The sequence below is a fragment of the Seriola dumerili genome, unplaced genomic scaffold (genome assembly GCF_002260705.1).
Source record: "Seriola dumerili isolate Sdu_G_001 unplaced genomic scaffold, Sdu_1.0 BDQW01001414.1, whole genome shotgun sequence".
Lineage (NCBI taxonomy): Eukaryota > Metazoa > Chordata > Actinopteri > Carangiformes > Carangidae > Seriola > Seriola dumerili.
Window position 1 is genome coordinate 143,553 of NW_019175669.1, and position 72,089 is coordinate 215,641.

At 40.9% G+C, this 72,089-nt stretch overlaps 3 protein-coding genes and 1 long non-coding RNA gene across 4 annotated transcripts; 2 read left to right on the plus strand and 2 right to left on the minus strand.

Moving 5' to 3' along the window:
* The first annotated feature begins 11,482 nt into the window (after positions 1-11,482).
* On the plus strand, positions 11,483-23,808 carry cunh11orf53 (chromosome unknown C11orf53 homolog). Its single transcript, XM_022768090.1, has 5 exons — positions 11,483-11,604; positions 12,648-12,748; positions 20,012-20,051; positions 20,320-20,624; positions 22,149-23,808. Exons 1-5 carry the CDS (start codon positions 11,595-11,597, stop codon positions 22,581-22,583), a joined length of 891 nt encoding a protein of 296 aa, XP_022623811.1. The 5' UTR covers positions 11,483-11,594; the 3' UTR covers positions 22,584-23,808.
* A 122-nt stretch (positions 23,809-23,930) lies between these two features.
* Positions 23,931-27,519, minus strand: LOC111238526. The gene is made up of 4 exons (XR_002665817.1): positions 27,434-27,519; positions 25,986-26,181; positions 24,836-24,904; positions 23,931-24,412 (listed from the first exon to the last, which is right to left on the minus strand). It is a non-coding gene; the product is annotated as an uncharacterized LOC111238526 (long non-coding RNA).
* Positions 27,520-27,859: 340 nt separating this feature from the next.
* colca2 (colorectal cancer associated 2) lies at positions 27,860-30,869 on the plus strand. Its single transcript, XM_022768087.1, has 5 exons — positions 27,860-27,938; positions 28,023-28,123; positions 28,470-28,521; positions 29,254-29,627; positions 30,334-30,869. The coding sequence occupies exons 1-5, from the start codon at positions 27,860-27,862 to the stop codon at positions 30,682-30,684; spliced, it is 957 nt and encodes a 318-aa protein (XP_022623808.1). The 3' UTR covers positions 30,685-30,869.
* A 14,802-nt stretch (positions 30,870-45,671) lies between these two features.
* pou2af1 (POU class 2 associating factor 1) lies at positions 45,672-59,032 on the minus strand. The gene is made up of 5 exons (XM_022768089.1): positions 59,000-59,032; positions 53,335-53,462; positions 49,436-49,475; positions 49,068-49,345; positions 45,672-47,778 (listed from the first exon to the last, which is right to left on the minus strand). Exons 1-5 carry the CDS (start codon positions 59,013-59,015, stop codon positions 47,344-47,346), a joined length of 897 nt encoding a protein of 298 aa, XP_022623810.1. The 5' UTR covers positions 59,016-59,032; the 3' UTR covers positions 45,672-47,343.
* Between the last annotated feature and the right edge of the window lie 13,057 nt (positions 59,033-72,089).

The window sequence follows — 72,089 nt, forward strand, 5'->3', positions numbered from 1 at the left end:
ACTCTGTCTACTCCTGCACATCTTGTCACCATGAAGGGAATAAAACTGAAGACAGGCAGCAGCTTATCATTCATGTCTCCATCATAGTCCCTGTAAATTTAATGTTGCTGTGCAGCGGTATCGGCACTGTCAGTATTTCCCCACCGGCTTGATAAGGTTCTCTCCAGCGGTCTGGTTTACCTCATATTTCCATCTCTTCTTGCTTCCTCCTCCTCCGGCTTAAATAACGTGTCCTGCTCACTCTCACTCCTGCACATTTAAAAAGAGAAATTGTTTATAAAGTGCTGAAGAAAGGGATTAGATTCCCTTCACCTTAATATCTTTCCATGTGCTTGTCCAAGAGCTGCGAAGCCTACTGTAATATATCACCACTTGAATGTTAGAGTACACCAGCTGTCCTCTGCTGCTGGAATTAATTGGTTTTGGTTTAATGAGTACATTTCCATTTTACTGTAATGTGACAGAATGTGTTACTGATGGAGAACCTCAGGTTATCATGGCTCAGTATTGATTCTCACTCCAACCCATATTTGGTGAAACTGACCATTCGAACAGCGACGAGTTTAAATCATTAACGTAAAGACGCAACATGATGTCGATGTTCAGAGAAATGATAACGTGAGATTCGTGTGAGTTATCCTGCTTGTGCCGGAGTGATGTGAGTATCTGTGCAGGCAGGGCCTGAATAAACATTTATATTACCCCACTCAGCAAAACACATCTTCCAGACTCTTTGAAGAATTTAAAGTATTTCTCTCGAGTGTGACGAAGCACTATAATTTCCAAGAAAAAGCGAGTGGCTTGGGCTCAGAGACATACCAAAGCTTTACAAGCTGGAATTTAGTTTTATGAGAATAATCCCTATATGTGCATGATACGCACAGGAACCCACAAAGAATCCTCTCCAACACAGCTTCCTCCTCTGTCCGAGACAGAAGACTCTGTCCTCTGGAAAATTCCACTCGCCGCTCCAAGACCATGTCCTGCGATAAGAAAACCTGTTATTCATGACGGTGACAGAGGAAATAATGGTTTGGGATTTTTTTTTTCTTCATTTTTTTAAGAGGCTGAGTATCCCAAATGAGTCATAAAGTTTACAAGGTCCCGCTTGTGTTGTTATATAATTTAGATAGATATTCTCACAATATTTTATCTTTTTTTTTTTTTTTCAAACAGTAAGAAAGAAATCAGACTTTTGGAAACGACAGCAGGACTGTTGTTCCTCAACATCAGCTCAGTCTTATGTAACAGGTAACAGTGGAAAAGGAAGGACACCCTCAGGAGTGTCGCTTTCTAACAAGGGAGTCAAAACTGTAGACGGGCTAGTGCAAAATTATTTCTCAAGGTGATGGGAATATCTTTCTCATCGGGCCAATCAATATTTATATTGATATTTATGTTGCGGTGGGAAAAGAAGCACTGAGAGTAAAAGTTGGAATTCCTACAATATAAAAATACTCAGTTACAAGTGAAGGTTTTGTTTTAAAAATGTTATTTAAAGCAGCTGTAAGCAATATCTTTATATTAACAATGGATGACATGTATGTGAAAGGTGTTGATTGTACTAACATACCCAAAGAGAAGTACCCCACACACACACACACACACACACACACACACACACACACACACACACACACACACACACACACACACACACACACACACACACACACACACACACACACACACACACACACACACACACACACACACACAAACACACGCCCCGACTATTTTACCTTCTTTCAGCTCATTGTTTGTGTTTAGTGTCACCGCCCTCAACAGCCTGTTTTCAGTAAACTAGCTCTGATAAACTCCCTCCTCCCTCCTCGCACTACGACAGACACAATTAGCAACTAGCTGCTGAACAAAAGGAGAATTAAAGTTATTACAGGTTTAGATTGATATTTAAGTATCAAGGTAAAAATCCTCATTATCCACGTTACGCATCATTTTAATGAGTCTTAGAGGTTCAGACTGCGACTGTCCCTGGTTTAAGGTTCGAGAATCTCTCTCTGATAACGTGATGAAAGATGGACGACTCCCTCGTTAACCAAGAGTTAGACGAAAAGCTCGACACCACTCTCACGTCTGTATTTTAATTATGAGGCTGCAGTTTGTTGGTTTAGCTCAGCGATAACCCCAACTTGTCATTATTAATGTTGGCTTGTGAGTGTCAGAGCTGCTGGTGCTGTAGGTGGATCTGTTTTTAAACATGGCATTAACATGAACGTGGAAGCAACGTGGTCCCAGACCTTTAGACCTGATAGTAACACGTCAAACCGTTTCTTAATCTGCTTTATAATCTGCTGGTAGTTTAATCTACAGCATTGCATCATATTTAATGAGCTGTCCATATTAAACCGACATGTAAACATTGTAAATCTTCTCTGTTTGGTGATTGTTGCTGATCTCTCGTCTTAAAGTCTCTAAAATCATCTTGACCATCATCAGACGGTGTTCTCGTCTTTACTGTTATGAGTCAGTAGGAATATTATAATGACAGTCGACTCAGAGGCAGCGTTGGTAGTTGAGATGCAGCAGAGTCGTATGAGTAGACGGAGGCTGGCCGATGTCCAGTTTCCAATAAAAAGCTCAGGCTGATATATCAGCCTGACCTGAGCACAGTCTGTTCTCTGTTGACAGTGGAGACTAACAGCAGCAGAGGAGATGTGTGATCAGACCAGGCCTGTGATAAATCATGACTCAGCAGTGTAGCATGATAAGTAAAAGCTGTTTGAACAAGCCCACATGACAGAGAGATGAGAGACACTGTATTCCTGCTCCTCCTGTCTGCCGCTCGCTCTCTGATCGAATGTGTGTTTACTCTATAGATCCAGGAGGGTAGAAAAGTCTAAAAGTCTTTTTGACTTCTCACAGTCCAGTTATTGATTTCCTCTTTCTCAACCATGTTTACTTATTACATTTAAAGGTATTTTCAGTTTATTTGTTCTTCTCTCTCTAAGTGCTGTGTCAGTCAAACGCCTCTGACTTCACCTGTCTCTTACTGCCCTCTAGTGGATAAAGAGGAAAGTGACTCAGCTGTCATGACTGAAGGAATCCACTAGAGGTCAGTCTGCAGCCACACAACATTTGTTAATGGACACATGTTGCTGCTACTCTCTCTTTCTTTACAAGGTTCATTAATTGAGTTTAAGTTCTGAACTGAACAAATAAAAACCCTGTAAAAGTTTTTGTGTTAACTCAACCCCATCAAGTTGTCAAAATATAAACACATCCATAAACTTAAACCTGCACAAATCACAGATTGAATCACAAATCAAAATGGCAAAAGTGACTGTTTATGGAGATTGCAAAAAAGAAATTAAATTTAATAAAACTCTACTCTGTTATTTTTAGTGCCTATAAAATGTAACATCCCCTTTTTGAAGGTTTGATTTTTTTTTTGTCTATATTCTTTCACAGTGATTGACAGAAACAGATCTCTGCAGGGTGACCTAAAAACTGCAAGTATTCTTCCCCTTTAAGGAAACACACCTTAATCATCACCGGTGCACCAACTGGTCACATGACTTCTGAAACCTCGGTTAGTTGACAACAGATCATCTGTGTGCAGTCAAAGGGTTTCAGATGGTTAGAGCAGACTGCCAGAAACCTGTGTAATGTTAGATTTACACAAGGATATCAATACCCAGGTTTTGCATGTGTGGTGTCATGTTCTTTGCACAGATCCCAGATAAGGACGCTAACAGGGACACAAGTGTACAAGAGCAGAAGATGAGTAAAGTTGAATTATCATTGATGTTGTGACACAAAGGGAAAAGCAACGTGTATAAGCAGAGACACAGCAGAAGATAGAATTACAACAAAAGTAAGAGTAAATGAAACCGGAGTAGAGCTCGTACATGAGGTGTGAAGATACAGAGTAAACTTTGAATATGTAGTTCGGTCATTATGTGGTCATGTCTTGAAAAGAAAACAGAAGGTGCACGTGACTAATGTGGCTGCTGATACAGCGACACCGTCACTTTATAATGCGTCATCCACTTGCAACCAGATTTTGGTGACGTGCACACAATGAACAGCAATGCTGTAAAAATGTGACGATGTTAAAGATACACATTTAATCCAGGTTATTGCTGCTCGGAGAAGAACTCTGCCTGCAGCAGTGGATGCTGAAACGCAGTCACAGTCACAGTCGGCCTCTGTGGGGCGCTGTAGTTACACTTTGAACATTCAGCTTTTTGATGCAGTGGAATGTCTCACTGTCGGTCACCGTGAATATGTGACGCAATCCAACATTCAGGAGTTTGTGTTGAGCAACTTTCTGCAACGTCCGCCCTCACAAAATAATATAATGAAGAGACATGAAATGAACCCGTCAATGAGCAACGCTGAAGCATGTTAACATGTGACTTCTGCTGTTTTTAGTGTTAATGCACAAAAATGAAAATATGAACGTGTGTTTTGAGCCGTGCATTCAGCTTGTCTTGTTTAATTTGGACTTTTAGATCATGAAAACTCACATTGTTGTTGTTAATGTATATGTTTTATTTCATAAAGTAAAACCTGGTAAGCTGGTGGTTATATTTAGTTTTAAGTTTTTTAATTCTGTTTGAACCCTCTGTGTATTTTATTCTACACAGTCGGACGTTGTTTCCGTGTTTACAAGCTGAAATAGAAAAGCCTTCATGGCGTAATCACTGTTGTGTTGTATTAGCCGCACACAGAGGGAGTATGGGGTCATATGGAGACATCAGAGCACATCTGGACAGCCCCATCCTCTCAGCGGCAGAGTGAGACTGTGCAGCTCAGTGGGATCTCTTCCTTCCTCTTCTGTCCCAGATGTCCGTTGCAGAGGAGAGCTGTGCATCCCTCTTATCTCTGAGTCATTAACTGATAAAAACTCCACACAGCAGTCTGCACACATAACATCATCCCTTAAAAAAAAAAAAAAGAAAAGTACACAGTGTCACAATACAGCTATTGACAAGGAAGTCGGCTCCTGTAATTCAGTGTAAATACCAGGCAGGACTCAAACGTGCCATGTTGATGTGGAAACACTGGTCACTGTGGTGGATGGTGGAAAGTGTTTTCTTGTGTTTGCTCCTGTGAAATTCTCCTTCACTTTCCCTCTGTAAAGTCTGACTGGGTGAATGTGCTGGGTCAAAGGTTGCAGGTATTAATAATAATAATAATGATCAATCAAATTTGGGATGTTTTAACTGTGGAGATCAAACTTCACAGAAATATAAATAATAGCTGATAAAAAAATAGCAAACACATAGCTCCAGATATAAAGTATGTTTTAAATAACATGACATTAGAATAATGTAATGTACATCGCAAGATAACATGGTTTAAAATTAAGTTGTCAGAGGATCTGGAAAATAATCCATTTACTAATCTTATTCCAGAGCTTTCAGTCGGATCTCGTGGCTTCACGTGGAGTTTGGTAACTCTTCATCTGCTTGTATTGTCATTTAGATCATAATATGAACTGTAACCTGGATTCATGGACGTCATCTCTGTACTTCCATGGATGGATTAATGAATGGGCCCCGGGGCCTCAGGGGGTCAGGGGACTCTGCTGCATTGATGTTATAGCAGTAAAAGAAGTTGACAGAGGAGTATCTCTGCGCTCAGACAGTATAACCTGCATCACATATTTTATTATGATATTTTCTGTTGTGTTGTGTAAAATCTGTGGATCTCGTGTCAGAGGTTTAAACAGCCTCTTAATCCGCAACATGGGCAAAATCAAAGGTTCAGTTTTCAATCGGCAGCTGGACTTGACAGTTACAGTTAACCTGCAAAAAGCTGCTGAAACAGACTCAAAATGACTAACGCCACCCAGTAGGAGGGGCCCTTTCACATGTCTGTGCCCAGGGGCCTATTAACTACTGATCTGTCCCTCTGTGTTTCTACATGTCTGAGGCTGAAACCAGAACTCATTTTCATTTGTGATTATTTAACTTCCTCTCGTGAATTTTAGGAATGACTGTTTAAATCTGACCAACAGTTCAAAACCCAAAGATCTTAGAGTTACAATATTAACCCAAGAAACTAACGAGAGAATGGTTGGCAACCTAAATATTGTTGATTGATCTTATGTCTAACAAACTGATTATTGACTAATTGTTTCAGCACTTTAGTCAGGATGTTAAAATAAAGAAATGTTGCTGACAAATCAACACTAACTAGATGTGTATAGAGTCAATAAAATTTAATAATAATAATCTTTATTTATACAGCACTTTTCAAAAACTACATCACAAAGTGCTTGACAAAGACAGAAGAAAATAAAATCAATAAAATCAACAAATCAAAGAGAAGAAAAACAATTAAAACAGTTTAATAGTAATGTAATGAACAACAGTTAATGCAGTTGAGACAAATCAGGTGAAACAATGAACATCATTCAGAGCCCTGCAGGCCACTGTTAGCAGCTAACTTAGCTGCTTTTAGCTAAAACAACCACAACAAACATACTGCTTTCAAACTGCAGACAGAGGTCTGCTACTGTGTCTGCAAACCTAATGACATCCCATCAGCCTAATGTGTTTGTGCTAATTAGCAAAGATATGCTAATGAGCATTTGGCATAATTAGCAAATGTTAGGTGGCTAACACACTCAACTAAGATAGTGACCTTACAGTAAACATTCGAGCCTGTCTGCATCAGCATGTTAACATGGTCATTGTCAACATGTTAACATGCTGATGTTAGCATTTAGCTCAGAGCAGCACTGTGCCTTATGCAGCTCCACAGTGAGGCTCGTCAAGTGTTTAAAAACTCTAGGTCTTAAGGAGTATATAGAATATATAATAATTATAATAATAAACTCTGTTTATGCTGCACATTTCTCAACAGAGTTACAAACAAGAGAAAAACAAACGCATCACAAAACAGAAGTTACATGTAAATATAGATTGTCTGTATCATGGGAAAATAAAAACAACAACATATCAAACTTTCATAAAAGCCTCTCGATAAAAGAAGGTTTTAAAAGACACTAAAGATGTAGCATGTCGGATTTCGATTGGTTTGCCCCCGGACCTTTAGTCACCAGCCGAGACCTTGGAGTAGGTAAAATAAATGAGCAGATGCAGCCTGTGTTGTGTGGCCGTATTGGGAAGTTATTTAGTTTAATGAAAAGCTGTTCTGTAGCTGCAGTAGCACACTGAGCTCCTATACACTCCTATTTTCTTTTTTTTATTCTACACATCTTCCTCCCTTGTCGGTGCCTGGTGTCTACATTACCGCCTGGGCGGGTGACGGTCCTGGCAGGGACCCGGGTGTGTTCTGCTTGTGGTGGCTTCTGTAGCCCGGAGCCACAAGTCTTCAGCAGAGACGTGGCTGCAGAGGTCTGGGGAAACTCCACAGGCCCTGATTGTTTTCATTTGCAAACTTGTAATTGACAGTGACTCAATCGATACGACTTGAGGCGCTTTTCTCAACAAAGACACAAAAGGCACCATGCCACTTATTCCTCGTACTCCTGTAAACAAACTTTGATGTGTAATGTTGTTGGAGTTCCCCCTTTAACTCAGTCCAACTGCCTGCACGTCCTCCAACATGCTGCACTGACACATGGCTGCAACAATAAAAGAGAGAGAGAGAGAAATCATTTGCAGATATAAGGCTGAAACATGATGTTTCTGAAGATGTGCCTGATGTTGTTGACACAAAAGACCAAAGGTATCAACAGGAGGAGCGTCTCGTCAGCCGAGGGAGTGATATCAAATGCGTAACGTAAACAAACAAACAAACAAACACTGAGATAAGAGATTTAATCTTGCATAATTAGAGGTCAAGGCTTTAAAAATATATGCTCGACACGATTTCTTTTATTATTCATAAACTTTTCCTCTTTCATTTTTAGTCAAAGTGCTGAACTCTGGCTCTAATGTCAAAGGAATAAAAGACCCTCGAGTCGCAATTTGCTCAAACACAAAAGACTTAACGAGATAATTTAAGACCATTTAAGAACAACAGAGAAAAACTTTAAGATTTAAGAAGAGAAAAGGCAAAGTTTAACAGTTTTATTAAACTTTAATTGCTTATTGATAAATTACAAACTCACAATCTCTGAAGGTTTTTTGAAAATAAATTAACAGACTCAGTTTCACAAAAGAGGGTTAAGAACTTTTCAGATTTGTTTTTTCTTTTTTCTTTTGGGTTCATCAACTCATCGGATATTTTTGAAGGAAATAACTCGTGTAAAAGAGGAAGATAGAATCTGAAATGAAAGCTGACGTAAATTACAATAATATTTTATATGTATTTTATTTTTTAGTTTTGAAGTCACTGAGATTTTTCAATGTGTCATGAATTGTTTCAGTCTGACAGTGGCACCAGACTGTTATTAAATCTGTCCTTAAATCTTGATCCCTCTCAGTGACAGGGTTTTAATTCTTATTAGCCCGTATATAAACTGCGCTCCTCACTTTTAATGTGCAGATTTATAAACCCCTCGGAGCAGACAGGTTTGCAAGAGGATGAGCAAAATGCATTTAGAAAAGCCAGAGCACGTATTGATCATATATGTTCACGCAGTCACTTCAATTACACACACAAGAACGAAGGAGGGTTTACATTTGTTGGTTTTCCTGATTCCTGGAAGGGCGTTTGAACTACTTCTTTCTGTAGGTTGTATAATTCTGGGACGTTATATTAGACCATTCAGTCTCTTTATCAAGCACCTGTTGCCGTGTGTGTTCAGGTTAATGAATATACAACTGGAGGGTTTTTGATAATCTGCATGTGGGGTGGGGGTGGGGGTGGGGGTGGGGTGGGGTTCTTCAATAGGCCCCCCAGAGTCTAGGATCACACTGAGGGAGATGTTTTGTTTTCCATTTATATTAATGATTTAGCTTCAGATTAAAGCTTCTATCTCAGGAGTTGAAGTCGATGATTGTTCTTATTAAACACAGGTGACGTAGGTTTAGAGCAGCAGATAAACTTGTATATGGAAGATATTGTTTTATGACTAAAGCTTGAAACTTTCTCCAATGCTTCTACAAACCAGACGGTTCAGATGTGACCTCTGGGACAGGGCGGAGCCTCCTGGAGTAATGAGTGTGGTTCAGACCAAACTAGCATGCTAGCCTCTGTCCGCTAATGTGCTAGCTAGTCATGTAATCCCATATAACATGCAAGCTATAGCTACCTTAACACCTACCTTTTGCAGTCTTGGTGCTCCAAGCAAAATAACGTCACATAGCCAGAGCAGCAAATCAATTAAACAATAATGCAATTTAGGCAAAGATATACATGATTATAATGGAGAGTAATGCGGCAAAAACTGGAAAAATCCAATGCTGAATTCACGGACGTCTCGAGGTCACCAGAGGTCAGATACAAATTGCCTCCATGTCTGAAATAAAACCTCGGCCTGTGTAGATTTTATGCTGAAACTTTCATGCTTTAGTCATAAAATGCAGTTTGTTTTCCCACCAAGACAAACATGGAACATTTTAGACTAACTTCAGCTGTTTTTGATTTTTGTCCAATCCGCTGATCACAATAAATATCCTGGCTTGACGCTGAACGAGCAGATGACGTGGAAAAGAAGCTGTTGGTGTTGTAGCTCAGTCAGCGGGTGGAGCACTGGGATCTGAACTGATCTGTGACTCCAGATTTATACACAGCTCACGTGAACCTTAAAACAACATTTGCATTTATTTAATATTCCTCTGTGACATATTGCTGAGTGGGACCTGCCGCCCCTCACTCAGCTGTCTCACTACTCACCGACCACCGCCTGGAATTGAGAGATGACTTGTCCGTTCACTATCCACGGCGTCCTCGTCTTCTAATGTAATACCACGTGTCTCCCTCTTTCTCTCAGAGAGAGCAGAACGCAGAGGTTCAGGGGAGCGAGTAGAGAATAGTTCATGGATCGCAGATGGCGTCGTTCTGACAGATTAAAAAACGTTAGAAAAGTAAAATGTCAAATTTGAATTGGCAAATACACCTGGGCTCGCCCTCCTACATAAAGATTGTGTGTGGGGAAACCCCGCAGTACAGATACATTAATAACCTTGCTTCATTAAAAACTTGCTCATTAGCAAAATAAAACTTCTGGCCCAACATACTCCCGGGTCCTCGGCCCATATACTTCCACATCTGGGCAGATTCCAGCTGTTATCCTGAGGTATTGACGGACAGCCGAAAGAAAAGAATTGGTCCAGATGTGACAATCATGCTGTGTACGGGCCAGATTCGGGCCAGATTCGGGCCGTGGAACCGGGCGTTAACTGGGCCAGAAGAAAACAGATTTATTTTGCAATTTTAGCCTCAAATGCTCTGAAACGTTTTATACAGTGTGTGTATTTGTATCAGCGTGTCACAGTGATAGGAAGCTGAATGTGCTCCTGAGCTTGGTGGTTCTGTTGTGCAGCAGGTCGCTGTTTACCTTGTTCACGTTCACTGCATCAGTTTACCTGCGCCAGGTGAATAACGGCGACCACCACCTGTGAGTCAGAGCAACATTAAACATATTGGATGATCAGTGTGTCAGAAGCTCTGTTTAAAAGTGTCACACCAAACTGCATGCAAATCCACGCAGGCATAAACTGTGCCACTCTAATGTTTCGTTTATCTCACTGGTGTCGGTGTCTCTATGAACTCGAGCGCGGCCCGGTGCGACCGGGTTCAGTCTTTATCATGCCGGCATCACACAGAATGGGGAAACTCATGTAAATGTTCGTTGATGCCGTTCACGTTTTCTACTCCAGGGTCTCGGTGAGAAGACTAAACACCGCGGTTCAGCCAGGAAACATTGGAAGAGCTTTGTTTTAGCTCCAGACACAAACTGTTTAGCTGAGCCGAGTGCGCCTCCAGCTTTTCTCCCGTCTCCTTCCAACCCAAGGTCGAGATGATTCATTTGTTTTTAGTTTGCTCACAGTGTTTTATACAAATTTCAGCATATCCGTTCGAGTACAGAATTACACAATAATGGTTTTTTTATGCAAAAAATGTCTGTCTCTCTTTTTTTTTTTTTTTTTTTGTTTTAATATCATTTTGGCAGGAGGCTTCAGAGTCGTTTCTCAACTGTCGGACCTGGGATGCAAACCCTCGGCTCGCAGTCACGAGAAGATGCTCTGGTTATTTCTGAGCTGCAGGTTTTATTTACTCCAGAGAGAAAACAAAAAACACAAAACCAGCAGAGAGAAAACTCCTGCAGCTACAAATCAAAAATGTGGAAACAATACATCCTTTTTAAAATTTGGGTGCTGAGCGGGGGCTCGTGGAGGAGTGGCACGCTGCTTCCCAGTCTCTCTTCCACGCTCCTGATGCTTCCTAACCCCCTAATCTTGACTGCAGATGCAAATAGTCTAAAAAACGTCCCTACCAAACATTTGCATTTAAACAAATAGATAAAGGTCATTTTGAAAAGCTGCCTCCTCATGACTGCAGTGTGAGGTGGCATGTTCCATGTGTCCCTGCCCTCCTGACAGCCTGGTTAAAGCTCCCACCGTGGCACGCCACTCCACTCAGTATGGTGCTGCACACTGGGATTTAACTACTGTAGGCAAATACAGCAGAGGGACAACAGAGAGGCCTGTGTGTGTATGAGTGTGTGTGCATGAGTGTGTGTGTGCATCAGACTGCTCAACAGCATCATGGACACAGGTGAGACACATTTATTTATATACTAACAGCTGTCTTTGTAACGTTTGAGAGAGTTTACTGCAAGAATCATTTTTTTTTTAACCTGTTGAACATCTGATTTTTTTTAATTATATTAATAATTGCATGAGAAAAATTTGTAGAAACTTTTTTTTTTTTTTTTTGAGTGACAACTTAATTTATATTTAGTCAATAATTAGAAGGTTTCTGTGCCTGTTGAATCAAGAGTTTTCTTTGCTGATGTTGATTTCCTATAAGAACCAGGTCAGTTTAGTGTCTGTGCTGCAAAAAACATATAGGACAAAGTAATATGTCATAAAACATATTCTAAATACAGTTACTCTATTGCTTTAAATATCAAGCACTTGTAAGCTAATTAATATCATGCATAATGTATATTTGAACATGGAATAATACCGTACTGGATGATAGAGTCTTTTTGAGTTTAGTTTTTTTTTTTTACATCTCATATTTTCAAGAATCTCACTGGCCGAGCAAAGTTGGGGGCTTATCTAAAAGATCCATTCAAAAAGCTGAGATCTTTTACATAAAGTTTTTTGCATGCAATATCCGTTTGCATAATAAAGTTTGCATTTTCATTGAGTTTATGCTTCTGCTTCCCAGGAATGTCCCCAAATCACACCAGCACACCTTTCAGATTTGTGACAACCAACATAAATTATGCTATTATTATTATTATTATTATTATCATCATTATTATTATTATCATTATTAATGCATGCGGTGTTTGTTATCTTAATTTAAGTGCTTAATTAACCCTCCGGCCTGTGTGAGCGGGTGTTTGGAGTAAATTGCGTCTTTTTAGCTGTCCATTTGCATCGACCAAACCAAAGGCAATTTCCATGACATTTACACACCAATCCCAAAGACTCATTCACGTATATGCATAAAACTGTGAAACATTCAAATGAACACACATTTGTGGGGATGGATGAAAATTTGTATGAAGTTGTGTTACAGTCAAACTGTGTCGAATGTTCTTCAAATGTGTTTTTGTTTTTTTTGTTTTTCTCCGTTGTGTCCAGAATATTCGAAGAGAGTGTACCAAGGCGTCCGAGTCAAGCACACGGTCAAAGACCTGCTGGCGGAGAAGAGGTCCAGGCAGACCACCGGGACCAGATACAGTGTGAGTGTCTAAGCCGCTCTGCTTTTGTCCCGTCTCGTCTCTTCCCACTTCATTTTTCTCCCAAACCAAACAGCACGACCACAGTTGACATTCTGTTGGGAGCACAATTAAGAGGTCGGCTTTTACAAATCTCCCCTCCTTGTTTACACTCTGGCTTGTTTTGTGGAGTAACGATCCATGGTTGATCCATTGACCACCTGTACCCCCACCCCACCCCACCCCACCCCACCCCACCTCTGTCTCCGCTCCCCTCGAGTGCTCGCAAAGCCAATCTGTAAATAGCTGAGCACGGCGTGTGTGGAGAGAAACACAAAGCGCCAAGTCCCATGTCGACCTCACAAAAGAGCACTGACACAATGCTCGCAATGGCGACGGTCATAATCTCCCAAAAACTGCCCCGAGGTTGGAGGCGGGGGCGTGGTGGGAGGGTTGAGGTGGACAGGCAGCACAGAGAGACAGAGAAAGGGGGCATGTGTAGGAGGCTGCCTATGCAAAGTTTAATCCACACACACCTGCCAGCTGACATTGTCCTCCGCTGTGTACAGGCCGCAGACAAACCTCCTATTGTTGTCTGAGAAACGCACATCAACACACACTCTAACACACACACACACATACACACAGTCAGAGAAATCAAACTTTAGACGTCTGCGTGCACAAGCAAGACTGGCTTTTCATTTTCCACATGCTGCCAGTCAAAAGGCTTTTTACAGAACAGGTTCATTGTTTGGTTTCTGTTCAGCATCGGCATGTCCACTCTGTAGATAAGCTAACGACTCGGGAGGAAGACAAAGAGAAAATACCATCAGATGCAACAAAACCTCCCCTCCTCTCATGCAACGCTTGTCATGATGATTCCAGCTCAGGACTTTACGTGTAACAGAGAGATCACAACCACGAGATCCTGTGAGATACAAGACGACAAGAAAACCACAGTAACTTGTTAATTCCTGGTTTTGTTTTCACAGCGATCAGCTTTTACATTAAAACAGGTGACTGGTTTTAATGTTGTGACTGATCTTTGGAAATAAATTCAACGTACACTGGGCACATGTGAGCCGGTGTAAACAGGAAGTAGATTGTCAAAAGTACCACAAACGAGGAAACGGCAAAGACCACACTTGTATTTTAACATTCATGTTGCTCCCACCACTGGAAGCCGAGGCGGATGAGACCCAATCAGGGCGACTGTTGGCGTTTACGTCATCGTCTCTTAAGGTCTCTGTTTTTGCCCTTCCAGAATAAAACACAACCCTGAGGTTTTCAAATTAAAACGCGTACAGCAGTGATTCCAAAAGTCTGTTCTTGTTTTTCTTCTGGAAACTCGCAGCAAACGAGATGAGTTTTGAACCTAAATCGTTTTAGTGTGGATGTAGCCCGTGTTTCCTCTGGGTACTCTGGTTTCCTCCCACAGTCCAAAGACGTGCAGATTAGATTAATTGACGACTCTAACTTTCCCGTAAGTGTGAATGGTTGTTTGTCTCTATGAGAAACTGGCGACCTGTCCAGGGAGCGCCCTCCCCCGCTGTCAGCAGGGCTTGTTCCAGCCCTCCTGCGACCCTCAGAGGACAAGCAGTCGTGCTAATGGATGAAGTTTAGGTCCAGATGTGTCTTGTAGCTTCATTCCCTGACATTAAGGACAAGGCTGATCTTATTCTACAGACTTGTATCATCAAAACCCACAAAAAGAGGGAAACCAGTCGAACCGGTGTGTGACTGAGCTTATTCCTCTGTGACGTCGAAAAATTTCCTTTCAGATCTTAAATATTTCGACTGCACAACATTACATATTCATGACTAAATGGAAGTAGCTTTTAGCAAATGAAAGCTTTTATATCTCACCTGTTTCACTAGAGGCCAGTGGGGCGTTATTATTGGATTTTAGTCTTTTCATGGGATTTGTTGACGATGAAAAATAATTGGAAAAATGCAAAACTTTATCCTTTTTTAAATCTGCTTCTTTTTGTGAGCAGAACCAGAACTTGCGTCACTGTTGAGTGAGCAACTGTTGTGCATTTCACTGAACGGTGCAGCAGCAGAATATTGTCGCTGTGTTTCATCTTGAAACACATGCAAAGAGTGTGTGATGCATGCAGGAGCAGCAGCAGGAGGCTGGAGAGGAAACAAGTGTCTCTGTCAGGGGTCAGTGAGTCCACAGGTGAGACAACAACAGCAGCAGCTAGTCTCTGCTTTACTCTGGAAAATAGGAACAACGACATCGCTAACTGTTGAAGTGATAAAAAATACAGACTTCAAACTCCATCAATATTTTACAGTTGATTCCAATTTGCATCTATACTGTTGAATGCTATTTTCATTCCCAACTGCCCTACATCAGATATTTTCAAAATAAAGTGAACAAAATGCAGCATTAAAGTGACACTGTATAATTTTGAAAAGAAAAAAACACAAACACATTATTCCTTTTTAACAAATTCAAATTGAATTGATAAGCAATAAAAAACAACCTTGATCAATTCAATACACAGAGTGGCTGTGCTGCTACAGTCTTAGTTGTTCTGGAAAGTAGTTTTTATGATAAAGTAGTTCCACATCTATATGAAGTCTAACCGACACATACTGTATTTGAAAGGCCGTCCTTCCACCGCGCTGAGCTGTAAATGCAGGAATAGACAGGTGACTAATTAAAACTGTCTTAGTAAGATGTCGCTGCTTCAGGTGCAAGTGTCTGGACTCTACTGGAGGATGAGCATCTTTCTCTTCCTCTCATCTGACCACATCACCTGTCTCCACATCGCTGCAGACCATCCGCCCTGCTGTAATATCCCTCTGTATGTGACTGTGGATGGACTGTTGTGTCTGACAGTCTGATCTCGTGCTGCATTGATAATCTCAGTCACCTGAGGAGCAGCTGCTCTCCTGTTTCTCTTTACGTATCTCGCTAATGCACGAGCATCACACAATGTCCGGCCATGTTTACGGACGTCTCTCCCCCACAGATCTAAATGCAGATGTCACTTTAGTCACCGTTCCCATGGAAACACCAGCCAGTTGATCGGCCTCAGCCATCCGATCAACCCTCTTTCACGGTCCCTCAGATCTTTTCCTCTTCACATCTCCGTATAAAATCAGACTCAACTCTTCCTGCTCAGCATTTTAAAACATGCAGCAGAGCATGATGGGATATCAGCTGCTTAATTGTACCATGCAGTGAACCTGTGTGGAAGCATCTGCACTCATTATGTTTCTCCACTCATTTACTCAGGTTTAAACTGTAGTTCGTCACCCGTCTGTGTCTGTCCTGCGTCTCAGCACCTTTTGCACGCACTGTTTACATGTATGTTTATAAATGGTGCTTTAAGCCCTAATGATGGACAAAGACGCACAATAACTAAAGCCGTCCACCTCTTTATGTTAGCTGATGCTTCTCTTTTATCACTGAGAATAAAGGGCCATTGAGAGAGAAGAGCAAACTCTGACCACAGAGTGAGTCTCTTCGTGTCGGGACACGGAGAAAGTCAGAGTGACAATATAAAGATCCTGCATTATTTCACTTCATCGGCTTCTCTTCACTGGGAACGTTTCTGTTTAAGGTGGACTGCCCAAACATGCTGCTGTTACATAAATGATCTGGCACCGTGAGAACTGAAGGTGTGTGATGTAGAAAGCTCGAGTCGGGGGAATTTTTTTTGTTTATTTTTTTGCGGTTTGTGACGCATCTCTGGGTGAATGTTAATGATGATGAGCAACAAGAGCTGTAATGATTCATGTGCTCAGATAAAATAACAATTAATGGAACTGATACAAAAAAATAGAAATTATTTAAAAAAAAAAAACAAAATCCTGAAAAATTAAGAACATGTTGAATATGAATGAGTTTAGAGGAAGTGCAGCTGAAGCAGTAGAGCGAGAAGTCTGGTCTGTGGGAATATTATAAAATATGCGTGTGGATGTTCACTTAGTAAAGGATGAAACAGATGCGACTCTTTTTAAAATATCATGTAACAGGTAGTGGGAATATGAGGAATAAAAGAGTGTTTTGCATAGGAAGGAAGAGTTTTTTTTTTTCTGTGAAATAAGCTAAATAACTCCATCATTATCCTCACCCCCCAAACCCCCCCAACCCCCCACCTCTCCTCCACCACAAACACACACACTCACTCTGTGCGACAGCCTGAGCTTGAGTGAGCTGATTTCCATACACAGCCTTCAGAGATGCACTGAGCCATACCTGGGCCACATGAGGAAGTCTTGGCACTGGCAAATCACATTCAAATTCTGCCCTCAAAATTTGTTTGCCTCCCAGCCAACACTGGCTTAATATCAACTCTTTCATGCTAGCAATATGCAAACAAGCCTGTCAAACCTTGTCTGTGTGTCCCTGCACTCTGCTCCTCTCCGACGCTGCTTTTAGAACAGAAACAGACTGAAACTCAAATTATTTGTGTCGTTGGTCAAAATAAGAACGCACGCATCTTAATGAAACATCAAATCTATTCTCTATTCAAGATAATGTGAGAGAGATGAATCGGCAAACAGGATGGATCATTCCCTGCAGGTGTAAAGTATCCATAGAACTAGATTTTTCCAACAACAAAAAATGAATTTTCGGGGGAATAAATTAGGAAGTTGTAGGTTTAAATATTTCAGCTGGAACACACTGATAGAGTGGGAAAAGAAAACGATAAAATAAGACAAAAATATGTATTATAGCACAGTTCCTCAGTCTCTTCTGGATTGTAAGAGTCCAGCGTTAGTGAATCATTAAATGTGAATTTGATCATTTATTTTCAAGAGCCTAGAGAGAGATTCAAATTGCTAATAATATTATGATTTATATATGTTTTAAGAATTCATAATATTTATTAAACGGATATCGGTGTACCAGCGTTACAAGTCTGGGCCTTAGGAGAAAAACAGTTGTTCATCGAGTGTGATGAATAAACATTTAGAGATGAAATAAAAAAACACCCTTGATCAAACGTGCCGACTCACTTACAGGGAAGTATAAGAGTAACAAGTGATTAAATGACTAATGACACGTAACACGTTCTCCGAGCAGGAATAACCACCAGAGATAATGATTAACTTTATGTCTGATCTATTCCTCACTGTTTTTTGTTTTTTTTAAACTTTGGATAATTGTATTATGATTTAGTTCTCAAATGTTTTGGGTTGTGACCTTTTGAATGAAGCAACATGTCTTTTCACCGAGCGCAATTTAGTGCAGCAAAAATATTTCTTTCACTGCTCTTTATCCTGTTTATCATCACTCGACCCCTCACATGAATCGTGACCCTGTGTGGGTGTCGAGCCTCAGGTTGGGGACCACTGCATTGTAATCTGAAGAAACTATATTGTGATATTGCTGTGTGAGGTAGATGTGTTGTCCTTTGACTGTAATATATGGCCACAGAGAGTAGGAAGTAAGAGCTGCACGTTCTACTATTATTTACTCTGTATTATTTACTCTTGTGCTTATTCCTGGGCCTGTACTCTCGCCTCTTGTAGCTGCTGATTTCTTGTTTTTCCATTGCTTGTTGTGTGGATTGCCCACATTGTCCTCTGTCGTCTATACATCTCTGTATATCCCTATTTGTCATGTTAAATTTAATTTTACAAAATTGGTCAGAAGAAAAGTGAGCGAAATAGGAGCAGTGATTTCAGTAGGGAGAGTACTCAAAGATTTTCTTTCTTGCATTTTATGTTTATGGCAATAATAGCAATAGTCCACTGGTGATGATTTGAATTAAACAAATCAGGAAAAAACTGTTATTTATTTGTGAATGGAGGTGACCTGAAGGACACCACAAGGACAGTCCGATTGTTTATGTGTATGTCCCAGAGATATCTGAATGTATAATGTATAAAAATCTAGACATAGTTAATTCTGAATTAAATTTTACATAATTTCGTTATTTGAAAATAGGAAGGAATCACATGGGAATTTACTTATCTACAGTATGTGTAATTATGTGTGTTGTATTCATATTTTGTAGCCACATGTACATGTAATATGCAGAGGAAGTGTAGGTATAACTGCTATTTCATTTTCATTTAATGAAGGAGCCCCAAAGTGTTCATTTTTAAATAAATGACAAATTATTAAATAAACATCTATGTGGATATATTGTGTAAAATATAGCTATAAATGAACAATGATTTGCAGAATAATTTAAATGATTTTTAAAAATCAACTAAATGTTTTTTCATCATTCATACTTTCAAAATAATTTCTTGTAAGACATTTTTATTTCACACCACCACATGTAATGGGAAGGATTCTAAATTATTAATAATAATAATAAGAAGAAGAAGAATATATTTTTTTAATTTTAAGGAAAATAACGGCTGTAATACATTTAAAAACGTGCATTTTAAAATAAGTAGCTTAATTTTACAAAAATTAAATAAAAACTTAAGCTTTCAACACTAATTTCTCTCACCGACTCAAATCGCTATGATTGGCTGAGTAGCATCACGTGACCAGTGAAGCGCTGCAACGGTTAGAAAAGCTACGACGGTTAAAATAGAAACTCCGTCAGAAATAAATAATTCTCAGTAATTTCTAGGTTGTAGCTCCGGTTTCGGATAGGGCGGCATCCGGGTCCGGGTCCGGGTCCGGGTCCGGACCACCGTCCCGCCTAATAACGACCTTGGCTCTAGCTGGGTGATTCAGAATAACGTCGTCGCTGTAGCTAACGGGAGCTAACTAGCTAAACCTGCTAGCAGCTGTTGAACTTGCTAGCCTGAGAGACGCAGGGGCTGCAGGATTATATGGAAAGTGACACTATGAAATTAAATTTAACATGAAATAAAAGTGTTATTGGGCAATTTATGCAATATTGTTAACCTTCTAATTTTACTAGGAAATATTCATACTCTTAAGGCGAAATTTCTTAAATCAATTCCCTCATTTAAGTTGTTTCTCTTTGATCTTGAACGTTACTTTGAGTCTCTTAAATGTGTAACAAACAAGAAGTCCATGTCAGCAGTTATTATATATTCTGAAATGTTAGTCAGAAGAAGTTTGTCACTTTAAAATATGTATTTGTCCTTTTTTAAAGTATTTTTAGTGAGGTTTTTTTGCTGAAATTTTATGTTTATTTGTTATTTGTTTATTTTCAATTTAAGTAAAAAGGTGTTATTGGGGGAAATTCCATTATTATTCATTATTATTCTTACATGTAAGAAAGAAATAAGCACTTTCACTCCATTCCTCTGATGATCTACACTTTCACACATAACTAAAATACCACCCGGTTTGCACGGCTCACTAAAAGTCTCATTTCTGTGCCACAGGGAGGATCGACCACTCCACCTTCATTTGTCCAGATGCCAGGTGAGAACTGCAGACATCAAAGATCTCCATCATTCACTCCTCACTGCCTGCAACATAATTCTGTCAACACAGTCTCCATCAGCACTATCATTATTACTATACTTAATACTTGGAGGACCCCAGTCAGCATTTTGACTCTGCTGTCTGCACCTCTCAAGAATCTGAGAGGTGTAAACACTGTGGTTAGACAGAGCAGGCTGCCAATAATCACTGTCATCCACCGCTGCTGTGGGGAAGATGAGGATCTGATTTATATTGTTCTCCGCAGGGTCTCACATGCTGCCCAGCTACTACGGCATGAGGCGTCCCTTCATCTCCGACTCAGACTTCTGTCCGTCCACCAAGCAGTTTTCCCCCGACGTCTACTCCTCCACTCTGGGCGGTAAACCTCTGGGCTGCGATCCCTCCTCAATGACCAGCTACTCTTCCCTCATTGACAGCTACTACCCAGAGGCCTTTGGGGATTACCGCAGCGCTGCCACCTTCTCCAGCTCTGGAGGGTCCTTCCTGCCCTCGTCGGCCCTCTCATCCCTGCTGCCCCCCTTCAGTGGAGAGTCCTCACATCTGTTTCTGGTAGGATTGGGGATCAGGATTTGTGTTTGTTTATGACATACAGAAATGAAGAGAGAAAGGACGGTCATGGTCATGACTGGCAGGGATTCAGCAAAGTTTTTTCATTTACCACGTCATTGGTTTAGCAAGTGAGGAGTGTGTGTGCAAAGTGAGAACCCTACAGGAAATAAGAGGAACTGCAGGTTACATGAGTATTTTGGATTAAAGTAAAATTAGCACAGAGACATTCAAATAAAGTTGGACAAGAGACTATAAATTGTCCATTTGTCCAGGAATAAATATAAATGTGACCATCTCTGTTAGAAGTCCACTGGTTCCTCCTCTGTCTCTGTCTCCTCTGACAATAGTCATGTTCCCATATTAAAACTGAAACATTCCTCCTGTCCATACTGGACATTAGGAAATCTCTTCCCATACCTACTCCAGTCCTGATTCAAACTTCAGACAAATGAAATGATCATCTTCCACAGTCCTTTGCGTCCATGTCCCTCCTCTGTAGCTTAACCAGGAAATAATGGCCAGGGAAAAACAGGGGGAAGTTTAGACTGAAAACGCTGTAACGGTGGAAGATATCCACTTCATCCATCTAACTCAGACTAAAGATAAACTCCTGAATACATTTTGCACAGAAGACTCCCATCACTCCCACTGATAAAGGGATCTCTTCTATGAACAGGAAGAAAACCTGTTTTAATGTTCATATGTGAACCTGACTATTGTTAAAAGATAGACCTGTAATCCTGACTTTTAAAACCTACTGCATGCTGGGAAAAACAGAAAAACAGTGGAGTTCAGATAGTTTACTTCTCAAATGCAAATCTGCTGCTGCAGCTCAGCTCTTTTTACTGTTAAAACAGCTGTTAGTGATGTTCTGCTTCACATTTCTTGGTTCTTTAGTGTGTTCTTATATAATTTTTATATTTATGAGATGGTGACAGAGCAGCTCATTATACACCACGTCAGTTTTAAATGTCAGGTTTTATTGGTAGATGTACTATGTTGTACTTTGACAACAGAAGCATCAAAGCTGCTGTACTCACCAAGCAGTAGCTCTGTTATGTGTATGTGTGTGTCCACACTGACAGAGACAGAGTTGAGGTGTGTGTGTTGTGTGTGTGTGTGTGCGGAAAGTGAAAGTAAAATGTGACCTCTGTGAGTTTGAGCTGACAGGATGTAAAAACCTGGACGGACACGATGATGCTTCTGTTCGTTTGGCTCCTTACAGGAACTAGACTCTTATGTAGAGGTGGTGTTTGACACATGTGGATCCAGGTGTTTAAGTTACAGTCAGAGCTTGCTGTGCTGACGGTCTATCAGCACACTGTGAAGCAGGGTTTGAAAAGTGTGACAGTAAAGCTGCAGATTAACAAACTGCCTGTAAAGCTATGTAAAGCTGAGGGGAGCTGAGCATTCACATGGAAATTCTCTGTAGGTTCATCAGTACAATAGAAGTCGTGTTGTCTGATGTCAGAGAGGAAACTGATGAATGAATGATTCATCCTCTCCTCTCTTTTCCTGCCTCAGAGAGACTCGTGGGAACAGTCGGTTCCAGAGCCAGTATCCCAGGTGGACGCTCTCTGTGCGGACAGCCTGGCCCCCGTCAGCGTCCCGCCCTCCATGCCCAGCCCAGAGCCCCCGGGTAGCCCCTCCCAGTACCGGTCCACCAGCCGAGGCTCCTCCATGGGCTCCGTGTCCAGCAGCCAGCCCTACACGCTGCACCCCCTGGAGGACACCCACTACCACCCTTTAACCACCAGCAGCTCCTACCCCGTCCCCTCCTCCTCCTTCCCCTGTCCTCCCTACATGAGCAGCTCCGCCAGCGACCTGGTGTCCAAGATGGTGACGGAGGAGGCCGACGGCCACGGCAGCCTCCCGCCCACCGGCGAGGCTCAAGGCTCCTGGGTAAAAGAGGACGGGGTGAACTCCTGGTCGCCCTACGAGATCAGGAGGGCCTACTGACGGATGACTGGCTCACCTGGAGGTTTCACAGACACTTAAACCAGGAACCCAACGAGCACGAGAGAGGTGTTTGTTGATACGTGTTCAGTGCGTTTCCGGAGTATCAGTGTGTCGATATTACAGCCTGATGAGATGGAAGTCCCTGCTTATTTCTAAGAAACAAAAAAACAAAACAAAAAAAAAAGTCTTTTTGTATAATTTATATGAAAAAGGGTGAGAAATAACTCTAAACTCTCTAACCCTCAAACTGAAAATAAACAACAACAACATTTAGTGACGTAGTCAAGTTAATAAAATAGGACGGTCTCGTTCATGGTGTAAGATATGAGGATTAGTGTTTGTTGTAAAACCATGTGACCATGAACTTACATGGTTCTTGAACCACAGTGAGCACTTCTGCAGTTACCAGTGGGGTGTGGGGTAATCTGAAAAGATGAAATGATAATTCAGTAAAATGTACAGTATAAATATGTTAACATGTTTGTGTTTAGGTGAAAATACAGGTAGGATCTCAGATTAGTGTGACGCTGATATTTACTGTCCATATAACCAATAAACCAGCAGCTACAGGCCAACGCACAGGACCCCAGCCTGAGCAGAGACGTCAAGAGACACGGTTGAAATAACGGATAAATAGTTCAGATGTCGAGTTTCACACCAAACGAGTCACTGATTTAACACCAGGATCCACATCCAAGAAGATTATTGGTTCTTTTTTAAAGGAGCTCGTCAGATATACTTTAGTACAGAGTCTGTGAGTGGACATCATTCATGTGGAAAAATTAAAAAAAAAAAACAAAGAGCTGTTGTGGATAGAATTAAATTCTGTTGGGAGGGGCCTGGATCCTCTGACACTTTACTTTAACCCCCCCACTCTTTAGCACTCAAACAGCACTGTAAACATTTAATAACAAGTCACACTGTTACACAACTTAAAACTCTTAAAACTGTTTAATGAATGTTCATTATACATAAATACATAAATCTATCACTTCCTTATTTGTCTTTATTACCATTAAAAATGTTACTGAATCACTTACACTTGCTTTATTCTGGGTTAATATATATGAATATCAAAATAAGATGCACTTATTAATATTGCTTACAATGATTTTATTGTGTGTAATAAACCATGTAATTAAATTTAAATGATATGTTTACATAGTGAGTGAATTTACAGGGTGTGGCACTTAATGTATTAATTATACAAATGTATTTGAAACTACAGAACACATGATTACATATTATCAAAACTATATATTATCAGACATTCATTAACTATGATTACTTCAGTTAATAGACAAAAACATTAATAAACACTTATGAATATGTTTACAGCTACTCTACAGTGTCTAACAGTGTATTAATATAGATGGAAAAAAATGGGGGTTAAAGTGTAAACCCAAAATACTTTAAGATAAATTCCTTCTTATTCATCAAACTTTATCAAACAAACAACTGACAAAAACATGGATCAGATCTGTTCAACTTTATTATTTAAAACACTTTCATCATGTTCAACATTTGTACAATTGTAATTGTCAGCGAGCGCCATGTTTTCTATTTTCTTTTTAGCTTGAAATCAGCTGCAGTCAAAGTACAGCCAAATACTGATTCAACCATCTTTACACTGTGTGTGTGTGTGAGTGTGTATATATATATAGAATTTAATACAAAAGGGATTTTATGTTTGTTGCAGCAATAAAAGTTGTAGACATGGAGGAAGGCTTTACTATAGAGCAGTTAAACTTGAGGCGGAGGGAGAGGACGTTCTGGTGTTTGACCACTAGGTGGAGCCACTGCACCGCTGCTGCAGCAGGAGGAGGAGGCTGCAGCAGAGAGCAGGGATGAAGAAGTGTTGCAGTGAGAGAGGCAGAGACAAGAGGGACTTAGTGAGAAGTGTTTGAGATGAGAACAGGAGTTTTAAAGTTACAACATGAAACAAACCCGCAGCTGATGTTGATCTAAATGATGGAGTGGAAACTGTGGCTCTGCCACTGCTGCTGTAATTCATTATAGTGGTTAAGAAAAGTCATGAAAACGACATTAATAACTTAAGATTTAATGATAAACATTTAACCAGAGACCAAAGAAACCTGCAGCTAATGTTTTCTTCACGGACCGAGGACAGTAAATCTGCTACTGCTGCTGTAACTAATAATAGCGTTGATATAATAAGAAAAGTCATGCTAACAACAACATTAATAACACTAAGATCTAATGAGTAACATTTAACCAGAGACCAAACAAACCTGCAGCTGCTGCTGATCATGTCACGTCTTCTCTATGGAGCGTGGACAGTAACTCTGCTGCTGCTGTAACTAATAACAGACATCATATAATTAGAAAAGTCATAACAACAAAGATAATAACACTAAGATTTAATGAAAAACATTTAACCAGCTGCAGAGACCTAATTGCCCCAGATGTTCACAGCTGGATTAATATGAAACATTTAAAAATGAATCAAATTGTTTGTGATTTGCTGCAATTTCGAATAAACGAATCACTTCTAATGTTTTTCCCACATTTTAAAACGTACTGAAAGTGAATGGCAGCATTTACAGGCTGATGTGAACGTGTTGCTGCTGTGTGATGCACAGACAGTTCTTAAAACAGCCTTTTATAAGTGATTAAAACAAATATATTTCAGTTTAAATCAGCTGTGAAACAGTTTAGATGCAGGAGACTTGGTGCTGTTTTTAAATGTTAATACGCATGTTATTAAACTGTTGATTTTCACTGGGAAAATCTTCATTATTGTGGATGAAATTTTGCTTTTTATGAATTAAAAGTGTGTGAAACGTTTTGTTCGGAGGAGCGGGAGCAGCAGTCATCCCCCTGCAGCCTGCAGCAGGTGAGTGCTCAGCACTGGAGCCTGCAGAAGGCCTGCAGTGCCAAAGATGGCTGCTGTCCTTTGCCACGCCCACTTCTCTCTCAATTTTATGTTTTTCTCTGAAAAAAAGCTTAAAAATATGTTTCAAAGTATTGCTGGCATGAAGGGGGACCTCAGTGAACGTGTGGCCGCAGATAGGAGCCGAATTACGGCGTTAAAGTTGCGTATATGAGGCACCCAGTGCTGTAGTGCTTAATGAGGGGGTGTGATGCCCTGATATTGTAAATGGAGGATAAAATTAATAAAAGTATGGTTTCTTTTTGGTCAAAGTATAAAATACTAATATATTACATTAAAGTGGAGCTTATACAATGTCCATGCGTAGTGATTTTTATTGAAAAATCGATATAACTCCGTTGCCTCTGAATATTCAAATTGAAAGTAACGCGCAATCAAATCATTGTCAAATCATTGAGTTCTAGGGGTTTTAAATAGTAGGCATGGAGGGAGAAAATCTCAAACTAATATGTTCACAGCTATATTACAATATTATTGTATGCTCTGACCCTGCTGTAAGACTTTTGTGTTGAGATTTTTTTAGACTTTTGCACAAATTTCGTTCTTGGCCATTTTGCTGAGGCAGAAAAGGACGTTGTGGAGTCCCTCAGGTCTTCTCCAGAGATCCTCTCTTCATCTTTGTCATCATGTCTGGTGAGTTTCAAGTCGGATTTTCATCTGGAAATCATTTTGCAGCTTTTTTTCCTGTTAGACAGAAAAGAGAAAAGAGAAAAATGGAAAGTTTAGTGTCAAAACTGAGAACACAGCAGAGTCACGTGTAATATCAGCAGCTTTTTTTCCTTTAAATGTGGATTTCATTACAGTTTTATGTGATTTATAAAAAGAGAAAGAGTGAAATTAAACTTGAGGTGGTAAATGTGTAGTTTAATGCCACCTGTCTCCCTGTTGCTGGGTGGATCAGGAGTTGCCTTTTCTCCATTCAAACTCTCCTGCTCAGCTTTAGCGACTTTTACAGATTCATGATATGTTTCATTTTTGTGATCACTTGTATTAACACACGTCAGGACATGTACACGATCATTGTCAAAGACATTTTTATAAAGATAATTACTGTGGATCTGACATTTCTGCCGTATCTACACCGGGTTGCTCTTTGCGTAACAGGACGTTGTGAGTAACCGCGTTAGAGTGGGATGTGTCTGCCGTGTGATTTTGGCCCACTATTTGCCACATTTAAGACAAATCATGAAGTAGCATTTAGCTGTATGAATATTTATCAGATGAGGTTTCGCAGTCGAGGCTTCGTCTCTTATCAAATCGCATTTTTCCAGGCGGATCGCCACTCCTGGTGCTTTACATTACGCCTTTGGGTCTAAATTACGCGCACCTATACGAGGCGTTCTCTGCGCGTCCCTTAATCAAGCTTCACCTATAGGAAAAATAAGCCCGAATTCCCTGTAAAAGTGCCACAACATTTCACTGTTTCATACCGAAAGAGGGGGCATGGGTTTTTTTTTAATAAAGTAGCAGAGAGCGCAGAGGAGTGGGTTTGAATTATAAACAATGCGCCGGTGAAAATTTCCTCCAGAAAACAAGAATCGGATCAAACTGAAGCTCGACTAATCCAACTTTTCCTGAACGACAGCAGGCAGGAACATGGCGCTCAGATGCGTAAACATCTGCCTGTTTTCACGGAGAGCTGCGGAGTCTCTTCACCGACACAAACTTTACTTTGAAATCGACTCATATAATATATCTGTGTGCCTCAGATCAGCCGCTTCGAAGCGTTTATTAAGAGAAGTTTTAGTCTTTAGTCACGGATCGCTTCGCGGACTCGTTCCTGCTCTTTGTTTGTGCCTTTTACGCGGTCGCCCCGAGCGCCCTTTATCCAGCTTTAACACACGATCCCTCGCGTATTTCACCCTCCAAATCGACCCGGTTCCAGCAGCCAAACATTCAATCTACCACATCTGCGTTTATGATCAAAAATACTCACTTACGGTGGCGCATTTTGTGTCGATTTCCTTTGTTCCTGGTCTCGGACGGAGGGCGTCTCGGTAGCTCGGAGCACACACAGGAGGGCAGTGACGGCGGAATAGGAAACAGACCGAGCCCTGGCCGGGGGGACTGGGGGGCTCTGGGGTCGGGAGAAGCGGTCGAAAACACCCAGAGCTTGAGCGTGAAAAATGCGCTTTTACGCACAGATTTCTCCGACAAAACTTTTCGAAACTGAAGCACCACAAATAATAATACACAGAATCACTCATTTATTGTTTATTATAACATGTTGTGTGTTTGTCACTGACGTTTTCCACCTGAAAAAAAATCACATTCAGCACTTGATTAGGATGAAATGTGACGACAGAATCATTTCAGGGAGAAACTGCGATTAAAATGAAACAAAAAACAAAAAACAAGATGGATGACATTTGATTTTTATGTTTTGAGTGTGAGGGAAGAAAAGACTGTGGAGTGGCTGCACGTGGAGGAGGGGCTGAGCGGTGGGGTGGAGAGGAGAGGAGTCATTGTCTGTTATTGTCTGCTGAGGTGGGCGGTGTTTAGTAAACATGTTCTCTTTCACACAGACAAGCCGAGAGTGTACCAGGGCGTCCGCGTGAAGACCACTGTCAAAGAGCTGCTGCAGAGGCACAGAGCCCGCGAGGCCAACAGTAAAAAACTCAAAACGGTAAAAACCTGCCCCCCCCCCCCTCTCCATGACATCCTGACTGTCACTCTGTTGTTTCACTGTCAGACAAAGCAGAAGAAAGAAAAACACACACTCACTGTGCAAAGCAGTAAACTGCCCCTGTAAATGATTGACTGTCCTCCCAGTAGCAAATAACGTGTTTTAACGAAGCCACGATCACGCGCATTCACACAAGTACACACAAGTGCACACAAGTACACACACACACACACACACACATATTTGCAAGAAGGAAAAAAAAACAGAAAATGAAGGAAAAGTTACTATCAAAGTCAAATGTTCTGATAAAAATATCTAATCCCTCCTCCTCCTCCTCCTCCTCCAGATATCCCAGGCTTGTCTGGAGCTTCAGGATCTTTGCGCGTCCACTTTGCCAAGTAAGTTTAACCAGCAACAACATCCAAGTCCAGTGTTAAATAAATCCAGGGAAGCTACAGCAGCAAGTGAATCCAGCCTGACCTGAATCTGACAGAAATCACAGACACCTGCAGCTCTAAATGTTCCTGCAGAGATCCAGACTTAAAAATCCAGCCTGAACCATAACTACATAACTACATAACTACAAATCCAACTCACTAAACTGAAGCAGATGAAGAAGTTGGATTAAAATCAACGAAGCAAGGTGAAAAGCCCACGTGCAGCCTCAGTCATGACCCGTTACTAACATGGAAAAGCAATCCTAGTCAACTATTGACAGCTCCAATCCAAAAGTGCAGGGTCCCTACTTATAAACGAGGCTACAGTTAAATGTGTTGGCTGATGGTGTTATGACATCACTCTCTGAACTTATAGGCCTATTTAAATATCCTGAGGTCTGTTCCCACGCGGAGGCTGCACCGTGTCCACTGCGCTCCTGCAGATTGATTTGGCCAAAAAAGAAAAAAGAAAAAAAGAAAGAAAAAAAAAAGAACATATATAAACTTTTAATTTGAAATTCAACGTAAATCCAGAGCGGGTCCTCTTTAACTTTAACACTGCTTTAAATATAGGAGAGGTTCATATATATGTCAGGGGGAGGGGGGTCTGGGGGGGAATCTAATTAACCTGCAGCCTATGATGTCATTTCACCTGTGTATTTACTTATTGAATATTTATCATCTCATTTTCAGACTTCGTCCCGTCACCTCGCTATGTGGACCCTCCTCCCGCCGCCACCACCGCCACCACCATCACCACCATCACACCAGCGGACGCGAGCAGCAGCTGTGGTGCGCGAGCCCTCCAGCTGCGCACCGCCCCGTACCCGGTCCCTGCCACTAATAGCGCGTGCAACACCACCCAGATGCAGGGGGACACGTTTAACGACATCCAGCAGCAGTTTGGGGACGTGATGTTGCCCGGCAACTGCTACAGTAACAGCAGCAGCAACAACAACATCGGCGGCGGCGGCGGCTACAACACCTCCCTGCCTCCCCCTCCTGCCTTCCCGCTGCCCTGGTGCCACGGTCTCTCCTCAGATGCGGATTACTATGGGAATGGGATGGTAGGTTTCTGACACTCACCAAACTCCATTAAAAAAAAAACGGTGTTTTTAAGAAATTGCATTTTCTTAATTATAAACAAACACGATTTCACCTCTGTCCTCGTGCAGAGACTCGTGTTGTTCATCCGGCTGCTGGTCAATCTACAATTCTTTACACTCTTCATATTAATAAAGTAATTGTCAGTTTGATAAACAGGATTATGCAGAATAAGAGAGTGGTTTAAGAGCTTTTGTAAACGCCTTAAATCGCGATCTTAGAATACTGAATAATGTCTCAGGCAGTGTCACAGTATGTGGTTTTGGAGTGGAGGTTTGGCAGAGCAGTTTGTCCTCAGCAGAGACTTGTCACGTCTTGAACTCGACATGTAATGTGATTATTGTATATTTATGTGGCCTACAGGTACATTTAGAGCAGCCCGGCTAAAGTTTGATTTGTTTGTGATTAAAGGAGAATAACAGGCAACAGAAAAGCTGCATAAGTTTAAATAAAGTCAGTTTAGTCGTACACACTTCAGTGGAGGAGCGTTGTTATTTAATAAAAGCAGAATTCACATTGAAAGCTGAAACAAAAACACCACTCACAGGCGTCCCTGCTGAGCCTGTAGTGTCAGTTTGATGTCCATCACATGACACCAAAAAAATTAATCCTCCATGTCTTCTTCTTCTTCCTCTTCTTCCTCTTCTTCTTCTTCTTCTTCTCTCCCAGGCTCCCTGCTCCTCGCCAGAGTTGCTGAAGCTCTGCAGCCCCGTGGATCACAACAGCTACTCGCCGCAGGACTCTTTCTCCTCCTCCTCCTCCTCCTGCTACGACTCGCCCACCAGGATGGAGTCCAGCTACCACGGCTTCCCCTCAGAGCACTACCACTACCAACACTGCACCCTCCAGGACTGTTACTGCCTGCCCCACTGTTGGCCGGGGCAGCAGGAGAGCTACTCTGCCCCCGAGTTCACTCCGTACTACAACCCCTCAGACTATCCCTACGCCTGTCCCGGGGAGGAGAACTATTTCAAGAGGGATTTGCAGATGAGCTCTGAGATGTGTTACAATGTGCTATGATGAGACTCGCTGTCTCCTCGCTGTAAATACGATCCCCTTTGCTTTTCAGTGTGCTCTTGTTGGCTTGTGCTTTGGTGGAGTGAAGATGATGAATGCTGAATGGATGGAAAAGCTGATATTTTTGTATTGATTACTGTTTTTTTTTTTTTTTTACTATTTAGATTTATTTTCATACACATAACTTGTTGCAGAACTAAATAAAAACACGTTGAACTCACCAACAGTGTTTCTCATGTTTATTTACTAAGCAAAAAGTCGAGCCGCTCAATTAATCGAAACCACAATATGGCCAAGTGCAATATCCAAATCACAGGAGTTTGTTTGATAAAGGTGAAATGTGACACAATATTGTTGTGCATCGTTAGCACCATTAGCAATCTGGTGCTACAGACCCCTCTGCCTACAAATCATATTCTCCAGACGTAAAGGAACGTGTTTGTTTGGTACAAGAGCCAACAAAGATCCCACCATCATCCTTTTAATATATTTTTTCTGTGAAAATGAAAATGCAAAAACAATTTAAACTGAAGTCATAATCGCAATATCTGTCAAAATAATCGCAATATGATTTTGTTTTTGTTTTGCGTATCGTGCAGCCCTAGCAAAAAGCAGAGCGTGGCGTCATGACAACCGAACTCACAGCTGCTGTGTCGGTGTCGGTTTTCTGTTCAGTCATGGTCTCAGTCAAGTTCGTCAGGATCTGGTCCTGCAGGTTCACACTCTACACACTGAACTTCCATGTTGTCTAACGCCAGGTCTCCTTCTTTTCACAGACTGATCAACACGTGGAGCTGGACTGAGCTGTGATGCAACGCCTTGCTCTGAATTAGAGTTCACCTGCGGAGACGCCGGGTCGACCACAGGTGAAGGGGAACAGATTTTGTGAAGCATCAATCATTTTGGGTAAATCCTCTTTTTTATTTCCAACAAAATGTCAAAACCAAAAGCTTTAACAGACACAAGAAGCTCGTTGTTACATAAAACACAGAACACGCGTGACGTTCTCAGAGGAAAGCTGCAGCACGTCTCTTCAGCTTGTGTCGTGGCCACACGTCTGTCTCCATCTCTGAGCTGCTCGAGCCACGAGGCGCTCGACTTGTTCCAACTTGAGCTGCGATAATGAGACTGTGAAGGTTCCTTAATGAATGCTCTCTTTATTCTTCAGGCTTCTGTGGACACTTCTCAAGCTGTCTCTTTATCAGAAATATATCATCCCAGTATAGGACAGATATATTTACATATGCTTCCTGTTTGCTCTCAGCCAGCGAGGACGTTACGTGTTTGGTCAATGACACGGACAGGAAACAGAAGACACACTGATAATACTCAGATAAAAAGGAGATTTTAATTCACTCTATATGAGCACAAGGTTTGGCCTGAGGAACAAAGAAAGACTTGGATCAGCAGCGTCGTTAAATTGAGTTTTGAGGCAAATTCTGAAACGTTTTTAAACAAAAAAAACAAAACAAAGAAAATCAAAATAAAATGGATTTAGCGTTTCATACCTGTAAAAAGTGAACAGAAGGTTTTGAAACATCTAGATCATAATTTAAAGAGATAAAATGAACAGTTGAATTAATAAATAAAAATGTGACTTTTTTAACCAAACTTTTTTACATTTTTTTTTGCAGTATTTTAAAACTTCTCAAATGCACAAATCAATACTGATTGATATTTAAACATCATTATATTTATTGTTAATCAAACAGCAGATTTCACCTGCTGCTTTCCACCTGAGCAGGTAAACACAGATTCATGGCTCCAGTATCTGTGGAGTCCTGAGCGCAGCAGCCAGACTCAGTAGTTTATGTCAATACCATATATTTACATGACAATGCGACACCAAACAGCGCCGGCAGCAAGTCTCCACATGACCTCTTCTATTAATGATAAATCGGATCATGGTTTCACATGCAAACGAGGATCATGCTCCGGCACTTTAGGGAGGTAAACCGCAATTTAACCCTTTTCATGGGCGAATAAACTGAAATGAAAAGAGAGAGATGCTCATTCTTTCACTCTGACAGAGACACACTGACTTCAGCGTGTTATAGATTAGTCAGTGAGGACTCCCGGTGCTGCCAAAATAACGATATCAAAGAGTCGATTGATCTTTCTGAATTTGTTAAAGCTCCTTTTTTTTTTGTTATTGATTTTATTGACACGTTTCCACATCAGCATAAAAACCACACAGACACATCCTCCCACTGTTCTCACTACACTCTCTCAGTTTCATACTTTGTTTTGCAGCTATGTTAAATTGCATTTTCCCTATTAAATAAATAACTAAATAAACAACTAAAAACTAAACACACACATACATGCAGTCACACAGCAGAGGAGGGAGACGTAAGATTTAAGTTAATAAGTTATAGGAGATATTAATGGTCTCTATGAGTGGTCGTCATGGAGTAAAAAAACAATAAGTCAGTCCATCAGTATTGATTGTGTATCGATTGAAAGCAGAACAACTGATGTGAACACTTTAACTCTAAACCCTTAAACTGACGTTACAGCTGATATCACTGCCACAGACTCATAGATCATCCTGCCACCTGCCATAATCAACTATAAATGATGATGGAATCAATAATCAATATCAATAGACTTCACATATAAATCAGGTCACTCAAAGGTTTGATTTATTGTTACCATAGAAACGCAGCAAAACACCATGCATCATCAACTTATTGTGTTTCAGCTTTTATCCGATCGGCTCTTAAAATGGTTTATTGATCTGACTGAACAGAAGAAATTCTCCACATGTATAAAAGAAAATTAACTAGATCCACCCCCAACCCACCTACCCTGCCCCCCCTCCCTCCTCCTCCTGCAGGAGGTGGGGGGGGGGGGCATTATGATAGAGCAGCCATTCATCTGCATGTGTTGATACGGCTCCTAATCAGCAGAAAGCAGAGTGAGACGATGCTGTGATCACATTTTCTTTTACTTGCACGCTGAGTTTCTGTTTCTGTTTCTGTTGCTGATTTTATAAATGTTGAACTTGTCCCAGAGAGCGACGCCTCTCATGCAGATGTGTGGAGCGTTCAGAGGCTCCAGATGTTTATCAGTGTGTCTGAGTGTGAAAGTCTGGGGCCGGCTGCATGAAACACCTTGACTTAAGATTTTCCGTTACGGTTTCCTTAAAATAAAAACAAAATCTTCTCCTTGAGGTTTCCGTAAAATGTTCACTTAAGTATTTAAGGTTTTCTCCTCATCTTAGTGTTAAACTTCAGGAATCACTTAGAGTCAGTTAAATTGTTGCACTAAAACCATAGCGACCAATTCAAATTCACCGTGGAGAAGTTCCTGTCAAAACAACGGGAGGATGAGAGATCAGGTATCACAAGTGCTAATGGCAGCAAATCTGCAGTCTCCATGGAAACAGTAGAATTGCACTGCTGTAAAATCTTTTTCATTGCTGTTAATTTCTTAACTTTTTCTTTTTACCTTCCCTAAGGAAACCTTTTAAGAGACTTTGTTCTGTGTCATACTTCAGTAGAAAGTCTAAGGTGTTGGGTGCGACTGAGCCCTGATCCCTCCCTCAGCTGAAAACTGAAGCCTGATGGAGTTTAGCTTTATGTGCTAACAACAGCATCTTTTAGCTCCTTAATGCCTGAGAGGTTAGAGCTCTCAGGCATTAAAGTGAAGAGGAGCGGGGAATGTGAGGCTCCTAACTGACACCAGGAGAGTTCAAACAGATGGAGATCTGATCCAGCTCCGCCTGTAGCTGCAGCTCCTCACTCTGATCCTGTACTGTCAACAAGAGAGACCCTCCAGGGTCCATCCTGCAGCGCCGCTGACACTGCCAAGTGCTTCCACAAGGCAGCGCGAGAGGGGAGTGTGTGTGTGTGTGTGTGTGTGTGTGTGTGTGTGTGTGTGTGTGTGTGTGTGTGTTGTGTATTGTGTGTGTGTTGACATGCTTCATCCCTTCAGGTGTTTGATAAGACTCTGATGAGAAAACAAGGAATTAGTGGCTCAGTCTGTCTGGCCTATTGTGAACTTTCAATCCATTTATCACAACAACACTAATCTGCATATCAGTTATCTCTCAGAGCTGGGGGCCACTGGGGGCCGCTGAGGGCCACTGAGGGCCACACCACAGAGGAGCATTAATAAACTAAAGCAATCTGGTACCACTTCACAATAAGACTCCCCTGATACAGGATTCATAATGAATGGTTTATAACTAGTTTATTAATTATCTTGTTGACACTTTATAAATCATTTACACATTAGATGAAAAGGGCAACAAAGAGCTGACACTTGCCATATAGTGAGCCCACATGTTTTCTCCATTATCCAGCATCTGTACCTGCTGCTTCATGACAAGTTCCCAGTCGCCTCAGGGTACAACCCCCCCCCCCGGGATAGATGCCTGCTTTGCATGAATGGTAATCCCACCTTAATCCAGCCCTTGACAAGATAACCAACATTTTGAGCTAATTATCCCAAACACTTTCTTCTCAGGTAAAACTGAAAGTTACAGCACCTGAAATCTTAGTTAGAAGTACAGCAGGTAACATCCCATAATACAAACAGTATATACAGTGCAGCCATTATAACCTGACTGTAGCTGCACTGCATTCTGGGCAATTGAGGAGACTCAATACACTCTTTGATTCCAAGGGGCTGTCCGGCAATTACTGGGGACAATTACGTCTTTGTTTGTTTGTTTGTTTGTTTTCTGGAGAGAGAGCCGTCTGAACTTTCTTCTACTCCCCCCCCCCTATGTTTTTTTCAGCCCTCCCCTCCCAGATTCAATGTGAGATTTGTTGTAATTGCTTTTGATTTATTGTGTAAACACAGAGGACACTGAATTTCTCTGAGTAAACATCATCTTTATCTTTCTGGGGAAAAGTGCATCTTCTTATCACGCACTTTGGACGTGGAATAATCTACGGAAAGATCTAAAATCTACGGAAGCCTGATGCGTTCACTTTTCTGAACAAACAAAATCACTATGTCTGAATTCTGAGATAATAATCTGAGTAATTCAGAAAAACAGAGCAGATTTTTTCTTCTTAAATTAAAACATTACGCTTCTGTAAAAATCTGATAAACTTACATCCATAGAAAACTTTCAGGGCATCATGTGGTTAATGACACATGAAGCCTATTGTTTTTTCTTGAGAGGTCATTGAGCTCAAGTCATGTCGTACATGTGGTATTTTATTTATTTATTTTATATTGAATTTTAATACGTGGTGCGTTTGTGGCCAGGTCTCTCTTGTAAAAGAGATTTTTTTATGCTAATTGTAAAAAAAAGGAAACAATAATAAAATTTACATCCAGTGGTTTCAGGAAGTATTCAGACTTTATTCTGTTGTAGATTTCACTTTAAAGGCAAAAAAATTTTAATTTTTGTGCATCAATCTATAATCAATAATCTATAATGAGAACGTGAAAACTGACATCTTCAATTTACAAAAGTAAAAACTGAAAAAATCAAATTAAATCTGCAACTGAAATAAATGTGCAGAAAGTGAAGGGGTCTGAATACTTTCTATAAATATAATCATATCTAAACATTTCCAACACTTTCACTTAAAGGTAAGTTTTTGTACCAGATGTTCCAGATGTTTATGTGTCACAGGATCTTTAACTTTGGCCACAAATATACACAAAACCACAAAACACCAAAAACTCAGAGCCTCCTTCCAGAATATTCTTTTTTTTTCTTTTCTTGGCAGGTTTCTCTCTGAAACTTGGCCCGTGGGATCCAGCTCAGTATCATGACTTGTCATCAGACACAGATGAAGCAGCAGGACAAGTATGTGAAATATTTTCTCTGCTGGTGTCTTATATCATTAAAATGGCAAGTTGAATCTAGTTGTGAAAACCTAAGCACGATTAGTTTCTTCAGCAATCCTCCAAACGTGGCCTTGACGCCTGGTGCCAGACGGGCTCGTCCCTGCCGGCGCTCAGCCGCCCGCCGGCGTTGTCAGGTGTTGATAATTGGTTGTGATGAAATTCAGTGTCAGGACAACGTTTAACGCCAACGTCAGTTTGACGGAGAGCACTGACGACAGCTGAGGTTGATGTTTTGCTGGTTTTAATTTGTGTTGTTAAGTAACCAGAATCCTACATCTTCCAAACGTCTCATGCAAACGTCATCACAACATATACAAAGCTACTTTTGCCAATTCCAAACAGGAATTGGCAAAACAGGTCCAGAGCACTGAAAAGACTCTGTGAGGACTTGACCCTGGTCTCAGTAAAATCTGCTGAGCAAAACACACAAACAGAAACCTGAGCAGGGTTTTGTGTTTTCCCTCCTGGAAAGCCAACTTTCACACCTGAAACTGGATACGATGTGTCAAAGTAAAACACTGGGGTATCGGTGAGCACGCGTGTGTGTGTGTGTGTGTGTGTATATGTGTGTGTGTGTGTGTGTAGGTGTGTGTGTGTGTGTGTGTGTGTGTGTGTGTGTGTGTGTACAGATCCTGTTGGCGGGCTCCCCTCATGCTCCTGCTGAACGAGCACATGTGGAAATCCCCCTGCAGATCTTGGCAGCACCAGATCAGTGTGAGGAAACTCCCACTTCAGGCCTCAGCACAGATCCTCACTCAGCGTTAATTTACTGGTAAATGACATTTGACAAAGACAACTATGTTTTTTTATAGTTATTATTTTAATTATTTTTTTCTCTGTGGACTTTAACAGGAACATTTCGTCTCTATAAAAATGGCAGACCACTGTTCACTTGGTTATTGATCTGCAGGAACTGACTGTGTGAGCGTATTAGTATTGTGCAGCATTGTGGGACCAACAAAGACACTGTTAGCTTATCGTAATGTAACAACCTTTCAGTCAACATGGACGACAAACCTTAAAACTGCTGTGGATTAAATCAAAACAAAAGCTGAAACAATCGTTGCATTGTGGGTAATATAGGCACCAGGTCTTGACAAGGAAGATGAACGTGTAGAATAAAAAACCAGGATATCTCTGTTTCTGTAGCATCAATTTTCATCTTATTCTTAAAAGTATAAACAGAAAAGAGGCACGAAATTGAAAATAAGAAGTTAAAAACTGATTATTCCACTGAAAAATAAAAAATAAAATATGACAGTTATTTAAAATGTTTGGCTTTTATAGCTGACAGCTCAGCCACCATGACACACTCTATCTGTATATATATACTGATAAAAGATTTCAAAGAGACTGATGACTTGAAAGGACTTGACTTTTTATTAATTAGATATTGATGAGTAAAATTTTGTTTTTGAAACATAATCGAGTGATTTCTAGTATGATTCCCACAGACCAGAGATCACAGGGGTCAAGTCCAAAAACACTAAAATGTGTATTGAAGGAAGAAAAAACATCAGAGTATAATTCAGGTTCCACAAAGAGATGCAGAGTAACAGTCCTCCTGTAAAAAACGAGCCCATTGGTCGTTTTGTGCAGCAGCTTATTACGACCCAAAGTTTCGTTTTGTTGCTAGGTGACATCTGGTGGTCGTAGTAATTATGACAGGCGCAAAAAGGAAAAGTGCGGTGACGTAGTATAAAGAGCGACAAAGTCCACGCTTTACAGAAAACACGCTATTATTGTTGTAACCGTGACAACAAAGATCGTCTAATGTTGAGAAACTTACTACGTACTTATTTCAACCCAAATCACGACCTTTGCCTAAACCTTACCAAGCCGTGACTGTTTATTATCGTAACCATGGCGACGAAGGTCCGGTACGCCGCTCTTGGTACAGTTCGCTGTTTAATATTGTAACCATGACAACCGATTTCTGGTAACAACTGCGGCCCCAGGGTCGCTATTCAGGAGACACTCCTGTGGGTCGTATCAGAGGCTTGTTCAGGTTGGAGGATTTGTTGTCCCTGGTCTCTGTCCCTTCCCTCCACCAAGTTTGGTGCAAATCAGTTTCAGTTTTTCTTTTTTCATTAATGTTGGAAGTAAAAAACAACAACAAAACTTTTTCTGTCTTTTAACTGACTTAAGGATTTCGTACAGCTTGTGACTTGCTCTCTCCACAGTCACTTGAGACTTCCTTGCACATGCGTCAGGTAACTTCCAGGACACAGTCGCTCTGGAAGTTGAACTAATGCTCCAGAATCAAACATGAAGTTGTTCACTGTCCTGTGATGCTGTTTATGAGACTCCTTTGAAGTTTTATGATCAGATTTATCGTGCCTAGACACAGAGCTTCTTTTGTCCTTGTTAATATTTAAACAACAGAATAAATACATTTCCACCCTCCTCTGATAGACGTGGAAACACTTCTGATCTCTGTCACATTAAACTCTGGCAGCCTTTAAATGAAACACTGTCCCGGCTGCAGCAGAGGCGGATGGTAACCAGTGCAGATAACATCGCACTGTATTTCGCAACAGCTGATAAGTGAGCCCTTGACATGTGTGTGTTCATATCATATAGGTGCTTTTCTTTATTGAGTAAATCAAGGGCTGTTTGCACTCATTCATGTTTTCTGCACACCAACACACACACCCAGGCCTGATGACAGGGAGAGTGGTTCGACTGTACAGCCGCAGAGAGAGTGACAGCATGTTTCATGTAAATCAGTAGCTGTGAAAAGAAGGGTAGAGCTTTTCCAAAGAATAACCCTGAGTGTTTTTCATGTTACTGGTTTATTTACGTATCTGGTGATCAGTTTTAGCTGCTACAGACAGAAAGAGGCAGAGTTCACCTGTCAGACGTTTCATAAAAGTTTAATGTAAATAAAACCAGAGGGAGACAATTGTCAACCCTGTCTTTATTTAACCACCACATTCCTACATTAAGACTCTACCTGCATCGATCTTTATTAGATAACAGTGGAGATGCCTGTGTGTGAGAAGAGATGACAAAATGTCAGAAAACTTGTGTTGTTCTTCGACTGTTTTAGGGGGGAAAAAAAGCTTCATATTAACAGTCTCAGAGAGCGGAGCAGGAAGGACGGGCTTCGGCATGACCGCACTGGTGCCAGCACCGCTCCTGTTGTTGATGTTGTGCCTCCTGCAAAGGGCTGTTTTTTCTTCACAGATCAAAACCAAGATAAAGCTGATGTGCAAGAAGAGAAAGCAGATGTTGCACATTTTCTGAACAAGATGTGCAGAACCAACCAACCTAACACTGGCTTTTTGATTCTGTCTATTTTTAGAGCTGGTGCACAAAACACCCTTAAGTTTTCTCCTTAATGTTTCCTTAAAATGTTCACTGAAGTATTTCAGGTTTTCTCCTGATCTGGTCTTGAACTGAAAGAAGTTAAACTGTTGCACAAAAAACCTTAGCAATTAAAGTAAGTAAAAAAAAACTAAAGGTACCTCTGACTCTGTCTTAATTGAGTTTATGGCGATAAAACCTGGAGACACCCTTAACAATGAGGACTTGATTTTACATCACAGATCTGACCTGCAGTCAGTTTATGACTTGTCTGACTATGTAGAGTTGGATCACTCCACTTTCTGCAGCTTGATGAGCTCTGCAGTTTTATGCCACATGACCTTTCCACTCAGGTTTAGTCGAGGTGTTTCATGTCTTCCTATAAAAGTTCTCTCACTGCTGCAAATGCCTTAACTTTTTTCCTTAACTTTTAAGAGGAGAACTTTTAAAAGATTCTGTGCAGCACTCTTAAGTAACTCCCTCAGCTAAGGAGAAGTTAAACTGTAAGTGACAAAACTTAAGGTGTTTTTTGCAACTGGCCCCAGGCTCTGAAGTTACAGTGGATTCCTGCACTGCACTTCTCAGAGATCAGTCACTAGACGTCTGTTCATATAAACGAGGGAAGAGTTCAACATTTTGGGAAACTCTTTTGTTGTCTTTCTTTGTGTGCAGTTATTTACTTTCACCAATAATATAATTTTTTAATGTTTTTTAATGTCTATTCTAAGGACCCTTTAAATTGCTCCCTGGGGACAAATAAAGTTTCTTGAATGGAATTGAAAGGGCTGGTACCACTCTCTCACTGTGTGTCTGCTAAATATGAAGCTACAGCCAGCAGTTAGCAGTTAGCTTAGCATAAAAACTTGAAGCAGGAGGAAACAGCCTGTCTCTGCCTACTAGCACCTCTTAAACTCAGTATCTTTAATCTGAACCACAACAGAAGCATGAAAACCACAGTTCACAGGAGGTTATATAACTTCCTGTAAAGCTGCAAATATTTGATATCTAACAGACATATATGAGAGTGACAAACCTTCTCGGCATCAAAAGGCAATAAATGCATTTCCCCAAAATGTCGAACTTTTCCTTTAAGTTCTGAAAACCTGACCCTCTTTCACAAACACACACTTGGCAAATGTTGTTGTTCCTCCTTCCTCCAAGCAATCCGATGATTTTCTCCACTAACTCGTCTGTTTACATCAAACATACATTTAAATGAACTGTTGCTATTGGTCCGCCACAGTTCACAAAAGGGCCGACATCATATTAAATGCTGAAATCTTAATAATCATTCGCATCTTGTGAAGAGCCCCGTCTTTAAAAATGATTCATCATCACGGGAGTTCAAATATTAACAAACCACTTGAGCCACTTAAGAAAGAAAACAGACTCTTTCCCAATGAGGTGGGGAAGTGTTGACAAAGTGAGTCACAGTTTTTATCCTGAGTCAACCTGATACAGCTCTCTCGTCTGACTCTGTACTTTTTATTAACCCAGATGAATAAGATGACAATGGTGAGATTAACATCTACCCCCAGGGCCCCTGACCTCCAACAGCTCCTGGTTCTCTGTGTGGAAAATAAAGGCAACTACAGTGATAATGGCCTTTATATGCAACTAGACTTTATCTTTATCAGCTGCATGTATACGCTCTCTGTCTAAACTAACTTGTGTTTAATCAAATTATCACACAGTAAACCAAATAATAGCAATATAATATTCAAGCATAGGAATATAATGCACAGGGACAGGGGGGCTCCAAGAACACAGCAATGGCTTTTCAAACACTCAGGTCGAGATGGAGATTCTCGTGAAGTTCATACACATCAAACTGATTCTGGAAGTTCATTCTTATATATATTATGTACATATTCTTAACATGTACATATGAAATAAAATCATATACAGTGGTGGCCAAAATTATTAGAACACTTGGCATATTTAAGAGGTTTCAGTTGTTTTTGTTGAATTGGCCATTAAAATACCCATAAAACGAATAAAATATCTACAAAGTCATCATCATGCTCAATAAACCGTAGAATAGAGCCATCATGAGGAGATTTAGGTCATTTTCCTTACAAAAAACAAGCTAGGCCTATGTCAATATCAATGTCACACAATCATGTTCCTTCACAGAAGAAGCCTAATTACTTGTGTAATCATTGTCAGGTGTGATCGTGTACAAGGCCTCTCCTGCTCATTAAGTGATTGGTAAAATCAGGGTTTTGTCACTGAGGCCACACCACCAGTTGGTATAAATTCAAAGCCTCTAGATGTAGTCTCGAGGCACATGTTGCTCTTTGAACATGGCTAAGGTGAAGAAGGAGCTAACGAGTGAGCAACGGGTTCGAATAAAGGCCCTTTTAGATGCTGGCTGGAGTTACCGCCGCATAGCCAAGGACTTGAGATGCAGTCCGAGCACTGTGAAGTACACTTTAGACCGCCAATTCACACCAGAACCGAAAGGGGAGAGGTAGAAAAAATAAACTTTCAGACGGACAAGTGAAGCATCTCAAAATTCTCAGTCTTAAGGACCGAAGAAAGACGTGACGAGATCAACACCACAACGACTAATGGTGTCTTCAAGAACTGTGCGTCGGAAACTGGGAGAAGAAAGACTTGTTGGCAGAACAGCAGCAAAGAAACCATTACTGAAAGAGAAAAATAGAGTGAAACGCCTGAAATTTGCAAAAGAACACAAGAAACGGACGAAGGAAGATTCGTCTAAAGTGTTGTGGACTGATGAGTCCAAGTTTTAACAGTTTGGCGACAAGCGAAGAGTGGATGTTCGACGGAGGGAGGGGGCGAGATATAAAAATGAGTGTCTCTTGCCAACAGTTAAACACAGAGGGGGTAGTATTATGGTGTGGGGTTTCATTTCAGTTTCAGGAACAGGTGACTTGATGGCATCATGGATAAGAAAGTATACCACAACATTCTGCTGAGGCACGGAGTATCATCTGGGAGTCGTCTTATTGGGCCTGGATTTATTTTCCAAGAGAACAATGACCCTAAACATTCTTCTAACTATTGCCGGAACAACCTGCGACAGAAAGAATCTGCTGGAACATTGGAGTGATGGACTGGCCCCCTCAAAGTCCAGACCTCAACCCCATCGAGCAAATTTGGAGCGAGTTGGAAAATAAACTGGACAGATCTATTATACATTCAAAGGAAAGCATTTGGCTTGAGTTGCAGAAAGCATGGGAGAACATTAGTGTTGAAGTGCTCAGGAAATATATGGACACTATGCCAGAGAGATGTGCTGCTGTAAAAGGTGGACATACCAGATATTAAAGTTAACAGTGGATAAAAACAGTAGGACTCACTTCATCTGATATTTGTTGTGAAATTGTGAAATGAAATCATGTTTTGGTGGCAAAAAAATATTTTCAGATCTGTCAGGTGTTCTAATAATTTTGGCCACCACTGTATGTATTTAAAATATAGCCTACATGTGTAATTATATGGAAACATAACTCTTTAAATAGGCGCATATACAGTATGTCATATAAATGTCCTAAGTCATAATATATTAAGGCATAAAGCGTCATAGTGATGGACCCCTGGCCTGTCGTTGTGGTTTCTGTTTATGTTATTGTTCTGATTTTCCAATTGTGCAGCAGGTGTCTGGAGGGCGGAGCTACACCTAGATCACCTAGTTGGAAGCACCTGGGCCAAGTGCTTCTGGCCTGTAAGACTTCTCCTCTTCGCGCTGTCTTGGGCCGGTCTCTCTCGACTCCGCAGCATATTCTACTTTTGTACTCAAGCAGACAACAGCTGACACTTCACACATCCCACTCATGCTCACATGCTCACATGCACCCACACCACAGGGCTTAACTTACACCTTTTGTGTTTGCTATATCATTTTGTTGTTGATAAATTTGTTATTGATAACCAAAACTGTGTTCCTTTACTTTTTGTTGTGGCTTTAGAGCTGGGTCATGACACTGATAGTGTAGAAAGGGATAAAAAGTCATCGTATAATGAGGCGTAAAAATTTCCAAAAACTTCACAGTATAATAAGGCAGAAAACGTCAGAAAACGTCACAGCATTAGTGTTTTTCTGGTGACGTTAGGTACCACTGTGATATTTCCTTTCAGTCAGTGAAATACTAGCATGCCTGAATCGGTTGCCCTGGAGACGTAGCCTTTTGGAGGGCACATTGCAATCATCTAATGTGACTTTACTCCAAACATCGTGAGAATGAGTTTACTCATATATTGGTAGGGACATGTCCCTACTGTCCATCTGCAGACCTACGCCCATGGGCAGATCTGTGGGGCCCCTGATGCAACCTTGGCTGGCAATAGCTCCACGTGTCCCACCCGTGCACGCTATTGAAGGTGCTGCACAGGCTTGTTTCCACAGTTCCTCTTGGCACAAAATGTAAGGCTTTAAAGGGAATCTTTGATTCAGCACACGTGGCTCTAACACAAACAGCCAGTATGAAAGCAACGCTATATTTCAACTCCATCCATCTGTGTCGTTGCTGCTGAAGAACCTTGGGGACATCAGCTGTGTCAGCGGAGGACCAGCTGCCCCGTCTTCGACCCACGACGAGACGCTCAGCTCGGTTTTGCAATAAACTGACACAAAGACGGAAAGAACAAGACGCCCAGGCTGATGAGTCATCAGATCAACCATTTGCCAAGAGTCAGCGAAAACAGACGGAGGATGAGAGAAGGATTTGAAAAGGTTTACATGAGCAGGAACTGATAGTGATGATGATGATGGCTCTTAAAATCACTCTGGAGACGCTGGAGTTTTTACATTTCCTGCATCTTTCAGCAGCCAAGAACTTAAAAACCCTCCATGTTTAGTTCACAGAGGATTGTGAAGGAGTTAAATTCATTTCTGAAAAACAAATTCTTCTTCACCTCCACATGTTTCCATATCACCTCTCCTCCTGTCGTCTCGTCTCATCGACTCCTGGAATTCACACAAACCCTCCAGTGCATGAGAATTATGCATTTTCTCAACTTCTGACTGCATCACCCACGTGTCTGTCATTTTGATTTATTCTCTCTCCCCCTTATTTTTTTCTGTTTCTCAGTTTCTTCTCCCGGATATTACCTGTTGATGCCCGTCTCAGTATCACCTGTACTCTCTGTGTGTGTTTTGTTGTTTTCACAGTTTGTGATTCTGCAGGAGAAAACTGAACCAAACCCAACTTCTTGTCATGCGTTCCTGTCACATGAGCAGGCCTGGCACCCCCCCCCCCCCACACACCTGTGATACAATCTCAGGTGTTCCCAGGTGTGGAATTCTACAGGTGAGTTGAAGCCCCTCTCACGATGTCAATGTCCCCTGCGGGAAAACCCCCGGGACTCGGAGGCTTTCACTGCCAAGAGGAAGCACGAGCGCCGGGGTAAAAGCCTCAGCTCTCTGCTGCTTCCTCACATGTGTGTGTGTGCTTGAACAACTACCTATAAAAAAACTTTAATTCAAGCAGGAACATTTCCAGTTTACACTTTAAAGCTGCACCAACAGGTTGGTGTTTGAACGGCTCCAAATGGCAGCAAGATAATTTACTGATTCTTAAATTAGTAATTTATTTCTCTTGGGAAACTCGTCTTTGTTATCTGAACAGATTTCTGAAACTTTGCCTGAACATTCCTGCTGTTTCCCGCTCTGCTGCTGCTGCTGCTGCTGCTGCTGCTGCTGCTGCTGCTGCTGTATCTCTGTAATAACATATAATTTACTGTATATTTCTTATGGAAATGTAACATGTTGCGTTTCATGACACTGGAGACACTGTATTGTTGATCTTTCCTGATGCAGTTTGAGTTTAGAGTCAGTTGTTTGACTCCACAGTGAAGGCTCAGTTTGAATTTTCAGATTATTTATTGTAGTACACAGTTTTCACTTTGTGCCCATGACATTCTTTTTCTTGCAGGATTCAAATAGCATTTTCTAAATCCATTTTTCATCAGCTATGAAAACCTCCTTCTTCTTCTCCTTCGGATACCGACAGTCAGGACCCGACTTCATCTTTGTTCCTCCGTCAACTTCCCCCTCTGACAGCATTAATGACGGGCTTTTATAACCAAGGCCACACCTCAGGACAGCTGTACGATAACTGTGTCCCAGAAAACATCTGACATGTCTCTTTTTAAAGGAAAGAAAATGAAGGCGCTGCTAACAAGAATATAAATTAGGTGAAGCAAAGCATTACATCTTATTACATACTCAATAAAACAATTATGTATATGAGAAATAGCAGGAACAATAACAGTCGAAGGCATTTTGGCTGAAATTGGAGGAAAAATGTAAAAGAAAGAAGTTTAACTGTTAACATGGTTTAATACAGTTTAGTTCTCGTATCATGAAATGAATCATAGAGATCTGGGAACATCATCAGACAGGTTTTAGCAACAGTTTAATTATTATAGATGTTTGTACCAGGTTTCAAAAATACGAGTTAGTCAACCAGAAAATGGAAGCGATCTATAAATTATTACCCAAACTTTCTCTTTTAAACGTCCAACATAATTAAAAGACTGTTTGGTTCAACTTTGACCTTCCTCTTGTTTCCTGTGAAATGCAGCTTCATTACCAACATTTTAACTGTGTTCGCTTTCAATCTGAACTCCACTTAAACTAGGTTTAGATAATCTGGTTAACGCTCAGCTTGTTTACAGTCTGTCTGATTGTCTGTCACCATGTTGCTGCACGTGTTCCCAGATCTCAGCCAGGGCCGGACGAACCTGCGAGGGGCCCAGAGGGCTGAGCTGAACTGTGGGCCCCCAACTGACCTCCGCCCAACATACTTGTTTCCCCCAACCCATTTTTCCCAGAGGACAAGAGGCTAACTACTATTACTGCCCCACAATAACCTACAGCAGGTCATTTAGTCTGTGATCATTCTGATTAAAAACAATTTTGTTTAAGAATATGCATCATGTATAATATCAACTTAAACTCGAGTCTGTAGGTCTCCGGCAGAACACTTTGTGTTCTCGAGATATCGCGTTCACAAGGCGCAGTTTGTGAGTTCACCGTGACCTTGACCTTTGACCTTTGACCTTTGACCACCAAAATCTAATCACTTCATCCTGGAGTCCCTGTGAATGTCTGCGCCAAATTTGAAGAAGCTCCGTCAAGGCGTTACTGAGATATCGTGTCCACAAGAATGGGACGGACGTACGGACGGACAACACAAAAACAATATGGCTGCAGCTCTGCGGCATAAAAATAAAGACAGGTTGTGACACAGGTTCTCCACACAAGACAAGGACCTCAAGGATTAGTTTTTATAGTGTGATATTGATGCATGTTACCAAACAAATTTGCAATGAATCATATTACACACAGACAACCGGGGGCTTTACCTGATTTGCCTATTTGACAACACAGCCTGACGCCTGAAGTTACTTTGTCCACAGCTACAACATGAAGACCCAAGTCATAATAACGTGAAATTATCCAGCGTGCTCAATAACAGGGCTCCGGCACTGAAACAGATGGCAGTCACTATTAATATTAGAAAGGAAACCCGGGGAAAAAACTGCTGTACAGTCTGAATGTTTTCAGACGTTGGGGATGAAGAGCGAGCCGCTGTACGAGTCTTTGTCCTCCTCTTCACCGTCTTCCTTGTGATCCTCCAGAAGTTTATCCAGCAGGTTCGGTGATTCCGGCTCTATCTCCGGATCTTCGTCCAGTGACTGGCCCGGTGCTTCGGGGTCCAGCTGGTGCTCCGAGCGCTGCGGGAGGTCGAGGATCTGGGGCTGAGGGTCTGCGCCCTGGGCCTCCAGCTGAGGGATCATGGTGGCCAAAGACATGGACAAGGGCATGTGCACCAGGGGCGAGCCGGACAGGGCCGTAGAGCCGGGAGCAAACTGGACCCCCGGGTTGGGCATGGTGGATATGGTGGTGAGGGGCTGGGCCCAGGGGAGGTACGTCAGCCCCGAGTCTGGGAGCTCCATCTGAGGGAGGGCGGCCGGTGCTGGGGCCACTGGTATGGTCTGGAGAGAACGACAGATGAAACTAAAATATTACTGTCGATCACAAAGGAAGTAAAACTAGCAAAGACACAAATCGTATATTATAGGAAAATATCTTAATGGTTTGGGACCTTCACTGCAGATTCTCTGTGGTTTTATAATCCTTCATGAACTCGACTGTCCGGCTTTTACAGACACACAATAATACGCACAAGAAAATAGGCGACGCAGCTTTTTTTTAACTGTGCTCCAGAAATATGGAAAACCTGTTTATTTTCATTTTACATATTTTATCATCTACTGTCTTTTTATTGTCTATTTTCATTGTCCTTCAAAGAGCAGTGCCAGTCAAAGGACCTTTAAACATCATTATCATGAAGTTAATTGCAGGTTGGAGACTCTGTGGTGTGGCTCTTTGAGGCAGAGGGACCGGTGGGGAATCAAACAGTGATCACTCCCTGCTCTCTACCATTGAATCATCTCCACTGATTTAACACTGACCTGTTGTTCGTTGGACTCATGGGAATTTAAAAATAAAAAAGGCAGGAAATCAGCAGTAGAAGCAGAAATATTATGTTTCTGATTCCATCTTCCTCCTTAGAACCTGGTGCCTACATTACCCACAATGCAACCCCACCAGAGAAAGTTTAATCATGTATTATGCCAGTTGTTAGCATCTGCCAAGGTGTAATTTGAGTATTTGCCTGTAGCTGTTTCGTTTCTGTTCAGCTAAACTGCAGCAGCAAACACATTTTGCATGTTTTCTATTAACGTAATGAGGATATGTTGTTAATTTACATATTTGGCCGAGATATGTTGATACTGAGAGTCTCAGCTACATATTTGTTTTCCTCCAAAACATCAGATGTTGCAGAACAATATCCACTTGTTTATCCAACTGTTTTATGTTGAGACTCTCACAGAACCTGGTTAAGTTTAGAGAAAGATCCTGATCTGGTTTAATACAGAAAAACTTCAGTGGCTTCAAACACAAACCACCATCTTTCTCTAACCTGCACCGAAGTGTTTCTGTTGTCTGGACTTCACCACAGACAGGACTCCTCTAGATGCAAACCTCAGTCTCAGCGTGACCTTCTCTCTGATCATATAATCCAGTCAGTAAGTATCTACAAGCTTTCTGTTGCAGTTCAGTTGTATAGAAACATAATTCCTCAGAGACAGAGTCGTGGTTTGTTTCATTGTCGGTGTTTTTTCTTTCACTAGAGAAAAGGACTCCTCTTGTAATGTTGCCAGTGTATTTTTGCATGTAAGGTCTTGCCTGATTTGTTCGCACATTGTCTCTTACTCACCCCAAAGTTAGTGAGCAGCGGTGCGTGTGTGTAGGTCAGCATGGTGTAGCTGGGGCACAGAGTCTGCATGTACAGGTCTGCAGTCAGCGTGGTGGCTGGGTAGGCCAGAGGCTGAGCCGAGGGGTCCTGCTGGTTGTACTCGGGTGAAGACCACGGCTGCAGGCCGGCGCCGGGGGCAGGGGGCGGAGCTCTCCATCCTGTGCACTGCAGCCCCGCATCTCCTCCCGTGGCTGACGGCTCAGCTGCGGTGCCGCCGGCAACATCAGAGCCAAAGATGGCTGAATGTCAGAGAGAGGCTGAGAGTGAGTCTTTCAACGTGCACAGACACATGCTTCACCAACAGGAATCAATTATCAGTGAAGAAATACCTTGTGTGTACGATGACTGGTTGTTGTGAGAATGTACATTCTATAAAAAAAGAAGAAGATTACATCAATTAAAAAATGAAGTTGAACAAGTCAGTAGTTGCAGAAGATCCATTCTGACATGTTGCTGCTGCAGAACTGGACCCGGTTCTCCTGTTGATATATAAATATTCAGTATTTACACTTGTACCGACCAAATCCAGGTGTGAGCAGCAGCTGAATCAAGACCATAAATAAAGTCTGTGTGTGTGTGTGTGTGTGTGTGTGTGTGTGTGTGTGTGTGTGTGTGTGTGGACATTGTTAGCAGCAGTGTGTTGGGTGGAGGAAAGTGTATATGTTACATGGGCCCGGGCGGCGAATCATTCATATATAATTATAGGATTCATTCAACTTTGAAGTGTCAGTTTCTACCTGCAGGCGAACAGCAGCTAAATCTGTTAAGAGATTAATGTTGATTGTACAACGTCACTGACAAATACATTACACAATATATACTCTGACTGCTGAGGAAGACCACATGATGGTGTTGAAAGCTGTTTTTTTTTTGATGATATATCTCTGCCTTTTATAAAATCTTCCTGTAGGATTGTCGGAGCAGAAAAGCAGCTCTGTGCCTGTTCTGTTGTTGAGCATGAAGTTGTATCACATGATCTTCCTCGGGTCGACGGACTCGTCAGAAATTGTTGGGAAAGGTTTTCTCTGGAAAACCATCCACCAAAGAAGACCCTGAGATATGATCGAAAGTTCCAGAACAGCTACTAATGGACGTCCAGATCGAACTTAATCTTAACTGATGCTGAGTGTTGATGTTGTAGATCACGTCGCTGCTGCGGAGATGTAAACAAAGATCAACAGAGATATCACTTTAAGAAAAACGCTGAGCTGACCAGGAAGTAACATCATTTTAAATCTTGAATATTCTCAATTTATTATATTATAATTTATAATTTGGTTTATTTCTGAGAGACAGTGCACATCATTAGTCAAACTTCAGTTTCATCACTGTTTTTATCACTTGTTTTGACACTTTGTTTTTATCTTGATTGAACTGCATTCCTCATCTTCATATCATTCACTGGACTGAATCTGGGCAGGAAATCATTGGTTTCTTATGTTTTTATCCTCATGCGTCGATGATTATTTGGCATTTTGTCAGTTCGTACTTAAAGTTCAGTGACCCTGTCCAGTTGTCCCCTCTCTACTTCCTGCGTTACCTCTCTGTGTTGCATGTGCACACCCAGATCTCCATCGTGCAGAACCACACGCATGTCTATCTGCTCTGTATGGTTCCTATCAGGGTGTGTGCACAACAAGGCAGCGATACAGTAAAGAGGCTGAAGTCAGAGGGAATGAGCGATGACAGCGCTGACAGCTGGTGTCAGCAGTGAAAGACCAGGTCCTGCTGCCTGCTGCCTGCAGTCAGCCAGCAGGCAGCAGGGCACGTGCTGTCAGGTGCCTGTAAGACTGCAGAGTCACTGGGGAGCTGGTTAATGTTACAGCTTTGACAGCAGGTGGAGGGTCACAGAGTTCAGTCATTACACCAAAGACTCAGCTCCTAATATTACTTTCAATCAAGTGCTGAGGACGGTGGGAAAAACCAAATCAAATCAACAAAAATTAACTCTCATGAAAACTTAAAGCACTTTTGGACTGAAATTGTTGCCATTAGTTACATGTAATTTAATGATCCAGACTAATTACTAATTACTTCTATCAATACACTCTGTCCTTTTTGACAAAAGCCATTCAGAGTGTGTAACTCTAGAAATAAATAATAAGAGCATCTGCTGGTCACAAAGCTGCATGCACCAAAGTCTCGCCTCCACACACACACACACACACACACACACACACACACACACACACACACACACACACACACACACACACGCCCCTCCTCTTCGCCCATTTTTGTATTAGCACGAAGTTAGGGGCGGAGTCAGGCACTGCCAAGATGGTGACGGCAGGGCAGCTCACTCTGAGCTTCAAAACTGCTCTTCAGAAAGCTGAGGGTGACGTCCATCTTTATTTACAGTCTATGGAGGTAAACATGTCGTTTTGAGGGTGTTACTGTCTCGACAACCAATCGCTTAACAATAAAACATAACTATGGGTCGTAATAAGATGCTGACACAAATAACACGTCATGATTGGTAGCACTCTCATTTCTGTGCGCTAAACTTGAAGCTACAGCCAGCAGCTGGTTAGCTTAGCATACAGACTAAAAACAGAGTGAAACTGCAAGCTTGGCTCCGAACAAGGGTAAAAAGAAACAGCTTGCAGGCACCTTTAAAGCTGTCTAATTAAGTCATCATGCATTATACATTGTTTGTTTAATCTGTACAAAAAAACACCAGTGTGACAAGAACAAGTTGCGGTTTCACTGATGCAGATATTGTATTTCTTCTCTGGTGCAGTGAATTCCAGGAGTTTCTGCTGTTTACCATCAACCTCAGAGTGACAATCACACACAAAACCACCTGTCTGTTTGGCGTACATGCACACGTGAGAGTGGTATTAATCTTCTCATCTCAAGAAAGAAAAGACATATTTCTCAAATATCAAACTATAAGGTGGAACACATGTGAAAACGTTATTATAACACAACCACTGGAATCATTTCGAGACCCGGATATTTAAAGATAAAAAGGTTCCTTGAAGCCAAAAGTACAAAAGAGACATAAATCCTGCTGCGCGAAATTATAAGAACTGAAATCAAATAATGTTTTGGATGATATTAAATGTCATTAATGTCGGTAAACTATTTTCATGTTCCTCAAAAATGCTCTCACAGTGAAAGTTGAGTAGTATGTATTACATGTTTTAACCTACCTGAACAAAACATCGAACTACACTTAGTATCAAATAATGTTTCATGTTGTTTCTCTCTCTCTGTGTCTTATCACAGGGTGTGTATGTGTGTGTTTGTGCATGAATGATTTGTGTCTATCCTCTACTGATCTGGAGGATTTAATAAATAGCAAGGGGGAGGGCTCTTTGGCAAGGCTGCAAGTTATTTTGCATAGGGCTGCATGCCCAGCCCTGGAGCCATGCACGGAATGGCTGTAACTGTCATGGAAAAACACCTGGATTATATAAGGGCAAAATCCCCCCTCTTGGCTCTGGGATAGGCCCTGGGTCCTGACTGCTCACATCCTGATGGCCTCCACAGGGACCCCCTTTACTTCTGCACAGTTTTGATCTGTTGTGCTTCAGCTTTTATAGCCGGCAACCTGCGTCAGGAGGTTCAGCCCACCTGCATTTCTTTTTACGTTTATTGACTCTGTTCATCTTCAGGATAGTTCAGATGAATGTTAGCCTGCAGACTAATGGAGATAAATCATCTGAACGCAATTAAGGTAGTGTTTTTAGAGATGCAACATGGTAGTTAGACATTATTCAGTGATGCATCGAAGAGAAAAATTTGCAAAAATGTCGTCACAGCACCCCAAAAAAAGTTTGTGAACTTGAGTTAAGTTAGCTGCTCCTGGCTGAGGCATAACAAGGAAAAGTTTGTGGGTGTTTTTCCAGCCAAATGCATTTAAAAAGTTAATGTTATCAATTAATTTTCTGCTCTTTCAAAGACCAGCTACCTGTGTTTGATGACTCCATCCTGCACATGATCCTAATGTTGCTCCACACTGTAACTGTGTCCTGTGCTGCTTATTTGTTTAGTGACTAATCCCAAAGTGCAGGGAAGAATGTGTTTCATTGTTCGCAAGGATCTTTGGAAAGTGATTTTCTTTGGAAAGGCAGTCTGCCAACATGTTCCCAAACCTTATGGGAAACAGTGGTTTAGGTGTCAGCATGTAAATGTAAGATGAAGAATACAGAGTGTGTTCAATATTATCAAAAAGCATTATGCAATCACATGTCAGTGTCATGTGTCTCTGTGTCCTCACCGCAGTGAGGGGCGTTGTCTTGGTGCTGTGCGGCTCCTGACTCCGCTTCCTCCTCAGCAGCTCTTTGACCGGGTCTCTGACTCGAACACCTTGGTACGGCCTGGACCTGACCAGAGCTGATGGTGACGCTAGACAGGAGAGACAGAGAGGCAGAGATACATGACTTCATCTCTCTTCAGTTGTCTTGAGGCAGCTCCTGTGATGGACACGATGGGTTCACAGAGTTCACGACCATGAACCACTACGTCCCCGCTTTGAACTTTGTTTTTCTTAGAGCAAAGTTAAACCTGTGTCAAGGAGTCACACCTCGACATCGCAGAGTCAGTAAAGGTCGGAAAACATGGCTATATAATGTTACACGTTAAACTGTAGACGTTAACTTGAAAAATTAAAATTTGAACAGATACAATTTCTGCTAAATATATATATTTATTGTATATATTGCAAAAATATTCCTTTCTATTGTTCTTCAAAGTTAAACGTAGAACTAGAAATAAAAAACTGAATAGAGAAATACATAGCATAAAAGTAATGACCAGCTTCAGACATTCTGCAAAAAAATAAAATGAAATAAAATGAAATAAAAATGAAAACTCCTTTTTTCGACCAAATCATCCAAATAAATGTAAAAATGAGCAAATTTTATCTTGTGAAATTCATAAATCTCATAAATTTGTTCACATCAATAGTCAATAATCCTCTCTCCACAATATGATCTTACATTATAATTCCTTATGACTGTTATAAAACACTGTAATATTGTATATTATAAAGGCTAATAGCAGCTCTGTTTGTGTTGTAATGTTTTAGATACTGTATGTGTAATTTTGTACTGTAAGTTAATTTTTAAATTAATAAAAATAGGAATAAAATCCAAACATACAATACTAATAAAATAAATTAAAAGTATAATATAATTATACATATAATAAATGAAATATAACTTACGGTATTCATTGTCACTCACATCTAACTCAAAATATTTCATTGATATTTGGCTGGTTACTGGTGGCACCTGCTGTGGTCGCTGATGATTAACAGTTTATTGTGTTATCCAGGTAACGGCACCATCGTAAAGATTTTCTGTTCTTATACACTTCTATGGATTTGAATTTTTCACTGATAACCGGGGGCTTAGTGTCCTGTGGAGCCGCACTGACAGAGACTTCAGGCTAAATACTCTCCCAGTACATCCAAATGTTTACAACCAGTGATATCCTGCAGGTATAAGCATGAGGGAGGAGAAATCTGATCCGACACAGAGGGCCTCTTCTGAATAAACTCAAAGCAACAGTAGCGTACCTGTGAAACTGCAGACAGTGGCATCCCTCACCTCAGCGAGGCCTGAGGCTACGAAGTCAGAGTAATGGCATTTCTCCCCCTGAACCAAAACACTTAGTGAACCCAAAATAGGCTGCAGGACAATATTTGTTCAGTTTCATTTTTTAGGGAAAGTAAAATAAAATGCAGAGCGTCCTGACCCTGCATTAATGACTAAGATAAGTATTTTCTTTTTAAAAGTCACCTGAGAAGGACGGAAGTGGAGGAGGGTGGAATAACTCATTAAGCACCAGGAAAAGTGATCTGCACCATGTCTCTCCATCACTCACCCCTCTGCCTCCCTTCTCCACTTTTACTTTTATGCACATTCACAGGTGTAGTTTTACAGGGAGATGAGGAGATGTGTCACCTCCACTTATTTCCTGACAGATGCTCAGCAACAATCCTCAGACTCACAGGATCACAGCAACATTTAAAGAAGTCAAAGCATCTTAATTCATTATTTATAGTGATACCCTATTATTACCCTATACCCTCTATATGTTAGGTTAGGTTAACTATGAGCCCCTCTGATGTCATAGTTTCTCTGAGGCTGAGCTGCAAATCTGCAAGAACTTTTCTTTAATGAAAAATGAGCGTCAGTCCGAATCCCAACAGTCAGAGCAGCTTTGAGAGGATGGTCTCATGCTGCCTGATCTAAATGCACCTTTGTATTTTGATCGCAGACAGAAAATGACATCAACCAGCCTCAATACATCAACTCTCTTGGATTCGACAACTTCCTGTGGCCATTATGTCACAGTGAGATTTAATCATTTCTAATTATGTTATTATCGCAAAATCTCCATTTGAGAGAAAGTGTGATTTTCCGGCTGTTGGGGAGGGATCGTGGGAGTGGTAGTAGCGTACAGTTAAGTCGGCAGTAAGCCTGGACTGGTGTACAGTTAAGCCGATACTAATGAAACGGCATGTACGAACACGAAACATGGTAGTTTTATGGCAAGAAGGTGCCACACTGTGTTTTAAATGCAGCAGTGTGCTCAGGCATCTGGTAACAACCCTTTCATATTTTCACACAGTGAAATTCGAAACCCTCAGTTTTTAGATTTATGTCCACACACTGGTGACACATGTTCACGGTTTAAATCTTGTTTATTTTCATATTGCATAGTTAGAAGCGATTGTGACACGAGATTTTACAAGCAGCTTGGAAAGAAATCCAATCTGATCTACTCCTTCCATTGTTCTGCTGTTGGACAGTTCAGCTCACACCATCTCCACAGTTTACGGGCATGTGTTAACCTTAACAAGCAGCTGTCTGGTGCAACACGCAAACAATGCATATGCACGAGAGCGCCAAAATTAAACCTAAAATGCAGTCGGCCGTGTTATCTTATTTCCCTAAACTTCAGTATATTTGCATTTGGTGTATAAAAATGGTTTTAGATGAATTAGTCTAGTGATCATGGACGCCAATGGACTGAATACACTGTAATTATCTAAGATTTTAAAGGATAAAAATAATAATGAAAAATAATAATCAATATAATATGATATGATATATAATATAAAAATACCCAACTATGGCTGTCCTCTTTGGATCTTAAAATGAACAAACATTTCCTGAAGAAACGACAAGACAAAACACCCATACTGTATGAAAAACGATAAGCAATCAGACTCTGCTCTTTACCATTGCCCAGAATAGTTTTATCAAATCTGTTTCTGATGGTATTTATCAGTTTGTTTCAGTAAATCATGTGGAAGAACATTAATCACATCAGCTTCGGTTCAATCTGGAAGTGTTTTGCGATCACCGCAATCCTCTTAATTCTCCTGCTAAGAATTTCCTTCCAGTTACCGGGCCTGCTCCTCTGACCTTTGGCCTGTGACTGCTGTTCCCATCAGTGATGGAGGAGGGAGACCTGTGGTCCAGACTGCCGTTGTCTCTGTCCTCTACGTAACCCCTGTTGTAAGGTTAAGGGTGTCCTGACAGTATCTTGTCCAGATTCCTATCTGCGGCTGACTGATCTGCCTTCTCAGGTCAGACACACTCTAAACAACACGGTGTGACCGGGTGCTGTGTGCAGACAAGTCCATGATGCTTAACAGAAACAGGGGCTGAATATCTGGAGCATATTTCACGGCAGTTTATAGGCAGTTTACAGTTTTTATTATTTTGCTGACTGAAATGTCAACTGATTGTCAGCAGATTTGGTCACTGCAGCAAGCTAGCTCATGAAGCTAACTTTAGCTACATGACTGGGCTGAAAACACTACAAACACTAACTCCAGCTGACGTTTTAATGTTTCCTGTTCACCCATTTTCAAGACAGAGGGTTAACAGATCTTAAATGAGCACTTGCTGGCTACATACACAAAATTATGCTAAAAGACTGAGGCTGAAAGGTGAAAAGTTAGCATCACGAAAGAGCTGTTTTTCTTGTATTGCATACAAACCATAAACCAGTTTACCCACATACAGTACCAGTCAAAAGTTTGGGTAGCTTTACTTGGACAAACAGAGTTTAGCTTTTATTGTTTCTATATTTAAAAACAATATCTTTTGATTTTAACATTACATTTTCTTCCACATCCCACTTTCTCCACTTATTTCTCCAACCTGTCTCGTCTCTCCTCTGTGTTTGTATCACGTGACCAGTACCGTAAAGGCTAGAAAATCTGTGTGAGTTAAAATATAAACGCTGTGTCAATATTTAATAATTCTCAATAATTTATAGGTTACAGATCTGGACGGCACCTGGGTCGGTCGGTGACCTCCTGTTTTAGGATAATAACTAGCCATGTCTGGATGGATTTGTTTTGGTGTTAACTTTCTTTAAAATTCAATAAAGAGCACCTGTTACCCCAAACTCTGATATTCAGGAACAGTTTTCATACAATGGGGAAATACTTCACAATGATATATTTCACTGTGAACAGAACTTTTTAAAAAATATCATCTGAAATCTCTCAAAAACACAGCTAGCTACCTATTCAAATGCTAGTTAGCCAACATGTTAGCAATTTCAGCCAGCAGCTCAGTTACTCACAAACTCTGTCTGCTAAATCAGATATTTGTAAATCTGCAGGATATTTCTTTAAAGCCTCAGTTTATTTGGGATGTGAAGCAAAGTTTTCCCATCATGCAACAGAGGACTGCTGTAGCATTTTGGAAATGCTCATTGTGGAGCATTCAGGAGCAGCTCTAGCGTAGCAGGAGTTCAGGAAGTGAGGCTGTCACTCAGCCAACAGTAACAAAGGATTTGTAAAAGTTCCTGGCAAAGGATTGAAGGATTGTGAGGAGTGTGCTACAAACAAGGGGGTGGTGCTTATCGTGACTTCAAACAGAAGACAGTGCTGTGTAAATGCACAGTTCAGGTAAATGCTAATATGGATTTTTGAATTGAAGCTCAGTTGTAGAGAAGCTGTTGTTGTCTTTCATCTCCCTCAGTTTGAAACACATGAGCACACACAAAAACAGACAAATAATCAGCACGGCACATGCACGGGGGGATAACACAAAAGAGGAAGCTCCACAGCTGCACGGTCTTTTACTGCGGTGGAGGTCTGCCACCATTTTGCTTATCAAGATTTCTGGGCCAATAGCAACACGCAGCCAACTTCCAAAAGACCACCTTCCTCTTTCCAAAAGAGTCTGACACAGCAGCTTCAACACTGATCCTGACACAGTACACAACAGGAAATGTTTCATATACAGTTGTTTCCTTGTGTTAATATTCAAATAATCACCCAAATGCTTGAATTAAACATTTCGTTTGGTGTTCTTTATGGTAGGTTACGGCAGGAGGATCACTGAGTACGATGATGTTGTGGTTAGAGCTTTACAAACCACATTTCTTCTGATCAGAAATAATAAACTAATCAATTACAACTGGCCAAAAACACAACAGCAGAAATTCATAGTTTGATTAAATCAAATTTCTTTGTCTCAGCAACAAGTTTCGTCTTCAAGCAGATAATTATCTGTAAATTATTGCACACAGACACTGCCAAAAAAATGAAATAAAATCAAATCTATGCTTCTCAAAGTTTGTAGATATTGCAGGGCTGTTGAAATGGATTGCATGGCATTGCATTGAACAGTATATTCTGCCGATGATATTATTTCCACCTCCTCAAAGTGAAAGGTGATGTAACGTACACAAACTGTGAAAAAGATGAGGTGAAACCTGAAACAAGTCTCAAAATTTAAAAAAAACTTTCTTCAGCTCTTATCTCCATCACTGAAGCCAAAGTTTAATCACTGAAATCATAGACCGCTCATCAATAAATGCAACATATATGTGCAACAATCTGCATGAAAGATATTAAAGTTTGTGTATATCATGTAAATAAAACAGCAACGTCGTGTTGTACTTACATTTCTCCCAGTGCATACTGCTTATCTTGCTAATATCGTATAGTTAAACTGAAGAAAATCAAAGTGGCGGGTTGGCTGACGTGCTTTATAGCAGCCTGTAACTGGCTAATAATCCCCCTGGGATGTCTCAGTTTCTCCAACCACAAATCTCCTTTATGCATGTAGTTTCAGTGTTAGTGCTATTTAAGTTGAATCATCACTACAAGAGATAAAACCTTTTGAAAAAGAGAAACAGAATGATGCCGAAATGAAACAGAGCATTAAAGAAAATGAACAAATAAATAAAGGAGAATCAATCGTGATACGTCTGATGCAAATACTGTTTTATTTGTGTGACAGACTTCCTTCCTGAAACGTCAATAATATTCAACAACATTTTATGTAGCGACTTAAGGAAACAAACTAAACGTGGCTGAGGTCGGGCCTGGGTAGATTTGTCTGACTCGCTACCAAAAAAGCCCAAAATATGTGAAAGAAAAAAAAAAACTTTATTAACACAAAAATAGCGATAAAAGTAAAATGTCAGTCAGCAAAAAATACAACAACCCCCTCACCCCCTCTCAAAGTCCAGTCCTCTCTGAAAATCATTCATGGCTCCTACATTTCATGTTGTCTGAGAAGTTAATCAAAACTCACATAAAGCTATTGATCGCAAAAAAAAACCTTTGGATCATTTAAACATATATGAATCAATAATTAAGTTGATGTTTAACTTAAAGGGGAAATCTTTCACTTTTGCACATCAAGGTCTGTTTGGATGTTGGAGATGTGAATAAAGTTGTAGGCTAAAAAGCTTTTTGCGGTGGCGTGACATCTAAATGTCCTCCAGTGATGTCATGAGTCAACTGGCATAACACACCCAAATCTTGAGTTGCATTGTGGGTAATGTGGGTGACAGGTTTTTAAACAGCCCATCATGAGTCTGACAGTGTTGAAGGAGTTCAGTGATATACTCTTTAACATGATTCTACTATTATGATGTTTCAAATTTAAAAGGAATATTTATGAGTCAAGTCGGAGTCAAGACATAGTTAGCCTAGCTTAGCATTAAGTGAGTCTGACTCACAAATTTCAAAGTTCAAAAATACACCAACCAACATGTGTCATGATGAATAATTAATACCTCATATCTCCTATGCTTAGTCACACATGTTCAGAAATGAACTGAACTGTGACCATCAACCTGCTCTACAGCTCGAGGAGGGTTAAAGCTAAGCTACTGTAGTTGGTGCACTCTTTCTTCACGTGGAAAAGTTTCCCTTGTTAAAGGTCATCACCATGTCGTCACTAAACTATTGCTGTTTCACTTCTGAGGGAAAACCAGATTTCACTTTAAAGTAGATGGTTTCTGGTGCGACAGAGACAGAGCGCTGCAGGGATGACATGTTTTTGTAGCCAGCCCTGATGTTATCGTCACCCTGGTTCCCTCCACAAAAAGCCAATGGGATTTTTACATTGTCTTTTTAGATTACTGCAGAAAATAAACTCTGTGACAAACAACAGTTTATGATACTACAGGTTTTGTTCAGCAGGATCATCTTCACTGATAAACTCCACTTTATGATGTTTGAAGCCTAAATACAATCAGCAGAAGTAAAAAGCTAATAAACCTATAGTTAACCTATAAACCAGCAACACCACGGCCACATGACTTCAGCGTCACCACAGCTAAACTTCAACTTGTAGTTTGATTTAGCTCTGACCTCTTCTGCAAAAAGTCTTTCCTCTTACAAAGTTAGTAAGAGTTAACAAGAGCGCGAGTATAAACACAAGGCTGTGAAGGTGGACTGGTCTCATTTAACCACATGTTAGCAACCGCTAACGTGTTTCTTAAGAGACGTCAAAGCTTAAAGAAATCATGACTGGGGTATTAACTGTCACATTTTATGTGGGAAAGTTTCACTTATGTCCACCTCACTTTATTTCAGCCATCTAACCAAAAACCCATTCAAAAACCCCATAGACTTTGGGGCGAGGGAACAGGAAGTGCTAAAAATGCTAATCCATTTCTGTGTTTTAGGACTCGTTCCTGCGTGTACGCTTCACACCTAAAACACCACTCATGAACAAATGTCACAAATTAGTCTTAAAGTCAAAATAAACACACAGACTCACAATATAGAACTTGAATGGAATATTTTAATAAGGTTGCTAACGTGTTGCTACAGAGCCACGTAAACACTCAGGTCAGATCAGATGACCTGACGCTGCTGTTCCAAATGAAAAGAGGTGTATTTTCTAACATAAGTTGGGGCTTGTTCAGGAAGCACTTTGTACATAATCGGCACCATTTTTAAAATTACTCCTTAATTTTTAAGTTAGCCGGTGAAGAGGAGCCAACCTGGGGGTGATACGAGCCTCTCAGGTGGCTCTGTCTCGCTGCCATACCCGGCTCTGGTATTTTAAACAAGAGGGTTTGCCGAAACTCACCTGTTTAGGCATGTGAATGGAGAATTAGTCCGGCTTGTAGTGAATGTGCTGCATAATCAGAGGATCTTGATAAGAGACAATAGGCTTTAATAGCAGAAAATATCTCGGCTGGGAATAAAAAAGAGGCGAGTCAACATTAATGCGCCAATCAAGGTTCACGTGCTGGTCAGAAATCACACAGCATAATCTGACAGACGCTGACTCAGGTGCATGTGCTGAACCAAAAAGTTTTATATTTGATGTTTGATCAAAGGTTTGTTGCTGTTTTTTTTTTTACTTTTCTGACAAAGATCAATAAGTGATAACTCCATCTAGGCTTTTACTAAAGCCCAAATATCAGGGTGGTGCAGGGATTGGCTGAACCCATTCAGATTCTTGTCGTGCCAGACCAGACCAGACCAGACCAGACCAGAGCCCCAGGCTGCACACACAACTCCAGACAGAAAATATTCCTTCTAATACCTTTATTATGCTTTCTCCAGTGCAACAGTTATATAAACAAATATAAGAAAGGAATAATCCAATAAAAAATACAATAAATAAAAGGTGAAATAAAATAAAGATTTTGTATCTAGAAGGTTTCACATCCAACATGTCAGCACACAGGACCAATACACATTCCTCCATACACCCAAAACCACAGCACCTTGTTATTAGGCCTCACTGTTGTTCCCTCAGACGTCTGATGAAGGAGCAGCACCAACTGTATACGACCGGTAAGATACTGGTTCCTACTCCGATGGGTCTTAAGGTGGAAAATCCAAAGGGCGGAGGATTCAACAAGCAGCTTCTACGTAGCCACTGCAAGAAAGAGACAAGTGGTGAAACTGTAGCTCATGTGCTTCATAACCAAAGCAGAAGAAGAAGAACTGACTGCTACCTGTGATGTGGTGAAAATCTGGAGTTTGTAGTTTGAAAAGTTCATATGGAGTTGAGGTAAAACTTTTAGCACATGCAGGGTTTAGTTTGCTTCCTGCTCTTCAAGTTCAGTGTCACTGTGTTTCGACAGAGCTGCTGAAATAACAGACTGAATATTGTTTCTCCTGCAGGCGGTGACAGACAAAGAGGTAGTTAAGAAGCGAAGACAGTTAAAAACAAAGAACACACTCACACACGTAAGATGATAGTGTGTGTTGACAATAACAATAAGCCCCATCTGATATTTTTAAACTACCTACTCCCACACACCCCAGGTCAGATAAGCCAAATCCGGTCCTGCTTTCACTGGTGTTACAATCTGCTCTTCCACAGAAAATGTCTAAACTTCATTTGTGCCAAAACATCAATTAATGTCTGTTGTGTCATGTCATTGTTGAGTTATTGTGATGTGTAACCTGACGCGTTTCCCTCCAGTTCAAAAGCCGCCACGCTGACTGACTGCGTTTACACAACAAAGCACTTTAACTCTTTAATTCTTTAATTGAACAGCATGTAATTATAGAATATTTCCATTTTATTCCATTGCTGGAAGAAAAAGAAGCTATTAAGATATTATCTATGAACTATTGTGGTTGGTTTGGAATAATTAAATCAAAATCCCATCCGTTATTTGTCACCATTGTGAGGGATTAAAATGTTCAAATTACAATCTCGTACATCCTTTGTTAATTGACTTCCATTAACGGCGTAATTCCCATCAGAACAGCTGTAAAACACATCACCACCAGTCTTTCTAAACATGTTTGCCTAATTTCCATAAACTGTATTGAAAGCTGTTTCAGGCAGGTGCAAATTAATAGTAAAAAAAAAGAAGCTTGCCGAGTGTGTTTAGACGGAGTACGGTTCTGATACAGCAGGCGGTTGTGTTTACAGTCATTTCATTGTGGTTGACTTCCTCTTTTTGACACTTGAAAGCGGCTCAGAAGACAGTTAGTGGCAGATGAAAGATGACTTCACTGCAAAACAAAAAAAAAAAAAAGAAAAAAAAAGAATCAGTGAATTGAACTTTCAAATTCAAATTGTAAATTCAAGATAATAAAGGCCGAGCAGCAAAGTTGACAAAGTTGTACGTAGAAACATAAATCTCCCTCCGTTAAGACGATCTCTAGTGGAACCCCTGAAGGAACAAGAAGCATATTATCATCTCCTCACACTCATGAACGCCCGGACAGACAGTTTGTTATGAGTTCATGTCCGTCACGCGGTACGTGCACGATGTCGCAGGCCGTTTAAAGTTCCTTCTGTTCAAACAGTGACACGTTTCTGCCTCAGGTCAAATCCCTCTGGTCGGGGTCAAACTCCGTCAAACCAAAGTTCACTTCAACTCGTGAGACACGTTGAAAGTCCGATGACTTTATTCTGAAGCTCAGCGGGATCTTTACCTCCCAGTTAAAGTCCTCATCCTCCGCTGATATAAGTAGTTTGGATTGTTCCTCCCTGTTTGACCTTCGCTGCCCATATAGAAATGTAACATATGCACATATGTTGAATTCCCATGTATAAAATATATGTAAATATACAATAAAATTACATGTAGAACCTGTTAGAAACTGGAACAATTTAATATATTGACATACATGTCTAGCTCATCCAAATATGCATGTGTATGTTTATATTGTAGACATATGTAGATATATCCACCCCAACGCCTGTGAATAATAATAATAATAATAATAATACATTTTATTTAAAGGCGCCTTTCTTGGCACTCAAGGACACCTAACTTATATATATTATAAATGTAAATATAAAAAGATAGACATGTATATTTAAAATTGATAAGAAATTGATGAAATATCAACAGAATTGTTTTGATATACATTATAAATGAAATACAAATATGGTCACAACATGTTACACCATATGAAAATCCATCATATAGATATTTTTAATATCTGTTTTAAACCTGTATCTTTATCTATCCGGATGATGCATATATCTATATCTAGGTGTCATATATGGCAACATCACTCTTGACATAAGGGTATATATATATATATATATATATGTATATATATGTCATATATTACGTTTCTGTATGGGTGGTCAGAGGATGATAAATCTTCACAAAGTTTGTGTTCATTACAACTCGTTTGGGAGCCAGTTTTGGCAACTTACACGAGTGTGATGGAGAAATGTTCCAGTGAACAGACTCCGTCGTCTGAGACATTTTGGATCCTGAAGTTAAACTTTAGACATGAAAAATATTTGTACATTTATAGATTATAGATTTTTACATGAGGGAGAAATGGTAGATGTAATTCTAAGATTTTTTTTGATAAAAAGAAAAGCAAAAAGAAAACTCATCAGATAATAATTATTATTCAAAGCAAAGTATTTTTTTTATATGTTCAAGCCGTTCCTCTACATTCGTTACTCAAGACAAAAAAAAAAAAAGAAAAGTTAGCTGTCAGCATCGACGCAGAGAACAGCTGCAGAAATCTGGAGACTAAATTCAGTCCACTGCTGAGCCTGAAACTGGCCTGGGTTGGTCTATGCAGTGGTGCAGGATGGGAAACACCTGCATGTTCTTCAAGGTTGACTGACCAGCAACGCACAAAAAAAAAAAAACCACAAGCAGAAACATTTGTGATCGTCAGCGTCGACACGTCTGCATGTTTCACTGAATGAAACTCAACTGAATGTTAAACATCAACTGACGTGCTGGGTTTACATTATCGACATGTATTTTACTGTGTAAGATTTAAGAATGTGAATGGCGCCATTTTTTTTTGTGGAAAACAGCTGAAATCTAGTTTCCTGTTGGTCAAATCGCTTATTTCATAAGATTTAAACTGCAGTAAAGAAAGCAAACCACAGACATTATCGATGCATCAAACTACACATTTAAATCCTGCAGGTTTGTGTGAGATCTGAAGATTCCTGGAAATAAAAGGAGGCTAAAACCAGGTTTATCTCCCTCCACCACATCCTGAACTCTACGTGCTTTCCTTAGCATTGAGCTAATTCGCTAAGCAACAAAACACAGAGAGAAAAAGCTCTGACTTACATTCACACACCAGGTTTCATGGCAGCTCCCAGCAGGTCCATTACTCCACTGTATGTGTGTGTGTGTGTGTCTGTGTGTGTGTGTGTATAGAGTTTTGTGCGCTGCTGGATTTTGAATGTGTGCAGTGAGTGATGCAAAGTGTGGCTTAATGTAGATAGCTGATGCAAAATGGGTTTTCAAAAGAGAGAGAGCTCTGGTTTGTGATCGTTCATAACGAGGTGTTGAAATAACTGTAGAGTGGATTTGCTTCAGCAGTGTGTCGGTCAGAGAGCAGATAACTGGCCTCAAAGAGTGTGAGAAAGAGAGGGAGAGGGAGGGAGAGGGAGGGCGAGACAGAGAAGGAGTGAAACACGAAAGAAAAAGCCGAGCTACAGTTATTTCTCATTGTGAGTCTCATTTGTCAGTTTGGCCTGTGGGCTGGGTTTCAGCGCTGATTCCATCTCCACTGCTCTCGATGCACTTTAAAGACTCGGGCTGAGATCTCCATCTGCAATAGTTTTACTACTGACCCACACAAAGGCAGCAGATTCCTATCTGAGCCTCATGCCAACTGCATGTGCCCGCAAGACCTCAGCACAGCTCATCCCAGACTCCCTGGTATTAAGATAGACTGCACGCGAGGTGACTCAGCCTCAGATGCATGAACTCATCTGTGTTTCCCAACAGGCTGACGCTCTGTTTTCTACTGTGTGAAAAACAACTACAGTAGAGAGGGGACGGCGCTCCGTACTGTAAAGAGTAAACATGTCAGGTCAGATAACATCTCTCTATATACATTAGAGGAGAAACCGCCTGAGGCTTTCTACAGAGGACACATCAGTACACGCACATTCCTCCAGAGGTCTCCAGGAGCCGACTGTGCAGAACACAGCAGCTGTCACCGCGTCCGTCCGTCCGCGTGGAAATACATCATTTCATAATTAAATATCAATATGGAGGGAGGGCTGTACTTAAAAAGAGAAAATGCTAAATAAGGGAGAAGGAAACGAGGAGAACAAACCACACAATTAAAAACAATTAATCAATAGAAAATAACTTCTGGTAATCACAGACAGAATCAAAATGTGAACGTGTAAAGGAGATATTTTCATCATTTAGCTCTTACTCGAAGGTTAAGAGAAAACTTACATGCACTCATTGTTTTTGTTTAGAGCCTGTCAAGGTGGGAAAGTGTTGAAGGCTGCAGAAAAACATCCGAGTTTAATGGTAACAACACTAATAAAACTTGTCTAAATCTACCGAGGCCAAATACAAGCAAACTAAGAAAAGTCATTTTAAAACTGCACTGATTCATATTTTATAACTTAATAACTGATAAGTCAAAGAACCATGTCTAATGTGAAGGTTTTTGCTCGTAGTGCAAAGAAAGTGAACATCAGCATCAAACAGGCGGAGACAGAGAGAGAGGAGCTGGTGGAGCTTTAAAAGGATTTCTGTCCAGAAACACGACTCCACTTTAATGTTGCGTCTGCTGGACGTGTCAACAGGAAGACGTTGATAACACGTTGATAATATGTCATAGTTGCCTCATCAGCTTGTTCCACTCCCCCCCCAAGTGGCCGTTGTATGTATTCACCTGCTGCCTTCAGTGTAATCTCAGTGTCGGTGTAATTTCTGCAGCCACAAAGTTCTTGTTCACTCTAATAAAGATATTTTACAAAACAAATATTTTCCTCCATGTTTCAGTCTCCTTTTTTTATTTTTGAAACTTTCTTCTGAAGTGCAGATTTTTAAAAACTGTATCCACGTGGAGACGAGATGGAGAGTTTGGGAAAGCATCATCCATCCGCAGCCCACAAGACTATAAGACACGCCCAATGCGATGGATGCCATTGGTCAGGTTTAATGCCAGTTTCTGTTGCTGCGATACGTAAACACGTCCGCCATATTGGACTGGGGAAGAGTGGCCTGTGAACAGGAGAGCTGCAGGACGTTCACATTTCTCCACAGATTTCAACGAGTCGTTTTTTATATGTATTTATATTTATAAGGGTTCATCATCATCATTTATCTCTCCATGAGAATCCCTACGTCACCATTGAATATGATTTAATGTATGAAATGTGCAGATGCTAATGCTAAAGTCACCAGCAACAGGTTACGATCAGCTAGTGCTCTGCTTCTTACACTTGCTGCTATCACAGTGAGCCTTGTCTATGACATCACAGGAAGGGAGGGGCCGGAGGATCCGTCTGGACCGAACTTTCAAGTCCAAGCCGACAGAGACCAGATGAATTTGACCAGAGAAGCCATGTTGGACTCTTGACCTCAGTTCCTCTAAAATCCTGCGTGTGAGCTGCAGACTGCTTTAACCTGAACTGACCTGAGTGTCCTGCTGTCCTCACCTGATGACCTCACTGTCTGACCTCTGACAGCCAGCGCTCTCTGTGTGTGTGTGTGTGTGTGTGTGTGTGTGTGTGTGTGTGATGGCATTTCCATGCAAATTTGCTATTAAAGCACTGTCTCAGCAGCAGTGTTGGTGTAGACAGTAGCAGATAGACACCCACGGTGGGGTGAGAGGGGAAGAATGGGGGTGAAAAGGGGGCTGAAAGTGAAGTTTTTGGGGGGAAGGAGTAGTTTCTGTGTGTGTGTGTGTGTGTGTGTGTGTGTGTGTGTGTGTGTGTGTGTGTGTGTGTGTGTGCATGCCAGGCTCCCTCTCTGCTTGGTCTTGGCCTGTGTGTACATGCCAGGCCTTAGAGGACCTGAAACACGCCTCAACCTGCAGAGCAAACAAATCTGCTCTGGGGGCTGTGGCTTCACTTTCACCTTTCACTTATTGACTCAGTCTCTCTCTCTCTCTCTGTCACACACACACACACACACACACACACACACACACACACACACGCATGTGCATGTGCAGGCCATAAAGTGGGAGGACAGCAGTGGCTGCGGCCCTCGACCTGAGCGCAGGATCCAGACCTGAGCTGAGGAGCTTCTACAGCTGCTCCTGTTGAATAAATGGTCAAACAGTGAGAGGAGACGGAAGAATATGTAGCGTCAGTTTCCTCCCGTGACACCCTGAAGGTTTGTACGTTCACGACTAATAAGATATAATAATTAATAATAAGATAATAAGAAATCAGTGGATGTTTCTGCCACTTCACGTGATAAATCATACCAGCTCAGAAAAAGATGAAAACAGCTCGGGAAAATCCCTGGAGCTGATTGGTTAATATTTACCTGACACACAATGAAATGATTTACGTACAGTGAGATATTAAAAAGTGATCGCTAATCTTTGATTTAAGAGCCTTCACTCATTCATGAGCACAGTTTTTATTCATAAGCAGCACAACAAAGAAACGGCAGATAAATAAAAACAGCCTGATAAAATAAAATAGTGAAAATTATCTCCACTTTAAGCAGTTACAACAGTAAAATGCTACTTAGACATCAATTCATTGGTAATAATAATAAAATTCTATAATATATAATAGTATAAATCTCACAGAGTTAACAGCACCTCACGCCGAGGAGCCTTCTGCACCAAAAATACTACGAGTTCATAAAAACATGTGGCCTAAAAGGACAAGACTCACACACATAAAACACAGGAATATTTTCCTATTTCATATCTTCAGTCCATAAGACATCCCTCAGGATGGCGGCCATATTCAGGAAGTTGTGGAACTTCCCTTTTCGGTTTCTAAGCTGGGGCACAGGTATAACTGTGCCAGGTGCTTTTACAATTTATCTTAGTTAAACATCAGCTTCCCTCAGAACTGCCCCGGCTGATTTATCACTCACATGCACGGGGCAGACTGACAGGTTGTTCACATGTGTCCCACTTTTCTTCTTATTAAAGTGGAAAATCTAACCTGACTGATTTTGTATGAAACTTCAGCACTTTGCCACGTTATGTGTCGCTGCCTCACAGGTGAGTTCAGGTCAGGTGAAGAGGCAGCACAGCGGCGAAGTTAAAAAGGATGAGTAACGAGTCAAAAATGCATCTGTTTGTTATGCAGAAAAACATGAATCCCTTTGTAAGAATGACTCATGTTTCACTGGTGGGTGGTTTATCATCGGTGCAGTGAGTGGGAGAAGTTTAGGCCTGTTCTTATATTGATTCAACTGATTCAAAAAAGCTGAATGCTGCATATTATTTACACTGAAAACACTGTCTTTCATTCACACAATGAGTAAATCATTTGTGGGTTTTTCCCCAAATTTCTCTTCACACATGTTTGAACTTTTGAACTTTCAATGTGATTTTTTTGGGGTTTTTTTTGGAGAACATTTCCGGGTTAAATATTGAAGTCAGCAGGAGGAAGCAGCACTGTGTGGGTTCTCCTCAGTGACAGATTAGGAAGGTGCGTTAGAAAAGCATTGCCCTGAGGAGTGAAAGTATTCACCAGCTACACAGAAACTCCTTTAATGAACACTACCTGCACCCCAGTGCAAGTGAGGGCTTGTACAGTAGGAAGCAAAGTAAACCTTGACTCAATACCCCCCCCACACACACACGCACACACACACACACACACACACAGTATCTCCTGTACTTCATATTATATCAAGGCACAGCAGTGCACACAATGATCCTTTTGACCATTGAGGTATGTTATCACTTTTGTTTGACTAATATCAGCCATAGCTTATGTTTCATTGTGTGGGTATGTAAAAGACAAACCCACAACTTACACTGTTTCCATGTACACCGATTAAAAGATACGTCATTAGCAACAGCGGCACTTCAACCTTGATTAAATAAAAAGTGAGAAATTAAAAGTAACCTGATTAAGAATAAAGAATAAATAACTTGCATGACTCTCAGTGAGGCCAACCCCAGCCATTAAAAAGGTATCAAGGTGTTTCATTCACATACACTACTGCCACCTTGTGGTGAACCCTCAGAACTACACAGCAACCAAACAAAGATGATTCTGAATAATAATTATAATAATAAACTTTATTTGTATTGCACCTTTCACACAAGAAAATGTAGCACAAAGTGCAAATGACATGCGCCAAGTGCTTCACATGAAAGGACATAAAATGAAGATAAAAAACACGTTAAAAGCATTGATGTAAAATGAAAAACATTAAAAACATTCATGTAAATGCTAAACGGTGCATAAATGCAGAGCAAAGTGCAAAACTTCAGAGCTTGTTAAAGGCCAAGGTGAAGAAATGTGTTGTGAGTTTTAAAGCTACTCAGTGAGCTGGCCTCTCTGGTGTCTATAGGTAGTTTGCTCCGTAGCTTTGGGCCGTAACTGAAAAAGGCTGCATCCCAAATTTTCATGCGGCTGTTGCTGCACCATCTGAAACACTAGATGGCGCCAGAGCACAAGACGCACACTGTTAACCTCTGGCTCCAAAGCACCACACATCACTTAAAATGCAGCTTAACAAGAAGATGATGCAAGAGCGGCTGAGAGTTTGGCTGCAGGAGCCGGTAGAGACATCATTTCATGGCGGGTGATTGGCTGCACATGAGCAGTCAAACGTTCCCCAGCTGCGCTACGACCGATCCAATGAGAGAGGAGATGGATTACAAGTTTAAAGCCCAAAAATAAAGATTTTTTTTTTTTTTTTGGTGCCAGTCTTCATCTTTAGGTGCAAACACGACTCTCGTCCTGTCTGTTTTTGTTCAGCTCTACTGGACCAGGTGTCGGCTGTATATTCGAGGCAGTGTTCTTCTTGGCAGAGCCAGCTTTATTAATATAGTACGTTTCATACCCAGAGTAAAATTCAGCGTGCTTTACATTAGGATTAAGATGAAAAGAAAGAAAGAAAAAAAAGAAGAGTATATATAGTAATAATAATAATCACAAGAAGAAACCTGGTGGTTGTCTGCCTCCAACACCCTGTTTATCCAGAGTCATAAAATATTCACCATTTGTGTGAAATTGTGTCATAACTTCTGTGTGAAGTCTTGAGTAACGGCTAAAAAGTGGTATTACTAAAGTTGTATGTTGTATTTGAAGAAATTCCCTCAAGGTGTTATGGAGATATCACATTTACAGGGTCAAAACCATGTCTTGTGAGATCACTACGCCTTTGACCTTTGACCTTCAGCCACCAAAATCTAATAAGTTTGTCTCTGAGTCCAGGTGAACGTTTGTACCAAATCTGACAAAAGTTCCTTCGAGGTGTTACAGAGATATCGCGTTCTGGCTTCCCTATGAAAACACGTAACTCTACTAAATAACATGACAAGCCAGGACATCGTAGGCAGCTCTTCACAATACAGTATTTAGAGATATTTCTACTTGAAATTCACTTACCATCATTAACTCAGTCAGGTGCAAGTTATACGGGAAGCATCAGTTTTAGAGGAGGTGGCCACAAACAACTCCAACTGCAGGTACTGTAAACAGGAAACTCTGCTTTGTGATTGGACTGTTATTGTCACTAACTGCAGTTACTGAAAGGACATTTCACTACGGTAGAAATAAAATCACTGTGGGGAAAAATCTTCTCAGACAAAAGTACAAAGTAAGTCCGTTAAAATGTCTCTGAATAACCATGTTATATTTTAAATGGGGAGGGGTAAAACATGTTATATGGTGATAATTATAAAACTATTAAATCTGTACATACCACTGATAATTACTAATTAATACTCAGTTGGCAATTCATTAGGAACATCCATCTAAAACTGAAGCAGTCTAATAAAACAGTCCTGCAGTAAATCCTCCTTCATGACGGTTATAATGTTCAGTTTGAATTAAAATTGTTTTGGACAGTTGTTGATTCATCATTGTG

What these genes read in the sequence shown, in the direction of transcription:
- cunh11orf53 (XM_022768090.1), top strand. An exon ending in CCACCGGGACCAGATACAGT is followed by an intron (nt 12,749 to 20,011) that starts GTGAGTGTCTAA and finishes TCTGTGCCACAG; the next exon opens with GGAGGATCGACCACTCCACC. An exon ending in AGTCCTCACATCTGTTTCTG is followed by an intron (nt 20,625 to 22,148) that starts GTAGGATTGGGG and finishes TTCCTGCCTCAG; the next exon opens with AGAGACTCGTGGGAACAGTC.
- colca2 (XM_022768087.1), top strand. Translation starts at nt 27,860, where the DNA reads ATGACATTTGATTTTTATGTTTTGAGTGTGAGGGAAGAAAAGACTGTG. An exon ending in CGTGGAGGAGGGGCTGAGCG is followed by an intron (nt 27,939 to 28,022) that starts GTGGGGTGGAGA and finishes TCTTTCACACAG; the next exon opens with ACAAGCCGAGAGTGTACCAG. An exon ending in TTGCGCGTCCACTTTGCCAA is followed by an intron (nt 28,522 to 29,253) that starts GTAAGTTTAACC and finishes TCTCATTTTCAG; the next exon opens with ACTTCGTCCCGTCACCTCGC.
- pou2af1 (XM_022768089.1), bottom strand. An exon ending in AGACAACGCCCCTCACTGCG is followed by an intron (nt 49,476 to 53,334) that starts GTGAGGACACAG and finishes CTTTTTTTATAG; the next exon opens with AATGTACATTCTCACAACAA. An exon ending in CCAGTCATCGTACACACAAG is followed by an intron (nt 49,346 to 49,435) that starts GTATTTCTTCAC and finishes TCTGACATTCAG; the next exon opens with CCATCTTTGGCTCTGATGTT.